This window comes from Spea bombifrons, chromosome 5, assembly GCF_027358695.1.
Source record: "Spea bombifrons isolate aSpeBom1 chromosome 5, aSpeBom1.2.pri, whole genome shotgun sequence".
Lineage (NCBI taxonomy): Eukaryota > Metazoa > Chordata > Amphibia > Anura > Pelobatidae > Spea > Spea bombifrons.
The window spans coordinates 29,023,026-29,095,114 of NC_071091.1; the positions used below are offsets into that span (position 1 = coordinate 29,023,026).

The 72,089-nt window shown below is 40.3% G+C and overlaps 2 protein-coding genes and 1 long non-coding RNA gene across 6 annotated transcripts; all 3 read right to left on the reverse strand.

Annotated features, from left to right (window-relative positions):
* Positions 1-2,495: 2,495 nt before the first annotated feature.
* On the reverse strand, positions 2,496-16,520 carry TCAIM (T cell activation inhibitor, mitochondrial). Of its 4 annotated transcripts, none has more exons than XM_053467662.1 (11): positions 16,418-16,520; positions 14,134-14,196; positions 13,548-13,683; positions 12,702-12,855; positions 9,021-9,273; positions 8,271-8,393; positions 7,376-7,473; positions 6,349-6,440; positions 5,686-5,918; positions 4,290-4,421; positions 2,496-3,408 (listed from the first exon to the last, which is right to left on the reverse strand). In XM_053467662.1, the coding sequence occupies exons 2-11, from the start codon at positions 14,160-14,162 to the stop codon at positions 3,183-3,185; spliced, it is 1,476 nt and encodes a 491-aa protein (XP_053323637.1). In that variant the 5' UTR covers positions 14,163-14,196; positions 16,418-16,520; the 3' UTR covers positions 2,496-3,182. The 4 variants fall into 4 exon arrangements, with proteins under 4 accessions (XP_053323637.1, XP_053323639.1, XP_053323638.1 ...); XM_053467664.1 differs by having other exon boundaries at positions 9,021-9,168; positions 16,418-16,514; XM_053467663.1 differs by lacking the exon at positions 16,418-16,520 and having other exon boundaries at positions 14,134-14,274.
* Positions 16,521-18,995: 2,475 nt separating this feature from the next.
* TOPAZ1 (testis and ovary specific TOPAZ 1) lies at positions 18,996-54,724 on the reverse strand. The gene is made up of 20 exons (XM_053467801.1): positions 53,578-54,724; positions 43,378-45,661; positions 43,142-43,212; positions 42,586-42,713; positions 42,364-42,416; positions 41,765-41,871; positions 40,935-41,023; positions 36,770-36,895; positions 34,782-34,845; positions 34,027-34,178; positions 33,566-33,658; positions 31,606-31,721; positions 30,573-30,639; positions 30,029-30,203; positions 29,322-29,422; positions 25,295-25,460; positions 24,156-24,320; positions 22,665-22,868; positions 20,895-21,078; positions 18,996-19,286 (listed from the first exon to the last, which is right to left on the reverse strand). The coding sequence occupies exons 1-20, from the start codon at positions 54,722-54,724 to the stop codon at positions 19,073-19,075; spliced, it is 5,706 nt and encodes a 1,901-aa protein (XP_053323776.1). The 3' UTR covers positions 18,996-19,072.
* Positions 41,773-42,652, reverse strand: LOC128497232 (uncharacterized). The gene is made up of 3 exons (XR_008354289.1): positions 42,586-42,652; positions 42,364-42,416; positions 41,773-41,871 (listed from the first exon to the last, which is right to left on the reverse strand). It is a non-coding gene; the product is annotated as an uncharacterized LOC128497232 (long non-coding RNA).
* Positions 54,725-72,089: the final 17,365 nt, after the last annotated feature.

Below are 72,089 nucleotides of genomic sequence, written 5' to 3' on the forward strand. Positions count from 1 at the left end.
TAATGTGTTGGCCCTAAGAACTTTCTGTTTGAGACAGGCAACTGACAGAGATAAAAAAACAACAACTTAAAAGAAAAAAAGACGCTGTTACTCTTTCTAATTAATTGTTTACCTGGCCTTTCTGCTGTTCTACTATCATCCTACAATGAGAGCTGGTAATTACTGTCCTTTGACAAAAAAAGGGAGCCAGACTGCTCACAAAGCAGTTACTGATCGTGGTTTGGAGAGTTATAGTATCATCTCATCCTATTTTGTCCTATTTTGTCCTAGTTTGGGATAAGTTGGCCTGTTGGGTCTGAGCTTCCATCTCCTCTGACTTCCAGAAGCTGGCCCTGAAGGTTACATGGCTATTTGTTTTAGGGTTCTAAACCGGGCAGCTGCATTCTATAAATTCTGCATCTCTGCTTACTCTTTACTGTAGAGGCAGACATAATAATACTAAAGTTATCATTCATTATAGATTGTTTTGGTTTTTATCCAGATAAATTAACAGTTTTTAGACTGGTCCATAAGTATATATATATTTTTTTTGCTGACATGGATCAGGAAAATCTATGGCTCCACAGTGCCACAGGTTGGTGATTTTATGTATTGCAGGTATTACATTTTAGAGTTGCAAGATGAAACTGTACAAAAAATTAGACTTTTTAATATTCTACAGAATTTTTTTTTCCCTCTAAATCATCATCCAATCAATGTATATGTTGTAATGGAACTTTGTATAAATGAATCATTTGGCATGTATAGTGCTGTGGAAAAGTATTTACCCCTTCCTGATTTCTTCTATTTTTGCAAATTTTTGTGAAAAGTTACCGATATATTACCGAATATAAGAAAAGTAAAAAACAAGCACTTGAACAAAAAGAATCTGTGTACTGAGCAGCTACCAAACACCAGGATTTAAACAGTAATACAAAGTGGTGGGAGTGCTCCAGAGGGTATTAAGGTAGTTTTACTTTGGGGCTGTGCTTAAGGGTGCAGCTTTTGAGAAAGCACTAGACGTTCAAAAAGCATTTGCCTACAGTCAGTAAGTGATGTGCCTCTGAGACTTTCTGCCAGCTTATGTTATTGATTCTTATTTATTATGACTCCAAGACATTTGGGATAATATTCTGTGGACTGATGAAGATAAAAGTGGACCTTTTGGAATACAGGGTGTAAAGCAATCACAACATTCCATAATAAAAACACAAGAGTCTGCTTTACTGCTTCAGGACCTGGGCGACTTGATGGAACCATGAATTCTTTTCTTTACCAGGAGAATATCCAGCCATCAGTTTGTGACCTTCTGTCAACATTTTTCAACAGCGATGTAAAAGACCAATTGAGTTATCGTAAACATTTGGTTGCAGTTGTAACCGCCAAGGGTGGCACAACCAGTTATTTAGGGGGAAAATGACCTTTCAAGTGGTTTGATGATGGGAAACTTTTAAATGTGGCAAATAATCAAAATAGAAAAAAAATTGGGAAGGGGCAAATACTTTTTCACAGCACTGTATGTAGCGCAATGTAAGCTTTATGCCAGTGGTGGGACATTTGCTCATGAACTGGAAAATATCTGACCTCCTTCTATTCTGTTAATGAAAGGGATATCTTCTTACAAAAAGGTATTAAGAATAAACATAAAGTGATGAAAACCAAAAGTAAGCTAAAGACACCCTCCACAATGAATAGAGAGCAGACAAAGAAAAGTCTTACTAAAGGAGTCAAGACCTCTCAGGATGGTTCAATGTCACAGTTTGCCCTCTCGGTGCATTTGTTCAAACAATGGTTGAAACTTTGATTCCCTGGACAACAGTCGTCTTCATGTTTACTCATCTACTGCATTTGTCAACATATTTAAATGCTGCACATTATGTCAAACTGCCCCTGCTACTTTTCCTTTTAAATGTACCAATATCTATTACCTCACCACATCTGTTTGGGATGTTTCTACACCAGGTGGTGTGATTCCAAAATGTAAACAGATGATCAGTGCTTGGAAGAAGGCAGTGTTTGGTCAGGTAAAAAAATCAACAATGTTCTCAAACTGAGCCAGACTCACACTCGGAATGCACAGGTCCTTACAAGCTTTCTTTGGGACCTGGGCAAGGACTCAATGACAGAAAGAGAAGACATTAGCTGTACCTAACCCTTGCTCACATTATCATTGGTGTCATGTTGGTGTTTGGCATTAGGTTTGTACTGGGCAATCAGTGGTTCCCTTTAAGTTTGAGACCCCAGGGAGGTCTAACCTGGGCATGCTGCTTCATGGTTGAAATCAAACAGAAAATAGTAATATAATTCTTTTTTCATAAAAAGAAAATGCGGTTTCCTAGTAGATACACCTTGTGCTGCAGCTACATTTCAATGCGAATCTTGACTCCTGACCACTGTGCCAACTATAAATCCGCTAGAGATCAATGTCTACAATCCCTTAAAACGCTGCCATTATCTCAGTAGGATTTAACATTAGCACATTAATATCTAAGGTCCATAGAAGAAACAGATGAAAATACAGAAAACATCTTTTATTTATATCACATTTATACACACCAGACATTGCTGTCATGTATGTCTCAGACCAATGCACTAAAACCATAGAGTTTACTCACTGTCACAGTCTGGTTTTTTCAACAATGCTAATGGCCTTGGAGGCTCTTTGGTTTTTGTTTGTTAACATAGGGTTAATGTGATTAGCGAACAAAATGGCAAATGTTAAATATTCAAAAAAACTATTATGTTTTGTATGGTTCTGATTCCAAGAAACTTGAAATTAACTTTTTTTTTAAAGAAAATAAGTTTCAGGGTCCAGAGATAAGAGCAGCTCACGAAAGCGGTCAGCATTGATTTTGGCCGTGGCCCCTATTAAAATGGATTTATGGCAATCCTAAAACCTATGCTATCTTATTACCATTTCCAGGAATAGCAAAACATGAATTGGTTGGTACATTCACTATGTTTCTTGTTTACGGAATTATACACCAGACATTGTAGGATGTCTCAAGCTCTGTGTCCACCAACTGAATTTCAGGGAGCTTGTGTATTCATCTCCCAGCTGCTGTCATCCAACCAAATGCCCGTGTCTTAATATTTTCGGGCTAATTGTAATGCTTTTTTTGTATAAATGGTGCACTTTTATATGGAATCCCACGCTGCATAAAAAGTCAACAGCAGCATACTTTGTAAAGTCCTCCACAAACTCAGCTCTTCCAGTTCCAAGGGATGCACAGGTCTCCGTCCTGCAGCACAGAATAATAGTGAGAGATACACAAGTGCATGGCAGACAAATAGGGCTGAGGTTCTTCAATGAGACGTCTGCAGCAGTCTATCATCTGCACGCACGAAACACTAGGCTCCTTGTAAAGCCTACTCAGGGAGGATCTTGATTTGCAAGCTTTAATTAGTTCCCGTTCCACAACCTTTAACCTGTTTACAACAGAAACAAGAGTTATATTAAGGGTTCTTCGAAAAGCAGTGTTTTGAATAGACTGGGTTATCTTTACTCCTGCAGGAGTTATTAAGTATATTCTTTCCTTTGCCAAGGGGCACACTATGATGGGACACCGGGTATCAAATGAGTTCAATGTGGAATTAATTCACTAGTCACTCACTGCCACTAATACTATTTACGTTTAATCTTAGCTAAGATTGGGGGATAGAGTTTGGAAAAAGAATGTATACAGATAGGGTTCACATTCACACATATGACAATCTTACTGGGCCAATAGCAATACAAACGAGCTGTCTAATGTGCTATTACAAAATAATAAAGCTATATCAAATTTAGGGGGATATACCTAAAATCATACTTGATCATAGACCTAGAGAACAGAGGAATTCTGTAAAAGGCTACAGGGAATTTCTTTTTTATTTCCTCTACTAAAATACTAAGCTTTGGTTGACAAACACAAAAAAATATACAGAAAACAGATCTCTTAATTTGACCCCAAATCCACATGATAACTTGAAACAGATCGAGAAGCATTTTTAATTTCCTTTATAGCTAGCAACTAAAAAAAGGGGGACCAACCACCAATCCGAATTTTCAAATGTGCACTCGTTCACTATTACCCGAAGTAGAACCCTCACATTCTTTGTTACTGTCTTTTGTGGCACAATAATAGGTCATCGTATTACATCACTGTATTTATTTGTCCTGGTGGATCTTTACATGCCAAAACCAGAGGGTCTACTTATACATAGATTATATAGATATATACATACACACATACATAATTTATGGTCTTGCAATGTAACCCAAAGATCATTAGTCGCTATGTATAAACACAATTGTTGAAAGTACTTACTCATCTTTCCTTTTCAAGTTTTCTCTAGCTTTCTGGGCGTGAGTCAAGAGAAACCACTGCAGGGTTGTTGGATCACACGCTGTTGGTATGCTAAAGTGTCCCATTTCATGTAATCGTGGTACAAATCGATCACTACAATGTTAAGTGAACACAAAACACCAGTTTTATCTCAGTCGTGAGTCACACTTCCACAGAGTAATCGTCTTTGTTCCTTAACATGTGGAGCCATAATGTGATCACTGCAGATACAATATGTCATTCCTTATATACACAGCATGATATTCATGTATTGCAATGAACAGTACAATGCACAGAATCTATAGCATCCTGCATTATATCATACATGGGAAAAGTGACTATTTTACACACAGCAGTGAGGTTGTTGAAATTGAAGGAAACATGGGTCAGCACTACCATTAGTGACCACGAACCAAACAAAGAAGGCAATATGATGTAAATCCGAGTCTGCCATGACATAACTTGAAATAAAGTCTAAAATTGATGTTGAAGCATTCAGCAACCCCAAAATTTGCACAGGATCGTCAAAATGCGCCGGCCACCGGCCTCCTAAACTTAAACGGGGTTGCTGAAGTGCCTCGATATCAAGGCATTCCACGACACGGAAAACCCACTCCAGGTTGCTCTGGAAAGCGGTCTCAAGCGCCATAGCAAGAGATTTTGCCTCTTGCAGGATTGTGGCCCCCCTGAGAACTCTAGTACTGCATTCAACCATCCAAGTCAATGGAGGCCAGCCTACTAATGACAATTTGACTAGCAAAAGTAAAGAAGTTAAAAATAAAATAAAATGTGGTAACATGTAAAAATAATTCCCCATTGATGTCACCATCAGGAGAACCATCCAGTTCCAACAAAATGTAAATATATAAGTTTAAGTCCTAAAATTAGCACTTTGCATGGAAAGAGTTAAAATACTGGCAACAGAAATAACCATGGGGTGTTTAGTTTTTAAAAATGTATGATCTGATGGGGTAAATCAAATTGACCAGATTCAAAGATGCCCAAAAATAGGACATGGGCACAGACTGACTAGATGTCAAAATTCCCAACAGATGCACACCTCCCAAATGCGGCCTTTTAGCCCCCAAACCACTCAACAAAACCATGCATCGGTGGCATCGCTGTACACAGGAGATGTTGCTGAACACAAATATGGGTGTTTGACAGTGACATATACTAGGAGCTGTAAATGTATACCTGAAGTACAATGTGTGTGGGAAAACTATACAGCTAAACTTTAAAATGTTTTATCTCATATGGACAAGGCAAGGTCAATACAATTACATCATAATATACCACTATCCACATTAAACAGGAGAAGAAAAACGTTTTTGTGTTGCACATGGAAATGGGACTCTACTAGAAGCTAATCACTTACTTTTCCAGTATCATCTGCAGGCCACGCAGACTGCGGGGGTGGATGGGCACTCTCCTATTAAGAAGCTTGTTGTAGAATGCACTTAAAGTAGCATAGAACTCCTCCGCAGTCAGCATCGGCTCCAGCTCCTCAATGTGTACAATTTCTATCCCCCCTAAGAGGTGACTGACACTTTCCTGCAGAAACTGCAACGTCCTCTGTAACTGGTTATAGCTGGGTAACCTCTCAAACAGCTTACAGAAAGACAGAGGCATTATATAGTCAGTTAGCTGTGGCCATTGCTACTGTACAAAATAAAAAATGGTTGTGGAAAAGATATTAGCAATATAATTGCACGAGTCAGGTGAATGAGTAACCGTAATAAGATTATATGCACATACCTTCCAAGAACCAGAGACTGCAGGACTCATTTAGTTGCTTATTGAATAATATGGTATGGAGAGCAATGTGGTAACCGTTTTGTGTTGAATTTGTGGATGAGCAAACTGTTCACACATTAACCAAATGCAATTTTCTGTGTGTACAACTTACATATAAAAGCAAATTCCTTCACCTGGTACAAATTTGCATTTAAGTTTATTTATGATACTCAGTGGAGCAGCCTACAGCAAAGACAATAGCATATCCCTTATATATATATATAATATTAACAACAGTGATCACCTCAGTCCAGTAGTGATGGACATCCATGGTTCCTAGCATCACATAGCCAGTTGCACTCAAGCCAGTGCGGTCTGTGAAGATCACACTGCGACCTAGAAACAAAGTGAGAATGAACAATAAAAGCTGAGACTTAAGGGGGATTCCTATTGAAACATTTTTTCTACTTGAGCATTTAATACAATGCTGTATAAAGTAATCTACATAACCATTAAAACATAGTAACAATGTAATTTCAGTTGAAAGAGACCTAAGTCCATCAAGTTCAAGCCTTCTGTCCATCCTTTCTGCTTTTGACCCAAGAGAAGGCAAAGAACCCCAATTAAGCCATTTTTCGAATTTTGCCACTTATGGGAAACATTGCTTCTTAACTACAAAAGGCAATCAGATTTCTCATTGAAGCTCTAAAGTATTGTTTGTTATCATTTAAAGCCCTGTATGTTCTGCTTTTCTAAAAAAAAATATCCAGGCCCTTTTTGAAGGCACCCATTGTACTTGAAAGCACCACCTCTGTTATCAGTAAAAATCTATACCTTTATTGTCCTTACTGTAAAGAATCTTTCTTTACCGACTATGAAATCTCCGCTCTGAGGATGACCTCTTGTTCGTTGTAAATTTCTGTTAATGAACAGGTCACTTAAGCGCTCTTTATAGTGGCCCTGAACATATTTATACAATGTTAAAATATCAGTCTAAGGTTTTTTTTTGGCATATATAAATGCAGCATTTTTAATCTCCTTTCATAACCAAGAACCTCCATAATGTCCTTTTTAAGGATGGGTGCCCAGAAATAGACTTATTAAGAGGCAAGATGATATCTTCCTCCTGTGAATTAATACCCCCTTTTATACATGTCAGTGTCATATTGGCCTTTACAGCTGCTGATTGGCATTATGCACTAAGTCTATTGTCTACAATTATCTTCTTTGTAGTTTTTCCAGGGAGATGCCATTTAAAGCATATGTTGCATTGTTCTTATTTTGTTCCATAATGCATAATGATTATTAGAGGTAAGTACTGATATATTTACCTTTAGCTAACCTAAGAGATTCAGGACTGTTCTGAGTTAAACGACTTAAGCTTTGGAGCTGGCTGCATCTGTGAGCAACTCCCCAACTTCTCTGCCACCTGTGTACAAAGACACCACAGAGCATTTCTATTAGGTATGTGGTCAAAGATGGACACTACAGTACAAAAAATCCGCAACCTTGCGTCTTATGAGTTAACGTAGACCTCAAAAGAATGACAACAACTGAGCCAGCAAAGTATCAACCTTTATTATTGAGTCATGTTTCCCAACACTGACTACAGTAATGTTTTGGCTCAGCTAAACCATTCTCTCGCTTTTTTTTTTTTTTTTTTTTACATACAATAATATATTGATGATCAACTAAACTCAACTTTGAACTATTTTAGGCATTTCTTACAATGCTTAAAGGGACATTCCCCGGTGTCCCCCCTTACAAATACATGGAGATTCTGCAGAATGCCTGCAAATGAAACGGCGGCTTCTCCTAGGGGTAAATGCTTGTTTTTTGTTTTATTTTTTACAGCTTGAAAAATGTATATTAATGTTGGTGAAGCTGCATGAGACACCAGAATGTCCCTTTACTAGTTCCAAAGGAACCTCTTAGTTTTACTTGCTCTGATTTATTTTGCAGACAAATCAGCTACCTGCTCTGGAGTGAATCAGAAACCGAACCTCTAAAATATACAAGTCCAGTTTTTATTTGAAAAAATCAATTTAGAAACATCAAAATTACAAAGAGAAATAATCTGTGGCCTAATGTGTTTTACATAAACAAAGACCTCGCTATTTTCATCGGGCTCAGCAGCACATGCGCCATACATTCAATGTTGTAGTACTCAAAGATTACAGAGGATAGACACATTTATCCTCCAGGTCCAAGGATGAGGTGCCTTACCGAACATCAGACAGCTGAAGCTGATGGCAGAGCTCATTCTTTAAACGGTCCAGTTCTTCTCTCAGTGGGAGACTGCTGTTTAGCTTCTTGAGGGCCACTTCCTGATTGTTCTCCAACCAAGAGCTTGAAGAAGAAGAAAAAATACAACTATAATAGCTATGTATGTATTATAATAGGGTTATGAGAAGAATGAACATCTGGTTGGATTTCCTTGACAGAAGATGGCATATTTTCTTGGACCAATACGGCTATATGTAAGCTTCATTTTTCTTAAAGCATAAAACAATGAGTAATACTCACAAGCATATCAGTTATGGCGGCTCAGATATGCCAACTGCTTCACGTGTTTCATGCTGATAGGCGTTTAATCATAGACCTAGATGATGATTTCAATACAGTATAGGTGTGTGTTACACCATTGGGAAGGGCGTTGTTCGTCCTTATTTCCCAATATGGCTGCACTTTTTGGGGGGTTTGTTTACAGAAGCAGGAGTTTTTGTTTCAACTCAACAACTTCAATAAGCACAGTTAAATTGGTAATATTCCCCAAATTGATTTTGGATTAGAGAACCATGCAAGTTGTGGGGGCTGCTCAGACCTTCTTGCAGGAGAAGCTGGTACAGAATCACCCTTCATAGTAGGTTTATTATAGTCAGTGATTCCAAACTCTCCTGCTTTCAGGAACAAATCCCTCATAGTATGTTTCTGGTGAAGAGGATTGAAGATGGTTGTAAATTAGCATCTACTTACGATATACTTGTCTCAACTCTCTGGGCTTGTTCCAGCTCTTCTTCAGGGTCTTTGAAGCCAGTGAATGCATAGTAAGTCTTGTCCCACTTTATGGGCCTGTAGAAGGGGTTCCGGTCATCTTTCTTTGGCTCAGAACCCATGCTTCCCCCTGCGCTTTGCACATGGTCCGTGGATAAGCTGCATGAATTGAGAATATCTAACACAGTGCTTCGCAGGTCTCTTGTAGCCAATGTGAAACTGACTGCACGAAATTCTGCCAGACACAAAAATGCAAGAAGAAAACAACACTTGATTTCACTTCTCCTGCAAGAAGATCGCGGTACTGGCCTCGCACGGACACACCGGGTTCCAGTCACTAAAGGCATTCATCGTCAGGAGAGTTTACAAGAGAGTTGTGGTATCAATTCCTTTGCTTGAGTAAACATTATGAAGGTCCAACCCCAAAAAGCTTCTTCTGCAGGAAGAGTTTTGCAGGCCCTGTATAATGCAGTTAAATCAGTGGGGTTTCTTCAGTCACCTCTCCCATTGAATGATGCATTATACAGGGCCAGCTTAACCCTTCTTAAGTTGTTCCTTCACAATGAACAGTGAAAAGATGAACCCAAACCTCTCTAGCAAATATATTCATTAAACACACGGCTTCCTTACTGTAAATCGGACAAAGCACATAAGCTCACCTGCCGTGCAACATTTAGCCAACATAGGATTACATTAATACTTACCAGACTACTTTAATAGACATCCTACCATAGTGGGGGTGTCAGGGACACTAAACAGTGCCTTTAATATATATATATAATTCATTAACAGCAGATGCCATTAGTGGGAGCAAAGGATCCACTTGTGCACCAAAAGCATTTGGAGCCTCCCTTATACCCCTGATCTTAGTTATTTGGGTTTGGCCTCTAACAGTTTGTTCTTCTTTGCAAAAGTAATTTCACTAACTTTATACTATACAGAGTGTGGGGTATGAAAAGAGAATTTGGCCCCGCAAACTATGGATTTAGTGAAGAATAAAACAGGAAAAGAAAATCTGGATATTATGTCAGTTTCATATTAAATTTTGGCATAAGATGATAAACTCAACGCTGTAATATTACATTCTGCTTCTGAGTGTCATATCTCAATGCAAAGCACTGTATACAGGATATTAAATTAAAGACGGATACAGCCAGCTTAAATCTACTTAAATAAAAACAATATTTTGCACACAATGTTTTAAGTTAAACAAGGCCCTAACAGAAATGGTAAAGGATAGATTATTATTATCTTTTATTTATATAGTGCCAACAATTTACGCAGCGCTTAATATAATACAGATATTCAAGGGGTATGAGAAGACCAGAATTGACAGACTAAGACAAACCGATACATTAGGTGGAGAGAGCCCTGCTCACAAGCTTACAATCTGGAGGGAATGGGGTGACAAACATAAGGCACAGAGAAAGGATGAGAGGTAGTGTGGTGGTTGTATCAGTGACGGGGAAGTTCTAGCAGCTAAGACGGTGCGGCTTCTCTGAAGAAGTGAGTTTTGAGATGTTTCTTGAATGTTGGGAGGGAGGGTGAATGCTGAAGGTTCGGTGGGAGTAGATTCCAGAGATATGGGGCAGCTCGAGTGAAATCTTGTAGATGGGAAAAGGAAGAGGTGATAAGTGAGGAGGAGAGCCTTAGCCCATGGGAAGAACGTAGGGATCGAGTAGGAGAGTATTTGTTTATGAGGGCAGAAATGTATGGAGGGACAGTGTTATGGAGGGCCTTATATGTTAGTACCAGGATTTTAAATTTAATTCTAAAGGTAATTGGGTGCCAGTGGAGGGTTTCACAGAGCCAAGGCCAAGGCCTGGTTAGTAGGAGAGAGAGTCGTGTTGTTAATGTAATGTTGTTTTAGAAAGATTATGTTTCAGGTAGCGTTGTGACATCCATGAAGAAATTGCAGACAAGCAGTTGGTAATACGGGACACGTGAGATGGAGAGCGATCAGGAGAAGACTTGTAAAGGTACACACGTATACGCTAACCCTTACACACACCTGCCTATACAAGCTGTCCAAGAACATGTGCCCTTACACACAAACATCATAGTATACACAACAGTTTTGTTCTTACAGACATGCTTACTCTTACATACACACTTTACTTTGCACAATTTCAAAAGCACACACCCTCTCTCCCCTGTCTTCCCATTCATTCTCATTCGCTTCCTTTTATCACTTTCATTTCCCTTTTTTCTCTCATTCTCTTCCCCTCTTTTTCTCCCTACCATCATTCATCCATGGAGGTCCTGTGGTGGGAGCTAAAGATCTGTTCCTACAGACCTTCATTTCAGTCCTCCCCATGCTGTGCACTGGCTTTTCTCTCATTCTCTTTTCCCTCAATCCCTTCCCCTCTTCTCTCTTAACACCTGATGGCCCATGTCTCATAGGAGAGCAGTGTTTCACACAAGAACGTAGCTTGTTTGCTTACCCAATATCATCAAAGATTCAGGGAATGGACCAGGCTCTGTCAGTGTGCATATACAAACACTGGGAGCATAGATTGGCTCACACAGCATTTCCCCTTTAAAAGGGGAACTCCCACCACCCTTCCCAATATTTTTTTAAAAAGCATTATGTATGTAATACATACATAATGCATTATCTTAAACTTCTTTAAATCTTTAGTTTAACCTTTATGTTTCACACGAGTACTCACCTACTCATAATCCTCTGCCCTTACAACCCGTAACTTTGTAAATAGGGAGGCCAACGCAGCCTTCTTTTCTGCAATAAGCGTCTTCACGCGTGGGAGGTAGTCAGAGGAGAATTCTGCACCATTTTGCATGAAGTCCGTCTGGAAAAGGGACGCTGGAGCGATGTGAAGAAAACAAGGTACAGCAGCGTGTGCACTTGGAGGTAATCAGGAAGGGCACCCATGGAAAACTTTAGTTTTCCAGAACACTGCTTCACCTAACATCCACCTACTAAACACAAACTAGGTACCCACCTGCCTTCACAACTATACCGCCAACCATAAAAAAATAGTAAGCATTTAGTGAGCCCAGTGGGATCCTCTGTGAAGACCTCACAAACACCACCGAAGGTGCTCCAGTTCAGACAAGGGAGAATTATACCTATTTCTCAGTCATCAGCAATAATTTCAGAACTTTTCTTCTTTTTGCACTCCAGATGGTTGCTGTTTTCTGCACTACTAGGATTCTTCAATGTACAGGCTCCTCCACTGGGATTCACCCTTAGGATCAAATCAGAACCCTTCTGTAGTCCACCATCGTCACTGGCACACTATCTTTCTGAACACATTGGACTAGCAGATCATTGGATTGAAGAAGACAGCACGTGGGTACGTCACACATGAGCTGCCCGCAAGGTATTTGAAATGATACATTTATCCAAAAGAAATGAGCAAATAAAAAACTGATGACATCACTGTTCAGGAGGGCTTCTTTTATTTTGTAAATAAAATACTTAAATTATAGTAGTGTTCTTCTAGCAAGATGCTGACAATATCATTGTACTGCCCAGTTGTAGAAACTTTGGATAGCATCATAAATTCCTGTAACAGGCCACTAATCGTTGTCTAGACAAAAGGTTTCTGTTTGAAGCCACCAGTTAATGACAGACACATTGCTAATGTGTTTCGCACATAAACCGATACGCCAATTTTATGTATTAATCCAAAATCTCACCTGATGCTTTGGTGGGATCTTGAGGATTTACACAATTCTGCTCAGTTTCTCGGACATAAAACGTGAGCTGGGCAGGTTTATGATACCTTACCCCAGGTTTCTGTAGACTTTCCAGGTAGCCATTTAGTCTTTTAAGAGAGTTTTCATTAACCTCCTAACAGTAAAGAAATAAAAACAAAAACAATTGCTTTTTTTGGGATGTGGAAATTGCAACCATTTGACATTTATTAAATTATCATAATATATAGTTAAACGTATGGAATTACATGCAAATATTCCTGGATGTAGACCGTCAGAATTGATTCATCATAAGTAAGATACACTAATCTTTATAACTCATTCGTATAACTGATTATATCAAAAGGTGCCCTGGTTCCATTTTTTATTTTAGCATTCTCTGTAATTATTGCCAGGTAGGTGACACCGGCAAGGAATTTCTAGCTGTACGTTTTGATGTTTGCATAGGTAGACCTTTAGAATACTTGTTATTTTACATACTTTCTATACAAGAACATGTGACAATATTGTCAATATGGACATGTCAAATAAGGAATGCATAAAATGAGACAAATGATGTCATTTTTGGTTCCTTACCCATGGCTCCTTTTGTTTGCCTGCTGTTACAGACACAGCTTTGAGCAAAATATACAACTGGATGTACGAGAGTCTGAGCATTCCACCCACGTACAGCAGTTTCGATCGCTTAGATCTCATCAGTGCAGGAGAGAATCAGCTCTAGAGATACAATTTGTATAAATGTACCCTGCACTTTGGTTCTTTTAATACCTAGTCCATTCGAAGTTAAAAGAAACACATGCGACTGTTTATTATGACCAGCATGCTTACCCTTTCCCTCGGATGTTGCCCAAAGAAATCGGGATGCACAGCGAAATAAAAAGGTCTTAATGCATTGACAGCGTCTGCTCCTGACAGGGCCCTTGCATGCAGAAGACTCTTCTGAAACACATCACCCCAACACAGTCTGAAAAGGTAAAATCGGAGGTTTTAAACATTTCTATAGAAAAACTACAATCGGATAATGAAGCAAAACCTCTTAAACGGGTCAAAAAACTTGAACGGTACTGGTCATCAAACTCAGTTTAGCTGAACCCATTTACCAAGTAATCCTGGATGGGTTAATAGTGAATATTAAACTCAGTATATTTCCTCTATAGAGATGCCAACATTTTCAAAACTAGCAAAAGTTATCAACACAGCTCTAACAATTATGGTTTAAGTTATGGTATAGAGTTGACAAACGTGGTCCCATTCTATCAGTATATATAGGTCAAATTAGCAGGACTGAAATATGTGTACCGTAATTAGAACGACACATTATCTGCCTCATGATGTTCACATTTGACACAGAGATTAAAGTAATTTTCCAAAAGCAGTCAGATAAGGATTTTATAGGCTAGCTTTGAATTCATACCTGTGTATGGCTCTGCAGCAGCCAAACATGTCAAATGCAGCATACAGCAATCAAACGAAAACCCTAAAATAACAACAACAAGACAGTGAACACGTACACGGCAGCGTCAAACATCAAAATGACCCAAATTTCAAATAACACCTATACACCAACTACTCATAGCATATACGGTACATTGCCAATTCATTTGATTGTAATTTTGTAAGCAACAATGGGGTAAAAATGCACACATGCATGCATGACTGTCTACGGCATGTTTGATTTAATTTGAGGGAATTAGAGCAAAACGCCTATGTGCTTTATAACAATGCATACATGTAGGCGTTTATTATTTAGTGGCACATCACTGCTGAAATCCCTATACGTGTACAGGCGACTTCATTCAGAATATCATTAGGGAATATTCATGAAAAGGGAGAGTTGGCACGAGACTGTAGGACAGTTGTGATTTCACCATTCCTTATAAAGGGTCAACACCAGCAGACTTCTTCAAATGGGTAGAGACTATAAAAAAATCTCACTAATTTAATTATACATTATAAAGGGGCAGCCAAGCTCTCCCCGCAGCAAAAGCGCACTGGGATGAGCCTGCATAATGGTTAGGCGCTGAAACACAACTATCCTACGCAAGTTCTCCTCTATCCATCATCTCTTGAGTAAGTGTTTTCATACTTATTCTTAGTGACTTTAATAAAATATTAGTGATTTATGGGTTTCACGTTGTAATTGGCTAAGCACTTCAGACCAATATTCATTGACAGAGAATGATAATGTTTAGATATCCCAGTTTAAAGTGTAAAGGGTATTTTTTTTCCTTCCTCTACAATTCTGGTATATGTGATTTTACTTGCCAGTTGGTATGATGAGTTACAAAAGTTACTTAACACCTACAGTTTGTGCATCAATAGGCAATAATGTTAAGGCACACGTTTTAGGCAATACTGGGTAGCAATCGCCATATCGTCAAAAGTATTGGGACACCTGACCATTACACCAACAGGGACTTTTATGACATCATATTCTAAATACATAGACATTAATATGTAGTTGTTCCCAACAGCGTTCTATGGGGTTGAGGTCAGGGCTGTTTGCGGCCAGTCAAGTCTTCTACACCAAACTCATCCAAGCATGTCTTTCTGGTTAGTATAGGTGATATTTTTCATATATAACTGCATTCAAAACCCCTTCACGCATAATAATATTGCCTGAATTCATATTTAATGATAATAAAGCATGTAATTATAGGTAAATACATTTGTTGAAAGCATAATTCAAATAAAATAATCATAAAAACTAAACCTTCTGATTGCATCCACTTATTCTCTATTAATATCTCTATTTTCAACCACCATGCCTGTGGAAATCCATTCATTTGTGGGTTTGTTAATATCACCTATCTTCATATCTAAACCATACAACAGGCAGACAGGTTGCCATAGCAACGCCTACACAAAATGAGATTACTATGGAAGTGATGAATCTGGACATGGCGTCATAATGCAGACTTTCAATATTGCTTGAGACTCCACGGGTCTAATAGTATTAGCCGGTAGTTACTTTCTGGGCCGGAGCTAGCCATTAAGGTTAACTTCCCAGCTGTTGTCATGGTGCAAAAGACAGCTTTGGTTTGAACAAAGGCTGGGTGAGATGTAATTTAACAACAGGTGAAAATCTACAGATTTCCTGCTGATAAGGCTGATGCTCACAGGACCACCAGGTGTTTAGTTTTGAACGGTCTGGTGTTTTATCAATAAACCCAGATCTCTGGCAGCAAACTGGTTTAAATGGGACAGTCCATAAAGAAAAGATGGCAGACACAAGGCTTGTTGTAAACAAGAAGTATGATTGATAGACACCACAATGTGTCAACTCTGTTTCAGCCGTGAACCTAATGTGGGTTATGTGGGGATTGACCTTTTTTCATACAGATACCCCTTAAGGCAGAATCACAACCTACCCGACCCTGGCTTTAAAAAATGGTTTCTAGTAAATAACAAAACGTTCTGAACTATGCACCTCGCATGCATCTCCAGGTGGCCAATCATTTAATGCACCCCGGAGATACAGGCCTCACTGGACTAGAAAGGACCGACGAGTCGATCACTAGAATTCACAGACAACACCAGGGGCAGAACTGGTGGACTGAAGTTCCTACTGTACCACGGCGGCTGCTTGTCTGTTACCATGGTTACGCTATGAATGTGACGTCACCTAAGACTGTGCCTTGTACTGCGAGGACTCACAGAGCAGAGTACCCACCACCTCATTAACTATAACGCCTTACCTTCTTATAATGGTCGCGAATACCGATTCGTCGAGCAGGCAACTAACCAGACTAAAACAATCAAACGGAGAAGGCGACAGCAGAGACAGATTCCCATTGATGTCGTAACAATACCCCGCCTTACAACCCAGCCAATCAACTACGCCAACTAAGAGGGGCGTGAATCGTGGTTTATTTGATCACATTGGAGTCGTGCATGTCCTCTATCCGTAATAAATCAGACCCATTTCATTTATAAACAACCAAGTAGCGTTACTGAGAATCGCATCGATCACAATAATAACACGATTCACAACTCATATTTTTCTCAATTAGCACTAATTTAGTAAATTACTTTTTTCTCAAATGCCAAACGCATTGGTCTAGTTGTTTTATATAGCGCCATCATATACTGCAGCACTGTACAAAATGTCAAGGATATTAGAAGTAACTAGATGTTACTGTCTGTTTTGATATTACTGACTTTTTACCATTTTTGATGGTAAACTTTGCAACAGGATTCAGTGCCAGATCATATATACAGCCCCTTATCCCCAGGCTGATAAGCAGTCTTAGTTACACCGGTGGTATCTAAGATGGTATGTAGTTAATACTACTGTCGTGCAAAATGACTATTGATGGTGAAGAGTGTTAACAACACATCTTGCTTGTATATATATATATATATATATTATATATATATATATATATATATATACCAGAAAAACCTCTTCTTAGGGTAGACTCCATCCAAGCAGGTTATCTTCAAAGAATGGTGACAGTGTGCCCTCCAGAATGATAGCAACATGGCAGCATGTTGTTAAATTGGGCATTAAGAATGGCCCATCTACATACCTGTCAACTCTCTGGGTTTGACCCGGAGAACTCCAGGAGAAGCACCTCTTCTCTGGTTCTCCGGGTCAACACCCTAATCCTCGGGGTCCTGGGAACAGGGTCCTGCCACGCCCCACTCCCCGCCCATTTGCCCTTTAAATGGGGTTTTCCCCTGATGTCAGCAGGAACACCCACCGACATTGGCAGGAGTGCCAAGCAGCGGGCATTCCTGGAAGGGTAGGCTCCGGGTAGCCAGAGGCCACAAGTTCCCAGGTATGGCCATCTAGCTGACAGGCGCTTGGCACCTGTACAGTTGTAATAACATGGAGGGCGCGATCACCCAAGAGTTATTAGTGTACAAGGTGCCATAGCAAAATATGCCCCCAATTTATTAAGAGGATGGTAAAGTGCCTGGGCTACACACTCCCCTCCTGGATGACACCAAACGGGCGGTCTGCTGGAGACAAAGAAAGGCGATTCCTATAAGAAGAGAATTTACCTTTTTAAAAATGTGGGGGTTTATTCCAGTGTAAAAAACTTGTTAAAATATGCTGCACAATCCCTTACATGCGTCCAAGCTGCCATAGACAGCTTCCAGGGCAAAAACCAGGGTACCTTTGCTATCCATGTGGGGACCAGCCCCGATGGGAGCGATTGAGCAGCACTAACCCCTTCAATGCGACCCTGATCTTGATCTACCACTGCCCTGTCGTTACTTTTATTTTGACCGTTTCAAAGGAGTGATGACCGAATGGGGTGCAACTATGTTCATTGTGTCTGTTAACGGAGAGTCTGCGTAGATTCATTGTTAGGTTAAGTTTCTGGCAGGTTTGTCCAATGTTACATCCTGTTTCACATTTACTGCACTGTGTCATACACACGACATTAGCATGTGTATTTGACACATCTTGACAGGCCCCGCTCCCCGCCCATTTCCCCTTTAAATGGGCGGGGAGCTGACCCCTCAGCTATTTTTCATGCAGGAGATGTGTTTAGGAGAACAGCCAGTACCGGTGGACATGCGTGGAAAACGCTCCCTCGGATTTCAATGGAAGCACTTTCCTGCTGCAAGCAATCAATAAGTGAACACAGAGGAGCGGGCAGCCGCAGAGCTTCTACCTAAGGCACGTAAGTGCTTTCATTCGTTTTCTTTTTTTTTTGAAGAATATTAGTTTTTTTAGTACCATACATTTTTTTGCCTTTAACTGTGTGTTGGTCTAATCAGTACTTTTTTCAGAAAAAAATAGGGCTTTCGTTTGAAACCAAAGAAACATGCAAAACATACATGTTATGTGCTAATATGTAAAAATGGGCGCCTTGGCACAATTTATCGGTGCCGTGTTGGACCATGAGGAAAGGGCTCTTCACCTTAAGTGCTCCCCCTTGTTTTTAAAAGCACGCCATTAAAGTACTCACTTCCTACTTAAATGTGCATTCACTCCATGCACCCATCGGGGGACGTTTACTGTTCCTTTAATAACATTTGATGTCGAGAGGTCTCTTCCATAGTAAACAAGACCTTGGGGTTTATTTGCTAAAGGAAGAGTTGTAGATTCAAGTCCCACATTCACTATTCATTATAAAAAGGTCAACACTGGCAAGTTTCTCCAGCAAAAGGATGAGCTGGCCCTGTATAATGCATAAGTCAAATGGTGAAGAAAATGTATTTCCTTATATGCCTAAAAAGGCTTGTACTTTTTTTTTAATCAAATATGTTAATGACAACTCAAAAAAACACAGCAGACGTTTTATGTTTTTTATTATGACTTTTCTCTTTACAATATTTTAACATTGAGTAATTAACAGTTTTGAAAGAAAAAACCCCAAAAACATAACCATGACTTACTGAAAGAGCCAAACTTTTCCTGCCCATTTCAAGTTTTCAGTTAGCCATTTGAGTGAAGACGTGTGGTCCAGGATATACACCTGCTCCTTGGAGTTATTGACAGTCATGTGCCGTATGAAAAGTCTTGGATTTGACAGTCTCGTGGCCTTACTCAGCCTGTCTGCCGCTGCGTGATAACTGTCCGCTCGATGTATTTTATCATCTTCATTCCTGAAGAAAAAAATAAATAAAATCAGAAATACACTGCACATTTATTACTTAAATAGCGCCATCATATCCGGCAGCGCTGTACAATGAATACAAACAGTTGTTTATCTTGCAAGGCCCGACTAAGGCGGTTACGTTAGCACATCTGACCACAAACCATCGCTTCTAAGACTGAAAATGTATGAATCTATGTACTAGAGAATAGACTATTGATCTAGGGTGTATTATAGAATGGGAATTCTGACTTCACAGCAGTGGAAAAACTATATGTCAATGTTGAACCCAGCCCAGTAAAAGTCTTTGCCTGGTGTCTAGTGGGTCCAGATCTAGATTTCCTTGGCCTTTGTACAAACAGCCTCAATGTGTGGGGTTATGAAAACGTATGAAATTAGTCGATCTATACATGGAAACAGTCAGGCAGCAGTAGATCTTCTCATGGATCTAGCAACCTCTCCCAACTAAATCACCTCTGGAAGGCTGCCCACCCCATGCAAGTTAATCACTGAAATTACAGAGGCAAGAACAACTGGAGAAGAGGGAGTCCTCAATTTTTTGGGAAAGGGGCTACACTTATCTCAGTCTCAATATGCATTCATCTGTGGGTATGCAAGCACATGGATGCTATGTAACAGATGCCAAACACCAAGCTGCATTTATTAAGCATGAAGGCCATAGACATCCTGCAGGGCAGGGGCTATATGTATTGTTCTCATACAGTATCTTACAAGAGTACACCCCCCACATTTTTGGAAATATTTTATCTTTTCATGTGACAACACTGAAGAAATGACTCTGCTACAATGTAAAGTAGTGAGTGTACAGCCTGTATAACTTGTAAATTTGCTGTCCCCTCAAAAAAACTCAACACACAGCCATTAATGTCTAAACCTTGGCAACAAAAGTGAGTATACTTTTGTGAGATACTGTACATTACTGAGGAGAGCTTGACGACTCGCTCAAATGACCACAAACGACTAATAGTAATATTGCCCCTTGCAAATTGTAAAATCTCTAATTGTGGCAGCTGGCATTTAACAGGAAAGCAAGATGCATAGGCAGCGCTGTAATTGTCTATTGCTGGACATTTAGATAGGTAGGTCAAGTAGAGGCCAGGCAGGTCAGTGTTAGGGGTCACAACTGCCTTTTTGATGGATCAAGGAGGACAGTAATGGGAAAGGTTTTAGCATTTTGCAGTACTAGGGGTATTACTTCTAAAGCTGCATTTAGTTACAAGTCTAGGATCACATGTGGTGCAAAGTCTTATCACCAGAACAGTAATGTTGAAGCAGACTGAATTACTGCATTGCTATGGCAACAGGGCCACTTTTTAAACTATAGCCATTTTTTTTACATAACTCAGTATTCTGGAATTAAAAACCTTCAGTAAAATTCTGCTCCGGTCATAACTTCAAGCTTGCCACAACCAAACTTATGGCAAATAGTGATGTTGCATTATTGCATTCCACATTGTTACTGGAATGGTCCCAAAATTTACCTCAGGTTGGCTTGAGAGACCCTCTGGGAGGTTTGCATCTCTCAATGAGTTGGACTACGAGGCGGTACGATTTATAAGAGGCCTTTACAGCAGAGAGCAGATGTTCTTTAACCAACCTTTTGAGGAGAATCTGCAGAATCTTGTTGCTGCCTCCTGGCGACTGAATTATACTAGCATTTGATACCATAAACATTTCAATAGCTAAGAGCATCTCTATCTCTGAAAGATAAGCAGGGATGTGAAGCACTTTATGGTAAACATTGCCTTCCATAGGCGGGTAGCAGCCCAACGATAAAGCACCTAAAACACAAAAACAAAAAATCTAGAGACATTTGAAAACTGAAAACATAAATCTGACATTAACGCTCTAAGCCTGATATATCCTGTATATTGTACTGAAGATTTAGCAAATATCAATACACAAAGGTGTATACTGTATATATATTATATAAAGTATGTATGCCTGTATATATTATACAAAATAGAAAAAGGCTCCAGGCACTCATGGGTTCCATCAGGCAGATTTATTGGAAGAGATGAACAACAACGTTTCGACCTCACGATGAGGTCTTTATCAAGTTGACCACACAAGTAAAAAGTAAAAGTTTAAATGGCACATATCAATAAATGGATAGCCAATCAAAAGACCGATCTAATCTAACACCATGTGTAGTATAATTGATAATCATGTATTAACAAGTAAATATTCAAAAGTATACATCGCATAATAAATAAATGATACTTGCAGATGTTAAAAGAAACCAGTGACAAATAAAGAAGTATATTAAGGTCATATATAAGGTTTGAATATTTACTTATGTTAATACATGATTATCAATTATATTACACATGGTGGTCAACTTGATAAAGACCTCATCGTGAGGTCGAAACGTTGTTGTTCATCTCTTCCAATAAATCTGCCTGATGGAACCCATGAGTGCCTGGAGCCTTTTTCTATTTTGATTTACTGGGGAGCTGGCCCTTCCTGGCACAGCTAAGCACCTGAGTTCCTGTGGGGAGTGAGTGCAGATTCCTGATTCTGGTGACTTGTATATATTATACATGCACTTGCAGGAAAAAGCATACTAAACCTTTGAAATTACCTGGATTCCTACACATATAGGTCATTGAATTTGATCTGAAGCCAGTCAACAATAGAAAAACACAATGTGAAAAACTAATAAACCACAATTATACATTTTCACAGTGCATGATGGGAAAAAAAAATAGGTGAACCTCCAGGCTAATGACTTCAGGAGTCAGCAAACCTGGAGTCAAATCAATGAGATGACATTGGAGGTGTTGGTCAGAGCTGCTCAACAAGGTTAAGAAGATATTAACATGAGAAACGTTGCTAATATATTACATGCACATTTTCCAAAATTCCAACAATCTTTGTTAGAATGTGGTCTATTCAATAAAGAGAGAGTTGTAGTTTTAACTTCACCTTTCATTACAGAGGGCAAGTTTCTCCAGCAACAAGGGCTGATTTATTATTATTACTATTATCATCATCTTTTATTTATATAGGGCCAACAATTTACACAGCGCTTCCTACAAGACAGATTCAAAACTAGAATAGGCAAAGACAAATTACATTAGGTGGAGAGAGCCCTGCTTGCAAGCTGACAATGTTGAGAGCTGGTCCTGCATAATTAATTCAAAGCGTGGCAAGACTTTAGGGAGATCTCACTGATTTAACTATGCATTACAGAGACAACCAACCTCTTCCTACAGTAGATGCTTACTGGGGCCCTCATAATGTAATGAAGTCAAGGAGTTGAAACCAGATCTCTCCTGGCAACTCTCCCTTTAGTGAATAGATCCAGATGGACAGAATGAACGCACATTCAGAAAAAGACAGCATAAACCGTAAAAGTGCTCACATTTGTAATGCTCCCTTGCTCTGAGCCACAGACAGCTTTGTCCCAAAGCCGTGATTAATTCTCTGAGAAAGAAGAAGTCGATTGGTATATTCTTGGCTGCCATGAAGTCGGCCACAGCAGAGGACATGCTGAGGCTCTTGTTTTCAACGCATGAACTCAGGAGCTTGTTAAACAGTATACTGTACTGAGATACATCTACATCCGCTGAAACAAAACAGATCACAAAATGAGCTCTAAATAGTGTTAAGCAGCTTGTGGTCACGTGATACCAAATCAAATTATTTTAATACTATTTATCTCATGAGTTCTCAATTTTGATCAGAATCAAATCTAATGCAGTGATGCCCCAGGCCACAAGGTGAATGTTTCTAGAAAATACACTTTGGACAGTATAGTAGTCTTTTTTTGCTATGTGTATTCTATTTATATCGCATACACAATGTTAGAGACTAGATGTTGGATCCACTTTAAATAGAGACATTGTGCCAGTCATTTTTTATGCTATCTATAAGTATGGCATTCATGCACCGTGGAAATCTATTATGGGAATGTGCAAATATTCTACTCACTAACAGCCGTGCAGACATTTTAGCCAAAAGGTGGCTCAAACATTTGGGCACACACAAGCTAACTGAGGATTCTGGAGTTTGACATTCATTAATAATGTTGAAATGCATCGCCAGTATTGGGATTAGCCGTATTTATAATGTAGATCATACTGCCTGCTTCTGAAAGTGAACATCTGTCACCTATGAACAGCAGTTGCACTTCTAAGCAGAAGGCTTAAATGTTAATGTCAAAACATAAGGTTTTGATTATTTTTCCTGTTACAGGTGAAATTACCATATTGCAGCAAATCAGATCATATGACGCTGTATTTATCATGTCTTTTGTAGACTGAGGTATTGGCGAGGATCAATTAGCATCCAGAGGCATACACTAGTGATCTGGACCCTATGTAAATCGAGGATATCCAACACTTTAACAAACTAAAAGGTTTTTTTAAGCAAAACTTCAGAGCCATCTGGCCTAAATGTTCCTGGTTGAGTAACATTGATTGTTTTGTGCAACAAAATATTACCAATAGGACTGCATTCACCAAGCTTGATCAATGAAACACATATGCAAGGACGAGCCTCTAACACCCAGAATAGCCAGTTCCTTGAGAAGTACTAAAAACCCTTTTGTGTCTATTGTTTGAGCACTCTTGTGAGGTTTGCTTTGCATTATGTGAGCATTACTAGAGATGGAAAGAGTACCAGAATATACCCTCAAACACGGAGCTGTCTGTGTCTCCAAGAATTGTACGCAGAAGAGGTATTTCTGCTGGTGAAGGCACAACTCTTCATGGTGCCACAGATCGTAGGAAGCAGAAAAGCAGGTAATGAATTGTGGCGGAGGAGGTTAGGAGCAGTTACAGGCCAAGTTTTATGCAGTAAAAAGGTCAAGAACTTTAATATTTCACCCATGCTGCACTGCTTATATGCTTACTCTGGGAGTCATGGAATCCAGGAAGATGCTGCAGGACCTCAAAGCACACGCTAAACATGCTCTTAGCTAATGTCTCTTGAGCTACTGTGCAGAGAAGGTTATGGCGGGTCAGTACATCCATCCTGTCGCAGGGCCAAACTGAGTTTTGTATTACCCATTCAGACTCTATTGAAACAAAAAAGCATGAAACTGATTTCATACGAAAATAATTACTAAATTCATATGAACAGTGCAACAATTTATAACCCGAAGGACATATAAAACTTGTAATAACTAATAACATTAATTCATGAATTTATTTTTATTGTTGTGTTGCAGTGAATGGGTGTTTGTATGTTTAAATATCTAAAAGCTACATTTACATTTCCAGGGAGGCATTTCCTTTTTAGAACATGGTTTATATAATGTAGTTAAATGATGAAAAGAGGCAAATTCAATAAAGTTAGATGCATCATTGTGAGTAGATCCTAGTGATGGGGAAAACATTTTTTTCCCCAGAAAAGATTGAAATTGAGAAAAATTGAAAAAAATGCAAAGTGGCGTAGTTTTACAAATTTAAAATGGATTTTGTTACACTGGGAACATGAAATGCAGTACATATAAAAGTATCATGCTTGAAATAAAAGCACAGCTTAAGCAGTAAATAAGCTAAATTTGCTTTTTTGTTGTAAATGAAACAATGTGTATATGTTAAGAAGATTTCAACTGTACGTGAGAACAGGTAACCTCCCAAAAGATCTCCAATCCTCCTCCACGGATTGAACTGGGAGAACGATAACAAATCGCCCAGATTTGCACCTTGGCGACAATTGCAAATGAAATAGTAACCGGCATTGCATTATTTGTGCCAGTCGGATGTGGACACATTGCATCTTTCATAAAGGTCTTCGTGTAATAAAGTTTGAATGCCATGTCAAACATTATTTATCATTGTAAAGGAAGATATTCCACACTTTTCCCATTTGCAGCGACCTCAAATGGCTAGTTTGTTAAATCTTGCATGAACAAGTAGGCAACAGGTAATCAAAGAAAACGACAAGAAAAAATAAACTAGACAAAGAAAAATTTCAGGCAAAAAATGTACCTAGTCTTAAGTAGAACCTAGACCTAGCTTATCTTTATATAAAGAGAGGAGTTACCTTTCAGTACCCAAACAGCATCCTTTAGGATTCCACACTTCAAGAAGATCTCTGTAGCTGTGTTAACCACTTGACATCGCGTTGCTGAACTTTCAGGGCCTGATAGACCTTTAAGTACTGTGAAGTTAATGTGCCCTTCTCTAAGTTTGTGAAGTACCTGTTTTCCCTTAAAAGACAGAAATTAAGTTTTTTTACAGCGCTGCGAAGATAGTTGGTCTGTTCACAAATGATCAGTTTTGAAGCCAGGTTAACAGCCCAGAAAGAAAGAAAACATATTGCTTAAGAATTGATAGGGAATACCTAGATGCACTACATGTAAATGCAATTGTGTGAAAACATTTTGTCCAGTCTGCTTTTCTGCCTTGTTACACGTGACTGACACCTATATATTCCAAAACCCTGGGCATGGAATATGGAGTTGCCTCCCCCTTGTGGCTGTAACAGTCCCCACTCTTATGGGAAGCTTTCCATAAGATTTTGAGTTTAGGCACTGATGTTAGGTGAAACGGCCTGGCTAGCTATCAGCGTTCCAATTCATCCAAGAAGGTGTTCAGGTCACTCTGCAGGCCACTCATTCCTCCACACCATGCCTGCCAAATCATGTCTTTACAGATCTTGCTGTGTGAACAGAGGGGTACAATCATGCTGGAACAGGAAAGGGCCACACAGTATACAATTGTCTAAGCTGTAGCAATAACATTATCCTTCGCCGCACAAACCCTGACAAGCAACCCCAGACCATTATCACTCCACCACCAAAGTTTACTGTAGGCACAATACATTCTGGTAGGTAGCATTCTCCTGGCATCTGTTTCATTCACAAGACTTACAGATAGTGAATTGTGATTCATCACTTCAGAAAACGTATTTCCACTGATCCAGAGTCAAGTGGCAGTGTGCTTCACACCACTCCAGCAAATGCTTAGCATTGAGCGGTGGAATTCCGAGTATAATCAGATTGCTTCCTTTATGTTTATTAATGCAATAGTGCATTTATCAACTTTTCTTAACTGCTTAACAACCAATAACGTGCCAGGCACATCAACCAACCCTCACTGAAAACTTCTCCAGGGACATGGGTGATCCCCCCTAAAGCGTCCATGTGTATATACAATATTTCAGCGGACACCTGCTTGTAAAAGAGCTAAGGAGGCAATCAACAACCACCTCCTAAGATCAAACGATGTTGCCTCGACATCAAGGCATTCAGCGACCCCAAAAACCCACCCCACGGTGCAATGTGTATTTGCTCCGGAGAGCGACCACAAGCGTGCAGCACCCAATCACAAATGTGCCTCACATGTGAAAACATACAGAAAAAATATTCTGTGTTCCCGTGAGATGTTTATGTGGAGCCACATGGAAAAGTAATTGGTTATCTTTGAAATCCTCAGGTGAAGTGCATTCAGGGATTTTTGGTGTTTTGGGGTAGTTTTACCACCAAAACCATGAAGTGAACCTTACTTATTAAACTGTAAAAAAGGAAATCTATCCCAATAAGTATTGGGATTATTTTTTTGTGTTTTCTGTCTTGCTCCAGGTGACCCAGTGTGAAGCATACATCCAAAATGCGCCTGGCATGTTAAGATAAAATAAAAATGTTGTGTTCCCATTAGATTTGTGGTTGCAGTGGTCCACCTAGAAAGGTAAGTAGGATGTCTGAAATACTATAGGGGTATGCTCTTAGGGAATATATAGTTTTATGAAGTTAAATTGAAGTACGGACCCAGTAGAGTAATCTGTCAAAATCCCAAATTTGACAACAGAAATACACTCACTGGCCACTTTATTACATACACCTTGCCAGTACAGGGTTGGACCCCCTTTTGCCTTCATTCTCCGTGGCATACTTTCTACAAGGCACTGGAAACATTCCTCAGAGATTTTGGTCCATATGTACATGATGGCATCACGCAGTTGCTGTAGATTTGTCGGATGTACATCTGTGATGCGAATCTCCCGTTCCACCACATCCCAAGAGTGCTCTACTGGATTGAGATCTGGTGAATGCGGAGGCCATTGGAGTACAGTGAACTCATTGTCATGTTCAAAAAACAGTTTGAGATGTGAGCTTTGTGACATGGTGCGATATCCTGCTGGAAGTAGCCATCAGAAGATGGGTACACGGTGATCATAAAGGGATGGACACGGGTTTAAACAACGCTTAACCAGCGGGGTCTTCTGCTGCTTTAGCCCATCTGCTTCAAGGTTCGACGTGTTGTGCGTTCAGAGATGGTATTCTGCATAACTTGGTTGTAACGAGTGGTTATTTGAGTTACTGTTGCCTTTGTCATCTCAAACCAGTCTGCCCATTCTCCTCTGACATCAACAAGGCATTTTCGTCCATACAACTGGATACTTTCTCTTTTTCGGATCGTTCTCTGTAAACCCTAGAGATGGTCGTGCGTGAAAATCCCAGTAGATCAGCAGTTTTCTGAAATACTCAGACCAGCCTGTCTGGCACCAACATGTCACGTTCAAAGTCCCTTAAATCCCTTTTCTTCACAATTCTGATGCTTGGTCTGAACTTCAGCAAGTTGTCTTGATCATGTCTACATGCTTAAATGCATTGAGTTGCTGCCATGTGATTGGCTGATTAGCCATTTGTGTTAACAAGCAAATACCAACATAGATGAAAATACCAGGCACATAAGGGGTTTCCAAAATCAGGACAAATACTTGAATACATTTTGCTTTGGTATTTTTTCCCATTTGCAGTGACTACGCGAACTGTAGTTTTTATAGGTGAAACCGTGACAAAAGTAATTTCATTTTTCCAATTTTTAGATTATTTTATCAGTAAATTATTTATATAAAATTTGAATTTCAAAAGAAAAGTCCTGAAAAAGATATATCATCTTTGGGCGTAAAATAAATGAGTGGGAAATCACAGTTGGACATAGGAAAAACACGAAAATTCCTTAGTGGGTTAATACATTTGCCACATACTTAATGTATTGATCAATACTTTATTAATTACATATTTCGAGAGATCTATTATTTTTATGATGGGACATATTTTGTAATTATACATTGTCTAGTCCCTATAGAAACTGATCACCAGAGTAACAAAATTCCAGCAGACATTGGGCCAGGAGGATGAAAATAACCCTAGATATTAAACTGTAAATCTAAATTATAATCAAGTGTAAGCATCTCTTCTATGTCTCCGTCTCAGACAGTTCTAAATTATTCTCAGAAAGCAGTGGATTGTGGCTTGTCACTCTGAAATGAATGCGTCCTTGTGGTGGTGTCATGTACAATGACCTTAGTCTTGGTGAGAGAATCCCTGGGCCCTTTTTTGGGTTCCTTTTGGAACTCCTGGATGATTCTGTGCGTCTCTGGTAGATATTTTGGTAGGATAAAAAAAACAATTCCCCAAACCTTCATGTGGTTAATATGGTTCTGTGGAACCTCAGAGCCGTAGAAAAGACTGCATTTAAGCCAGATCAACAACATATTTCCAGAAGTGTTCAGGAACGTGGCATGATGTGGCTTTGGAACCCAGTGTGCGGACTTCAACCCGATGGCAAGGGGCAAAATCTATGTATATTATCGTAACCTAATCTGACTAGATTAGTGGGTGAGTGGGTGGGAGGTATACAGGGGGGGGGGGAAGGATAAGTAGGAAAAGGAAACCAGCGAAAGGGTTAATACAAATGTACTAATGTCGAATGTTACACAGCTTTTATGTTTAAAATGATCATGGAAAGGCGTCATCCAAAATTATTCATGGTAGTTCATGTATGGGCAATGTTTAAAGACAAATTAACACAAAAATCCCCCGAGAGCCAATAGTTTTCCATACAGTGTAAACTAGGTTTTGAAATGTTTACTAAAAAAGAAAATATTAATATTGCATTACAAAAGGGACATCTTTTTCGTATGTGGCAATCAGTTTGGGAGTATAAAAAGGTATATACTGAATGAAAAAAATATTTACTGTGTTCAATAAATATTACGTTTTTATTTTTATTATTTTTTTAAATACCGTACACAAGCTGCTATACAACATAATTTCAAATACCTTATGCCATAGCTCGTTCCGATGATAATGATAAACGACTGAGATTCCAATTCTCCCGAGAATATTTTTTATTATCTCGTTTAGCTGAGGCTCCTTGTACACTGCAAACAATGTAATTATCTTATTTAGACAGCTACAGATTTTAAATAAAGTACAATGTCAGAGGCAGGCAACTTGCTGTGGGGTAGGGGTATTAATTTGATGCCAGCAGAAGACAACTTTTGTTTTTATTTTTTACACATATAACCCCCCACAAAGGTCAATGAGTCTTTCATTCTGCCCTTGTAAGTGAAAACAAGACCAAATGGATGCAGTGTGTAAATGGAGGTGATCCAGCAGAAGAGGAACACTTAATAAAGCACCCCAGGAGGTGAAACGCGTTCTGGAGAGGGGACAGTGTACCAAGTAGCGATTTTAGACATTGATTGGTGGTGATTAAGAACTATTTACACTTGCTGCTACTTTCATGTAAGATACTTTTATGTTTTTTATGGTGTAATAAATATACCTTTTACACACTACCCTGTCCTTTCATTCTTCTGCTGGATGGAGAAGCATTGCCTCTGAAATACACAGCTATCATTTGGGCTGAATATACTGAGCACGATACGCGTTAAAGAACATAAAATGTCTGGAGTAAACCTTTAGTGTCTATTTTATCAAAGGGGGGGATTACAAATTAATTTCTTCCTTAGAACGTAAGTTACCTGTATCTGCAAAGACACAGAATGGAATGTCATGTCTATCTTCCTTCAATTCTTTCTTGAGAGCTTCAGCGACACAATTTGAGAACTTCTTAAGGTCAGGAAGGTTCTCGCATCCTTTACAGACATCAAGACATAATGTTCCCAGTTTGATCCAGTCGCTTTTCGCTATACATTGCTGTGAATAGAAGGAAGCAAACATTTAGCAATGCCAATTTCAAGTTGTAAAATATTCTATATTTACTTGCAAATAGCAAGAAAATAGCCAATGACATTTATTATACTCTATATAACATAACAAAACTCTCTACTGTGATTCCAAAGTTGACTTTCTAACTAAAACGGTTGCATCAATATATAATTGAGACATAGCCTCTTCATAGAAATTATAGCTATCCCATGAACCAACTGTACTAATCAAGCACACGTCTCAAATATAAGAACGGAGTTGAAGGGATGTCTAGTTTGAAAAACAGTTATAAAAAACAGCTACTACATTTCATTGAGGAAGAGATTGAATGTCACTATGCAATGTTACAAATCTTACCTCAACTTCAGCTATTGCCAAATCCAAGTCATTTAGGTGGTTGGCTTTGGGAGCCTGGATCTCAAATCTTCACCCAAGAAAATATATAGATAAAAAAAGTTTTGTGAACCAGCTAAATACAATGAATACTTTTTACACTATCAGATACTTCTATAGTTTCTACCAACAACCAACAACTTCCATTTCCAGTCTTTCCACTTTTCATCCCAAAGACACTATATAGTAGGGAGGGACAAGCCTAGTAAGCATCTGTTTAAGGCATATTTAAGTCAGATTTCTTAAAAGGTCACATCACCAATGTAGGGCTGTATTTTTGCAGAGAATTTTGGAAGCAAAGACCCTTTATGATGCACAATGAATACAGAGAACAGAAATCCCAACTCTCATCTTTAGAGAATATACCCTGTGTGTTCTCTTATGGGGTGTCCACGTAAGCCAAGATTGTGTGTGATGGCCCAAGTTGTTTAGAAGAAGGTAAGTGTACAATACCACCATAAAGACAGAAAGGGTTCGGGATAATGCATTTCAGATGAACTATTGTACAAAACCCTGAATTTTAGGTCCACAATCTCTTTCTCTCTGCAACACAATCAATGGGACGCAGGTAGAGGGAAAGAGCTACAGATAAACCCAGTATTTATAAACAGCTTTATGGTCAGCCATTATTGGACTGACCACATGACCGAAGTTCCCCCACCAAACCACGGACAATATTCTATGCATAGTTAAATCAGTTGATGTTATTTTTGATATCGTTAATTTTGCCAGTCTTAGAGATAGTAAGGTATGTTTATAACTTCATATGCTCATAAGTAATTTCTATATATATAAAACAGCCTTGTCACTGTGGGAATTGTTAGAATGCTCGGCACGGCTCAAAGCAAGGTGCACTATTGGACCTTTGAGAAGGAGGAATAAGGGAGAGAAAAGAAAAAAGTGGACGGAGAGGAAAAAAGGAAAAAAAGTGAAGAAGGTCTGAATGAAAGCTCACACATTAGATTAGATATGAAGAAGAACACGGAGTACAACTCACCTTGATTTTGTGGCTAAAATAATGTTGATATCGCCTTTTGATGCCTGAAGCTGACTCATTGCTGATATTATAAGATTGATTTGCCCAGGAGTAAAAATGATCCCAGCTTCTACAAGCTGTTAAAGAAAAAAATGGTACAGGGCAGTATTGCACATTCACTGTATAGACAAAAAGTATTGGGATACAACTCACTTATTGAATTCAGGTGTTTTATTCAGACCCATTGTCATAGGGGTATAAAATAAAGCACCTAGCCATGCAGCCTGCATTTACAAACATTTGTAAAAAAAAATGGGTCGTTCTGAAGAGCTCGGTGAATTCATGTGTGGTACTGTGATAGGATGCCACCTTTTCAATAAGTCAGTTCTTGAAATGTCATCCCTGCTACATATTCCACGATCAACTGTAAGCGGTATTACTGGACAGTGGAAGCATTTAGGAACAGCAGCAACTCAGCTACTAAGCGGAAGACCGCGTAAAATCACAGGAGCGGGTTACCAAGTCCTGAGGCACGTAAGTCGCCAACGCACTGCTGATTCTCTAGCATTAATGTCTCGAGTTTCCACGGCCCAGCAGCCATGTAGAATGCCAGTGGTCAGATTAAGTGGCGTAATGCGCTCTGCTACTGGACTCTGGAGCAGTGGAAACGTGTTCTGTGGAGTGAAGAATCACCCTTCTCTGTTAGACAGTCTGATGGGCGAGTCTGGGTTTGGCAGATGCCAGGAGAACATTACTCGCCTGACAGCACTGTGCCATTTGATGGAGTTGAGGTAATGGCCTGGGCCTCTTATTTCCAGTGAAGGGAAACCTTAATGCTTCAGCAGACCAAGACATTTTAGACAACGCTATGCTTCCTACTTTGTGTGGACAGTTGGGGAAGGTGCTTTACTCTTCCTGAATGACTGTGCCCCAGTGCACAAAGTAAGGTCCAGAAAGACATGGTTGGATGAGGTTGTGTGGAAGAACTTGACTGGCCCTCACAGAGCCCTGACCTCAACCCCATTGAATACCTTTGGGATGAACTGGAACTGAGATTGCGAGCCAGGCCTTATAGTCCAACATCAGTGCCTGACCTCACAAATGCTCTACTGGATGAATGGGCAAAAATTCCCACAGAAACACTCCAAAATCTTACAGAAAGCCTTCCCAGAGGAGTGGAAGCTGTTATAGCTGCAGTGTCAACAGGAAGCTCACACTGTGCTTTCAAACAAGTGCAATCCCACACAATATGGGTGGCACAGTCCATGTTTTCAGATGAAATTATAAATAGGACAAGTCAGCAATGTTACAAATATTCACGTCGTTCTTAAATTACACTGCCATGAAATTCTCAGTTTCAGTGCGGAATAAGTAATAGATGTGCATCTAGAGGTGTCATCAGTTTTGTGAATTATATTGCTCTAGAGATTTTGTGAATTTTAATTTACCTTGTAAGCCTTCACTTACATTCATACTCTGTTTCTCTTCCAGGACTGGATAGGACCCCCACCTTATCCTTTGTTTCTCTCTGCTACCTTCTTTTGTTGAAATGTTATTATGCTTTGTACATTCTGAATAAATCTTTGCATATTTTTTTTTAATTAAAAATCTTCTGCATTGACACCGTTCCTCTTTGCTATCCTTACTGCCCAAATCATCATAGGAGGTAAAAGCTTGTAAGCGTGCGTGGAATATCCAAATAAGTATAAGTTGGAGAATTAAAATAAATAATTCATGGCCCAATGAAAAACCATTAAAAAAAATTCTCCCAAGAATGAATATAGTTTCTTCAATTTGTACTCTAAAAACAACATTAACGGGGATTGACACTCAAAAAAAGGCTTCTCTAATGGCTTGCCAAAGACTAGTGTATAGCATAAATCCAAAAATCCATTAAAATGGTGTTCTGTTTTGTGGGATCGGGCCATGATCCTGGTGTATTATCCTATGAATTAGAATTGGCAAATGTAAACTTCCATACCTTACAGAATGTGTCTCGTAAAACGGGCACAGACACTGATAAGCCTCCTGATGCCATCTGTTCAAACAACCTAACAACCATCTCAGCTGGAGGCTGCAATCAGACAAAAACCTAAATGTTATAATGTTATCAAGGCACGCTGCAGAAGGTTACATTACCTTATGTTTACATGTCTAACTTTACTGCCCTTCCTATAATTAGAGATCACACCATGACTTTTTATCCTGTGCTTGCCATTCCAAATATATTCATACTTGGCTTTTCAATACAGCCATTAAGGCTCCTCTGTAAGCCATGTATGGTAGGGCTGGCCCCCATTCTGGCTACAGAAAAGGTGAATAAGGCAAAAGCTGGTTAAGTATGGTGGGACTTGGGCTTATCCCTACTTAGCATTTGTTCAGTAAAATAATGTAACCTTCAAGTAATCCGCTATATTTGATTTGAGAACCAGTAACACTTACCAATATTTTTGCTATGGCACACGTGTTCAGTAGGTAGAAAACATCCTGCCATAATCTCCAGTTAATTAGCGCGTTGAGGATATTTTTCAGTAATTCCGGATCATAGTGCACATCTACTGTATATATTCTGTAGTATCCAGTAAATACCCAAACTTGAAGAAAAAAAAAATAACAGAAATTAAGAGACAGCTGACTTTTCCCATGAATGTTCTTAATTTGATTTTGGAAATGTTGCAGGTATTGCAGTTTCTGTAAATATTAACGGTGCTGTTCCACTAGGAGGAAATAGTAAAGGGACGCCCCAGCCATCATATGCGCTGTAATGCAGAATCCCCGCTAAGCATTTGCACCATTTCTTCTGTCCTTTTTAGTCCCACAATTATGACACCGACCTGTGCCTGCTTTTTTGTAACACGACAAGTGTCCTTAACAAAAATGACAAACTAAGCAAAATTGTACACCACAGAACTGATCTTTCAACTGTTGTGTTTCTAAAATTCAAGTAGATGGAACAGCACCTTTAAAGTAGCCCTGTCATCCACGGCACAACTAGGCAAGACATATGCTCTATATAAACGGTTCAGACACACGATGGTACACGTACATGGTCAAAGCATTTTGTGACTTTATGGAGAGGACTGTGTGTGTGTGTTTGCGTCTGCCAAGAAGGAAGGTTGCTTAATATTTGAATTTTGTCACTATGTGGCTTAATGCCCCCCTAGCTTATTAACATTTACATAACAAAAAATACATACCAGCCCGTCTTAGGAGAAATATGTTATTTTCATCAACAAATTTGTGCAACAACTCCATGCATAGCTGTAGAAAAATTGTAAAAAACAATTATGTTTTTGGCCGAGTTGGAAACTTAGGTAAAACATGGCAAGGAAATATACCCAATGGGCACAGGTTAACTATATTAACACCAATCCTGTTGTGGCATCTTTTTACTGCCTGCCAAAAATTTACAAAAGCCCACCACATCCCCCCGGTGACCGTAACATTTTTTGGACTTTGCTGCCTTACTAAGAATTGAATCCACCATTTTTGTTAAAATGACACTACATTAAGGTTACTAAATGATGTCCGATGGGATTCTAATTATACTTTGGTAACTACAGATGTCTCATCACTTTATGCATGCAAACATCATTTAGGTCCATTATACTTTAACAGTTAATATCCCCAAGTCTGAAGAGAAAAAAATCCAAAAACGTTTATTTTGGATGGTGTGTAGTTTGTGTTATCTAGAATTTTTTTTACTTTTGGAACATCCATTTGCAAATTCAGGGCACCGCCATGGGGACCAGGTTCGCCCCTAGTTATGCTAATATTTTTATGGGCCATTGGGAATCCTCTGCATTAGGGGGAAAATAACCTATTAGGGGCAAACCTGGTTCTCTGGCGGCGCATTATAGATTCATCTGGAAGGGTGGCCCTGAGGAATTGGAATCCTTACAACTCCATCTTAATATGGTGATACATTTCAGTTTTGAATCTAGTAAAGATACCATAAATTTTGTAGATTTAAAAATTTCAATTGATAAAGGTAAAATAAAAAAAAAGCTTTGTGGACAGTAACCGTTTTATTAGGAGTCCAGCTGCCGCCACAACGATTGAACAACGTACCGCATGGCAAGTACGGGCGAATTAGACAACATTTTAGTGTTTTATTAGATTATGAGGACCAGATGAGGAAGAGGTTTACTGAAAAAGCAGTAAGGTACCAAATTATTTGATAGGGCAGAACAGAGTGAGCTTGAGCATTGGACCATGACTATTAGTGGAGAATATGAATAATAGAGAACCAAAATCCAGATTTTCCAACGCTCCTTTAATTAGATTTCAGTTAATTCAGCAAGAATTATTAAACTTTGCTGCAGCATGACCCTGTTATGGGAAAAGTTATTTTCAAGAAGATCCGTAACATCTGAAGCATGGTAGCACCAGGTATATCGAGGGACTCAACCCCCCATCCCAAAAAAAAAAACCCAAACAGGTATCCTGGTTGAGTGATGAACCAACGGCTTTTTTTTTTTTTTTTTTTAAATGCAGTAGATGTAAGGCCTGTAAAAAATGTGTCCAAATTCACATTGCCTAAGAGGAGTTCAATATTCTCACTTTTAGAGCTCTGTGAGATATTTTTGTATTTTATTATATATAAGTGTTATGCATTTTTATAATATATGTTTGATGATTCCAGCTCTGAAATATTTTATTAATCTCCAATACTATATTATGTTTGTACACTTTTAATCTTGCCGTCTATTCAATTCGTATGATGTTATTGTATTTAGGTATAAACATATCGATGTGTAAACGTTTGCCGCTTTATAGGATTATAAACTGACAGGCACTTTTGCTGATTTTTTATTACTGGTACATTTAAATGGCTGGTATCCATGAATTATATACCAAATGTACTCCCGAGGAAGCTGTCACAGTAAAACGTGTGGTTCCAGATTGTGACATCATACACTGGTGAAGAACTAACAGCCGGGCTGCTGCTAGGACGCCATTCTTAGGTTAGGAAATCCCTACACGTGTATCAGCTGTGGAGAAAGCACTAGTATTTCTGGTATTGTTTTAGTTGTGCAATAACTTGGAAGGTAAATTATTCTATAGCAACAACGGATGAGTGTTTATGTTTGTATCAGATGGCATGTAACTGACCTGATTTAAGAAGTCAGCAAATGACACCATTTACAGTAAACTTTTCTTTATAACATACAGATCAAGTTACCTTCTCATCAGATTGCTTGGGTACATGGTTGAACAAACACTTCATTTTTGCGCAGCCACGCAAAGTATTAAAAAAATATTTGCAGTATCCGAGCGGCAGCCAAGATTGTTTTATGGATTTGGGATGCTGTGGATAAATATTGTAGAAGGACACACATTATATAGTTAATAATAAATCTGGAACACCCTTAAAAATATATATTTTCGCAAAATACATTTTATCTAGGGAATCCCACCTCATCAAAACAAATACCCGGAAAAAACGCAAGAAAAAAAAATATTTTAAGAATGAAAGAAAAACAAATTTTCTTCCACAAAAATAATTTGGACACACAAGTAACGGCAATGCCAGTCACTGAATTCACTAACCTGCAAAGTATTTGCTAACAAATACAAATTAGTAAAAACATACGCAGAATTAAAAACCTGTATAAGGCTAGGTTTCCACTTGGGTTTTTGTCCGGCGTTTTTTTCTTGATGAAAAACGCCAGGAAAACTGCCACTGCATTTACCTGCGTTTTGGCATTTTTTCTGCAGTTTTTTTCTGGCGTTTTAGCCTTTCTGTGGAAATTGCTTTTTTTGACCTTAGGCAGTTTTTCCAGCCTTTACAAGTTAGAAGTTTCACCCAGCTAAAAGGGATTAGGATAAATGGCAAGTATCTGCCCTCTCCTGATGTCATTTACTTGGTAGACCCTTTTGTGTCTTTTCTGTGATTTGTAAGGCATGCTTTATTTCGAATGTCTGCTCCTCTGGGAAGATTGGCCCCAAATGATGGTGCAAATTGTTTGCTGTTGCTTTTGGCACGCAGGATCCAGTCGCGTATGTTTGTTTGTAATGGCATGTTTGTTCCAAATGGTGTAAAATTCAATATGAACCAGTCCAGGACTTTGTTTTGTGTGAAACTGTTTGTTTTCAGCCTATTTCTCGTAGGACACAGAGATACTGGGTCCATCCTCTGCATTGTAACTGTGGAAAAAACGCCAAGACAATAAACCCACATGGCTTTTTCATGGCGTTTTTTCTCTCCCATAGACTTCTATTGGAGAAAAACGCCATGATTTCCTTGCAAAAAACGCCAGAGTGTCAACATGCTGCGATTTTGAAAAACTGCCACAGAGCCCAAAAAAGCAGAAAAACGCCAAAGAGGACTGAAAAAACGCCAGACAGAAAAACACCAAGTGGAAATGGCATTTTGCGATTTCCTATTGAAGAACAGCTAACATCTGGCTGCTGCGTTTTTCCACTAAAAAAACGCCAGGTGGCGCTATTGGCGTTTTTATGGGCGTTTTTAGCAAAAAAAAAAACAAATGGAAACCTAGCCTAACAATGGTTTGTTAAAACGTAGTTAACGTTTGCATGATTTCATGCAGAATTCAGTTATTACATGAGAAACATGAGCATGAGATCTGTATCTGCAGACCCAGAGAGATGAGATTTTGCTTTTTCCATGTATAGTATGCAAACCGGTGAGCCTTAGTGGACCCTCTTGTTATTTAAAGATGCTATTCCACATTCTAGTATGTTCAATATCAGCCGCTCATTTTGAAAATCAGCTATTTTTTCTAAAAGTTTAATTATATAGCAACATATTGTCCATAGTGTTCCTGGCAAAACATCTGAATATGGAAAATATAAAATATGAATGAAGGAAAATTTTACATGACTTAATTGTTTAAGGGAAGATTTTGAAATTCAGTAGTGCTAGGAATTCTTATTCCACTGTTTAATTACAAATATATATATATATATATATATATATATATATATATATATATATATATATATATATATTCAACACATTGGGTGGAACATCACCTTTAACAAGTTAAAACCACAAAAAGTATTTTTATGGTCGAGGATTTGTATCAAGTCAAGACTAGGTGGGCTGAAATATTATCTGTCAAATCTGAATGTTGCCATTTATGTACACCAAAGGCTACAATAATTATCTTATAGTGTTCTACGGTGCTAATTACTTAGACCAGGGGCGTCCAACATGCGGCCCGCGGGCCAAATGCGGCCCGCGAGACCTCGAGGTGCGGCCCGCGTAAGATCGGCAGCCAGGGCAACCGATCTTACGAGAGCCGCACCTCAAGCCCTGCTACTTACTTGTGGGAGGGTCTTCTGGACTGCACACAGAGGAAGCGGAGTTCACGTGACATCCTACTTCCTCTGTGCTTTAGCAGAGAAGGCAGAGGGAGGCCGCGCCCCCTGCTGAAGTCTGTAAGCGGCATCGAGGAGCTGGCTTGCAGGTAAGGAGGTGGGGAGGGTGTTTGAATGTGTGTGTGATTGAGGGAATGAATCTGTGAATGAATGATTATATGAATAAATGAGTGTGTGTGTGTGTGTGTGATAGCATGGATGTGTAAGTGCTGGAACCTAGGCATGATGGGACTGTGATTGCTGTTAGCAATCACACACCTATCATGCCAAGTCAGCCAGTACATGCTGAAACCTGGCCAGCTGCCCCCCTTGTGTGTTGATGCTGCCAGCAGTATGGGGTCTGCACTTACAGCCACCCTGTACCAGCATGTACTGGCTGACTTGGCATGATAGGAGTGTGATTGCTAACAGCAATCACAGTCCCATAATGCCTAGGTTCCAGTATTTACTGGATGGATGTGTAAGTGCTGGAACCTAGGCATGATGGGACTGTGATTACTGTTAGCAATCACACTCCTATCATGCCAAGTCAGCCAGTACATGCTGAAACCTAGCTAGCTGCCCCCCTTGTGTAGTGATGCTGCCAGCAGTATGGGGTCTGCACATCACTTACAGCCACCCTGTACCAGCATGTACTGGCTGACTTGGCATGATAGGAGTGTGATTGCTAACAGCAATCACAGCGAGCACAGTCCCATCATGCCTAGGTACCAGCATTTACTGGTTGCCTGGGTTGCCAGCATTTACTGGTTGCCAAGTCATATTGCTAATTTTGTCCAATTGTGTGTTACCTACTTTTATTAAAAATGTGAGTTTCTATTATTATTTTTAAAGGTGGGGGTCATTTTCGGTTTTGGCTAAGTGAACCCTGAATGTTTTGGTCCAGAATTTTCATTTTAGTTCATCCCTAGAATAAATCTAGGGAATCCTGAATTTGTAGTCGCAAAACTTTCTAGGCCCAGAAATCAGTGAGAGGAAGAGTAAAGGTTTTGTGTTATTTACTTTATTTTAATCTGCATATTTTATTAAAGGCCATATTTTTTGTCACAGTGAAAAATGAGTGCGGCCCGCGCACGTATACAATTCTGATGAAGTGGCCCACTGCAGAAAAAACTTGGACACCCCTGACTTAGACCATCAGTATCAATCGAATATTTGGTAACAGCAGGTATATATGGATTATACTATATACAATCTGGTTAACCACATACTATGTTGTTTCAAACTCACAGTGCTAAACAATATTGTCTGGATTGTTGGAGTTTAGTAAAACAAGTGAAAAGATGCCATTTTCGCAAGAGCAGGGGAGGGCTGGCACCTTGTGGCCTGGGGAGCAGGTAAAGATAAGTGGCCTCATCGGCCCATTGCACCCCCTGGTAATTCACATGAGCACTGGCATACATATTTACACTTACATGCTCATTCTGACACTTACACATACATTCATGCACCTGAGCAGTCTCACTTTTACTGTAACAGCATGTTATGTGACCCTGCTGCATCCCAGCCTCTCCAGGCCAGTCCAAGTATAGTACGGGGGCAATTGCAGTGACAGTGAAAGCAAGCTAGCATTTCTATAAAACTACATGCAATGCAAGTTGAGGGCTATTCACACTGGGGTTAATTCACTAATGGAGTTGTTGTTTCAACTCAATGGACTTCATTTTACATTATGGAGTTTCCAATCTCAGCGAACTTCTGCTCCAAGAATAAATTGTATTTTCCTGTATAATGCATCAGGGAGAAAATCTCCCTACCTACCAAATTATGCCAGGACAGCTTAGACCTTCCTACTGGGGAGACTTGCCAGTGTTGGCCCTTCATAATGAACAGTAAAGAGTTAATTTCACCACTCGCCTGCAAACGCTCCCAACTCACACTCCCTTGGGCGAATAAACCATATGGGGTTGGTAAACTCACTCCAAACCTGTATGGAAGAGTATGGCTTGAAAAAAGAACCACGTGTGACCAGACTACCAAGCCGAGACATGCCACATACTTACAGGAGGAGCGTGATCAAGTTTCCACTTCTCTATGTGATCTGGATGCATCATGTCTGGAGTAGGTATGTTTTTCCCGCTGGGTCTAAAATCTTAAAACAACAACAGTAAACTACTTTAGTAACAGTAGCTATTTAGTAACCATTTACAATGGTTAGAACCGTTTGTGCTTTATGCAGAGGAACATTTAATAACTTGTAATGGTGAGCTCTATCAAACGTTAATACCCCCCCCCAAAGGGTTTCCAACATCTATTGTACTTAGGTAATGAAACATGTACATGCAGTAATAAAGGTATAAAATGTATCTTAAAGCATCAAATGACTGACTTCATGTTTATATACAAAACACTGATAAAGTTTACTAGACTAACACCTTCGTAACCTGTTGTATATTTAGTTTAGATAGAAATCAGTAGATCCATTTTCCAAGGCTGTAACGTCCATGGTGCAAGAGGGGCACCTGACCTAGGAGCAACAAGATGACTGGCATCCTCGTTCCCTTACCTCTGCAAGCGAATGTGCCATCAGCCCAGGGCATGACCTGTAACCTTGCCCTGATGCCAAGGTCACTAGTTAAGGCTCTGTTGGCAAACCCTAACTGTTGCTTTCAAAACAAGATTTGACAGTGTGCACCTAGTATTTTTTCCCCAACGTCTACTGACACTGCCAAAAAGCCACTGACTTTAAATGTGCAGCTTATCTTTAAGCCCAATAAAATCAAAAGATAATACAGTATTAGAAACATTTTTTCTCAAAACCACAATGTTAATTTTTTTTACTAATGTCATGCTACTCATGAAAAAAATGACTGAATTATAGCCATTTAATTACCATTTATCCCAGGATGACAATCATGGTTCACTGGAGAGTCTGATGTTATGGTAAACGGTAACGTTTGAGGCACATCCTGATGTGGCTGGTCACACAAATCTCCAACCCTTCGAGTGAAAAAAAAACCTGGTATTACCATTCTTTAAAACGTATGTTGATGGGATATTTATGCATGTAGGTATTATAATTTATTTGAACCTCCCCCCCCCCCAAAAAAAGTTACTGAACTTTGAAATACTAGAAACCAAAAAACAAATCACAAGGTGCTTTACATTCCCAATCGTACAAAACACCTTGAATTTATTGCCCACAAAGTGGGAGAGACAGTTATTCATTCATTACAACTTTTTAACAAAATTTTTGTAAATGGTTCAAACACCTTTGCAGCGCTATAGTACCCGATATCCACAAAGGTTTCAGACAATTTTTTTTTAAACTAAATTATTTATTGTTTAATATAGCGCCATCAAATTCCGTAGCGCTGTACAATCGGTAGACAGGACATAAGTAGTATGTAATATAACAAATTGACTAACAGACAACAGGTGAGGAGGGTCCTGCTCAAACGAGCGTACAATTGTCTAACATTTTCCACTGACCTGTTCCCCGTGTAAGCTGGACCTTCTTGGTTATATTTTTCCTGAAGTTCGCACTGTTAAAAAAAAAAAAAAAAAAAAAAGACTGACATAAGTTGGATACATGGGAGTTGTGTTTTGATGTCAAAGTTTATCATATAGCAATTATACAGCTACAACAGCAAAGGTTACTGGGCATTATAAATGGTACTTGTCTACAGAAAATGTAGTTTACATGGTCATTACCTTTCCTTCAAGCTCTTGGGGGTACTGGTTCTCTTCAAATTCCAAAAGTGGCTCATAATCACAATTACCCTCAACTCCTTCAGATATAGAGCTGCACCTACTCGCTGAATCATGTTTTATGTTCTTGCCTATAACAGATACATGATGTACAATTCACATAGTAGTACAGATCACTACTTCACAGATACTAAGTATGGAGACCATTACAAGCCTAAACTGTAGGAAAAGTGATTGAAAGTTCTACCGGACTTCAAACCGAGTAACGGTAAGAAATCAAAAACAAAACAAAAACAAAAAAAAAAGAGCCACGGTTACAGGTTAAATTCACGAAAGGCGTTCTTTACAGGAAAGGCAGCAAATCGTTAGAACACAGTGCCTGCAGATGTGGTAACCAGAGAGTAAGCACTTGCTTTTGAGAGTGGCATTCTAGGGTAAGTTTTGAATTTTATGGTGCCTGATCTTATTTCTCTTGAGGTTGTGAGGGAATTGACTTTGGGGGTTTGTTTGCCTTCACCTAAACTATTAACATGGCTCCCAATGTGTTCACATGTTTTACCTGCAAGCAATTCTTTTTTGAAATCTGTGTAGCTTTCTATTGGATCCTTCAGATGTTTGGTAAAGCATTTGCTGTAATATAAGAACACAGATTATCACATGGCTACAGAACCCGTTCACCACACGTACATATTTTAAAATACCCTTTAATTGTTCAACTTTCAAAAATACAAAAAAAAAAAAAAAAGCATTTTTTAAAAAATATAACTTCTAAATGATATTTTAATATAAAAATACCTCTTGGGCGATTTCTCTCTTCTCGGAACATTCCATGGCAGCACCATTGCCTCTCTCTTGGTGTTAGATAAACTTTTAGTCCTGGTGCCAAAGCATACTGGCGAGCTTTGTTCATCTCTGTTACCATCGCCAAAGAGATCAGGGTCATCCTGGATGACATCTAGAACCAGAACGTCATCTTCATACGCTTTTAAAACATCCGGAGTCATTTTATCTCTGCGCCTTTGGTAGTTACCGTTTACATCGGAGAGTTCAGTGTCAGAGTTGTCCGTTTCTGAATTTTCATTATTCATCAACAAAAAAGTTCTCACATTTGACTCTGTAGTTTCGGAATCATTAGGCGCATAACTGCTGCTTGGGTAACAATCACTGCTGCTTGGGTAACAATCAAAGCCTTCGGCATGGTTATCTACAATTTCATCGCTTGAAGAAGGTAGCTGACCTGCTGTATCAGGGACAGGGTTTTCTACCACGAAGACAGAAGCCACAAATGATTCCTCAGGAGCATCTCCTTGCCGACTCATCGATACCGGAACATTCTTCCCAGGCTCGCCCACACACCAATTCTGATGTTCTGGAGGCTGTTCTGTTTTAGGCTTCCGGAGTGGGATTTTGAAATCTGGCAGCGTCTTTGGTTTTATGATGTGGTAGAGTTCAGGAACAGCAATGCTCTCGTCAACTTGTTTGTTAAGATGTTTGTTTTTAGCTTCGTCGCTAAATATTTTCCTTGGGCTTTGAATGGTTGTATCCTGCGGGCGAAGCGCTAACGTCTCAGCGTTGTTTTCTAAAGGTTCCTCGGATTTAACATCACACGTTAAGTTGTTAAAGTGTTTGTTCATTTTTTGCCTAAGAGCCGTTTCTTCGATGCGAGATATGACTTTTTTCATCAGTTCACTCCTTTTAATGGCAGACATTCTGGATACGAAAGAAAGATCTTTGCTGCGAGATATGACTTTGCTAATTAGCTCATGCATTTCGATTTTAGCCGAAGGTGATTGGTCACTTGATACATTTGACATGATCATGGTCTGTTTCTGATCACTGAATGTTATGCTGGCATCATCAGGTGCTTCACTCTTTATCCCTATAGCTTCATGGTCAATGGGTGACCGTTTAAAACAGCTTCTCAAGAGAGACTTCAGAAATGGCATTTTTTTGGCTTTTGGATTTAATTTCATCTTTTTAAATCTAATCTCAGCATCAGTCTCATCTAAATTTCTAGATTTGACCTCCTGCTCTCCAACATCCAGCGAGTGTTCTCTGTCAAGGCCCGGTTCATCTCTACCCTCAACACTAGATGTTCTTTTCTTTGGAAACGTCCACACGCTAGTTCTGGCACAAGAACATTTCCAAATATGTTTACCGGTAAATGGCACGACTCTCTGGCAAGACACGTTTTCACGCTCTTCTACTAAATCCACTAAACACCCATCCGTGGCAAGACTTTCCACATCTTGGTGCTTATCACGTTGCGTTGTAACATGGCTTGAACACGGCATATCTGGAGAGTTGTCACTGTTGATCTCTGCATCAAACAGATGTGGTGATTGTGCGCGACATTGATCCTGTGGAGCGTACGTTTCTGTTTTAACAGGACTTTTATCACACAGTTCGAATAAATCCAACACAGATTCATTTTTATTATTTAAATCGTCTGATGTGTTCTCTGTTGAATAATCAACGTGACTTGCTTGGTCTTGATTCTCAGCAGTAAACTGAAAGGACATTATGTCGGTTGGATCTCCTTCCTCTGAATAGTTGGCTATTTTGTTTGTTTTTTTGCCAATATCACAGTTCACTTTCATTATTCTTTTACTTCCTTTTCTAGCCTTTCCATTTGCAACAGATACCAATTCTTTTGTGTTTTCGTTTTCATTTCCTGCAGGGGAATGAATGATGTTATCGGATTCTACAATGTCACTGTGATGGACCTGATGCTGTACATCTGATTTAATTCCGGGAAACATATCAACTTTGAAGAAGGGCCCCCTGAGCTCCGAGGACTGCAATAACTTCTGCAGTTTGGTGCAGTTATATAACTTGACTACTGGATTTTTGAGGCTGGGAGAGCGACAGTAATAATCCGCAGTCGAACATTTACTGATTCGAATTGTTGCTTCACTAGACAAGGATCCCTCCGCCTGTGGGTTATCTTTCTTCTTGCACTTTGCAAAACAAGTATGCAGCGACATCAGGTTCAAAGAATGCACTGAGCTGCTTAATGCGGTATCTTGGCTTTTCTCATGAGCAACATCGGAATCGGGACTATTGCCTTGTAACTTCCCTTTAAAAAATATATGTATATTAATAAAGTATGAAAAGTAAAAAAAAACTATTGGCTGGTTAATTTAAGTCAACTAAGTCTTAAATGGCATAAATACACATTCATAGCATGGCCAGAAAACGTATATGTGCGAGTTGCAAAGCAGGAAAGCACAATTCTTGACAGCTGTAACAGTTCTAATGAAAACGCCATCACTGAGTATGAATAGGCCGGTGTGACGTTTGGTTTTAAGCCAGTTAACTAAAGACCTGAATCCATAAGCTACGTGTTACAGGGAAGTATATTAAACATAATGGTGATAACAAAAATGCATTAGGAACTTTTGCTCCCAGGACTGGTAAGATTATTCTTCTCTAATAACTTATTGATTTATATTGCGCCATCATATTCTGCCGCACTGTATAATGGGATATGCTGATTCTGTCCTCTTTTAACCAGAGCTTACTATCAATTAAAATTATAGAATAGCCCCCCCAGCACCACCAACAGTGGTATTGTGATGAGACTGCATTGCCTCACTTACAAGTCTTGAAACAATTACTGTAAGCTTTCAGACTACATAAATACCATATATTAAAAAAACACAATTATATATTATATGCATATATACACTATTAATTCAACAGCCAAATTCATTGACTGATGAGCACACAACGTAGATCATTCCAATAGTGCTAACATTTTTTTGTTATTACTAAAGCTATGGTGGCAAAAGCGGCCTGATGTGACACAGAACCTAACAGACGTATAACAGGCATAAATATACAATGAAAGTGCCGTATTACATAGTCCTAACCTCTTAGCATGGTTGTGAGATAATATTTTATATATATATTTATTTGAAATGCTAAGCTAATGATCCTTAGCAGATGTCATTCTGTCCCTTCCTCATGTAAAAAAATGTTTCACATGACAGTTAAGTGATAAAAATATCTATATATTTTATAATTAACCCATTAACACCTTCATGACATCCCATGCTACCATGAAAATGATCAGGACGGTATGGAACGTTATAACTGTAGTGATGTGCGTGTCTCTGCAGACCGTTACTCAATAGCTCCCGACGCGGGGGACCATCACTAACCCAGACTAAACAGAAGTCTTCCATTATCATATCTAAACGCAAGACTTTCTATGTATGTGGAAGCCTCGTGTTTATACCACAAAGCAGGTAAACACCTGTCTGCCTGCTGTCACGCAGGAGATCAGACATTATGCCACAACCAGCCACCCCAACTGGATGCACAATTTCAAAATGGACAGATGACCTTTTCTGGATTACAACTCCCATCACCCTCAGTCATGTATTTTATGTCAACAACAAAAAAGCAAAAGGCTGCCACATAAATGTGTCTAAACTGTTTTAGTATACGATGTCATTTTACTTTATTTTGTGCCCTGCAATATGCTCTGCGCCGTCGTGCAGCGACATGAGCGTGATTTGCAGCACAATCCTGTAGCTTTCAAAAGCTATGCAAAAAACACGAAAACATTTATAATGGCTAACCTTGGCAAAGCAGCTTTCGATTAGTTATTTTAGTATGTTTAGCTCACTCATTTATTCACTTTGGCCCAGTGAAATACCTAATGTGGTCTACTTTCCAGATATATTATACAATGTGTGTGTTTTTTTACGGTTACAAAACCAGTAAATTGTAAAAATAATGAATTTTAAAAAAAGGTATACCTTCTAAGATGTTCATACATGCAAAAAAAAGATACAGGTATTCTATACATATAAACGCAAGACACTTTATTGTATTTTTGATAGCAGATGATGGACTAACCACTCTCAGATGTAATCACGAGACAGCCCTGTATGTCTAAAAGGGCAATAATGGCTGTAAAAACGCAAAAAGAAAACCTCTAGGCAAATTCCCTTAGCAAGAAGGGGTTAATTATTTCCGGTAAGGATTTGAGAACTCAGCAGTACTAAGAATGTTTGTAATGCTGCATTTAGTTAGAGTATGTCCAACAGCACATTTAAAGCAGACCAGGCACACCATGTTACTACAAGTATCAGATTAAAAGTAAATTAAAAAAAAGCGTGTCTAAACCGTTGTAGTTTTTGCATCCTAGCCATTTTTATGTGTTCCAGCTCTGTTATCGCTTTGAATATGATAAACGATTCATTGCTAATCAGCCGAACTGACTAATGTCTATGGAGAAACAGAATTCATTAGTATTGCCATAAAGAATCAGCTCAGTGTGGTGTTTCAGCAAGGAAAGAAAGAATTCTTACCTGGGAATTCCTTTTCCTTGTCCATTTCCAGGTGGCACATGAGAAGAGAAGGCTCCGCCTACCAGGTAGGGCAGGAAATACTATAAAAAAAGGAGACCTCCCCCTTCCTCCCCAGTGTGGTTAAAAAGAAAGACTCAGGCAAATAATAGACAAGCAAAAGTAAATTTAATGGGTGGGAGTAAAAGTGTGCCACCTGGAAATGGACAAGGAAAAGGAATTCCCAGGTAAGAATTCTTTCTTTCCCTTGCCATTCCAGGTGGCACATGAGAAGATTTAGCGAGATAGGGAGGGAAGGATTCCAGTCTGCAGGACACGACGACCAAATTGAGACTCGTCAGAGAGAGGAAGGTTCAGCCTGTAGTGCCTTACGAACGTATGAATCGACCTCCAGGTCGCTGCCTTGCAAATGAGAGACGGATTCACCCCGGAGAGTTCAGCCCAGGATGTCGAGACGGATCTGGTCGAGTGTGCCTTCAGGCCGGAGGGAGGCACTCTTCCCGCGGAGATGTAACATAAGGTGATTGCGTCCTTAAGCCAGCGGCTTATGGAAGCCCTGGACACTGCTCTGCCCCTGCGGGTCCCCGCAAAGGACAGGAAGAGTGCGTTGGATTTATTCCAGTCGGATGTACGCGAGAGATAAGACAGGATACATCTCCGCAGGTCTAGCGAGTGGAGTTCCAACTCCATGGGATTCTTGGGATCTGGACATAACGTAGGTAAGACGATCTCCTGATCCGAAAGGAAAGGTGAGACAACTTTAGGGAGAAAACTCCGGTGGTAAACGGAGGATAACGCAGTCCGGCAGAAACTTGAGAAAAGGTTCCACTCTGGAGAGAGCCTGGAGCTCACTCACCCTCCTAGCAGAAGCGAGTGCTACTAGAAGGACAACCTTGTAGGTGAGCAGCTTTAGAGAGGTATCCTCTAGAGGCTCAAAAGGAGATGTGGTGAGTTGGTGCAACACGAGGTTAAGGTCCCAAGGTGGAAACCGACGGACGGAGCCTAGGGCGAAGTCTGCACATCCTCTTAGAAAAATCTGGAGATCCAGGGATGGGAAGCCAGATTGGAGTCCAAGCAGTTGCTGAGAGCTGAGATCTGGACCTTGATAGTAGCAGGTTGTAACCCGTTATCAAAGCAGTCTTGTAAAAAGCGTAGCACCTCATGGATGGGTGGAGAGGATACTTCGTGCCCATAGCACCAGGTGATGAAACGTTTCCCAAACCTTCTGGTATTTAGCAGCCGTAGTTTTCTTGCAGCTGGAGAGAATCGTTTCCACTACCGATGAAGTTAATCCCCTTGAGGTCAGGATCTCCCTTCAGAAGCCATGCTGAGAGGTTGAGCTGAGAGGTTGAGCCGGGAGGGATCTGGGTGGAGAACAGGGCCTTGAACGAGAATATCCCTCACCTGAGGAAGAAGCATGTGCTCGTCTACGGCCAGGTCGATAAGGTCCGAAACCAGATTCTTCGAGGCCAGAAAGGAACAACCAGGATGACACTGAGGGTTTTCTCGAATCTTCCGGAGCACTCTGGAAATAAGGGGAAGCCGAGGAAAAAAACATCCGCGAGATCGAAATCCCAGGTCTGCGAGAGTGCTACCAGGGCTCGGGGACGGCCGACTGGAGAGAGAGAAAAAAACTCCTGTACCTGTTCGGTTAGGTGCGTGGCCATCAGGTCTATCTGAGGAGTACCCCATTTCTCCGGAAGTACTGAGTTCCTGCTGAGGTAATCCGCCTCCTGATCCAGTGAACCCTTGAGATGAACCGCGGAGAGAATGCAGAGACTGAACTCCGCCCATCGGCAGATCTGAGCGGTCAGGGTCTGCAGGCGCCTGTTTCTGGTGCCATCTTGTTTGGACAGATAGGCTACAACGGTGACGTTGTCTGAAAGGATTCTGATGGACCTGTGTCGCAGGATTGTAGACCAGAACCTTAGAGCCCTTCAGACCGCTAACAGAAATTTGATGTGTAGGTCTGATTCCCGAGGAGACCAAGTTCCCTGGGTAATATTGCTTCCCATAACAGCACCCCAGCCTCTCAAACTGGCGTCGGTGGAAATTACCACCCAGACTCTCGTCTGCCAAGAAAGCCCCTGTGAGAGATTCTGGCTGTCAGCCACCATCGGAGCGACTCCCGAACGAAGGGGGAAAGTTGGACATTCTTGCGAAAGGACATCCTGGAGCGATCCCAGTGATCCAGCAGGAACTGTTGAGGAGGTCTTGCATGAGCAAGTGCCCAGGGAACCGCTGAGATGGAGGAGGTCATTAGGCCGAGCCAAGACATGATGGCTCTAATGGACACTGACTTGTTCGTTAGAACCGCTTGTGTGAATTCCCTCAATCTTGGGATCTTGTCCCGAGGGAGAAACGTCCTCTGTACGTGTGAATCGAGGATAATTCCCAGAAAGGTACGACGTCTGTTTGGAAGTAACTGTGACTTGAGTCTGTGTACTAGCCATCCTAGGTCGTGGAGGGTCCTGGGAAAAAACTCCAGATGGGACTGGAGCAAAGTTGCTGAGACCGCTACGAGGAGCCAATCGTCCAGATATGGGACCACCTTATGCCTTTTTGCCTCAGGAAGGCCACGACCACCGACATGAGCTTCGTGAAGATCCGAGGTGCTGAAGCAATTCCAAACGGAAGAGCCCGAAACTGAAAATGTCGAATCGCTTGAGGTAATGGAACCGCCAGACGGAGGAATCTTGGTGGTCTCTTCTGATGGGAACATGTAAATAGGCATCCCGCAGATCTATGGTGACCATGAAGTCCCCTGAAGAAATGATCTCTGTGGCGGACTTCAGGGATTCCATCCGGAACCTGTTGTATCTGATACAGGTGTTCACCACCTGTAGGTTGATTATTAGCCTGAATTTCCCGGATGGCTTTGGACAAAGACTTTGGAGTAGGTTCCCTCTCCTATCTCTTGATGAGGAACCGGGACCAGAGCTCTTTCGAGAATTAAGTTGTTGAGCGTGGAGAAGAAACCCGATCTTTTCCAAGGATCTGCAGGGGGCATGGACAGCAGGAATTTCCGGGCAGGTAGGTGAGTAAGCTCCAGAGCATAGCCTTGTTCTATGATGCGAAGGACCCAGGGGTCTGAGGTGATCTCTTCCCAGGCATGAATGAAACCGGTCAACCTGCCCTCTACCTGAAGCCTGCTGGCGTCAGAACCTTCCTGCTTTACTGTCCCTGCCTCTTCCTCTTCCTCTCTAGAATCTCCCTCTTGCGTAGGGTTTACCCCGAAAGGACTGGTAGTCCTGATTGGAGGTTCAGGGCCTGTAGGACTCTCTCTCTCTCTCTTGGAGCTCTGTAATAACTCGATCTGAAACGAGGAGGTCCTTTCATCTGAGGTAACCAGTGCTTGTCCCCTGTGGTGGATTCTAGGATCGTGTCGAGATCGCTGCCGAAGAGGCTCCCCTGGGACGGAATGCTGCACAGCTTGTGTTTAGAGGCATTATCAGCAGACCATGACTTAAGCCAGAGTGCTCGCCTAGAAACCGCTGAAAGCGCAGTGGCTTTAGCAGACGTACGGACTGATTCAATGGAGGCATCGGAGATGAAATCAACTGCTAAGCAGGTGTCGGACAGGTTGCTAGCGACCTGCTCAGTCTCTCGAATAGCTGCAAAGTCTTCCACCGCCTGTTGGAGCCAGATTTTAATGGCTCTAGAAGTTGACGCCATAGCAATCGCTGGACGAAATTCGCCGCTGCTGCTTCAGAAGACCTTTTGGCAGACCTCGGCCCTCTGGTCCATGGGGCCTTGGTTACTGCGGTGTCGACTTTCGGGACTTCCCAGGCCTCAGAATTCTAATTATCGAAAGGAAAAAGCTTCTTGGTTCTCAAGGATGTGAAGAATCTCCTGTCAGGAAATTTCCACTGCTCTGTGATAATGGCAGAAAGAGAATCGTGGACTGGAAAGGTCTGCGGTTCCTAGAGTGACCCTGAAAAGGATCTGGTTTTGCAACTGGTATGTCCTCCTGTAGATTCAGATTAGAGTTTCCCTGTTTCTGTAGTCATATTCAAAAGGGAGCCGAATAATCTTCCGGGTTAACCGGGAGGGAATTTGGAGGACCCTGCTGGTAAGGTTGTTGCAGGGGTGCCTGAGAGGGGCTTGCCATGGCTCGAAAACAGTCAAAGGTAGACTGAAGTTCCCCCTTCAACCAGGAGGTAAATTCCGTTGTGGAAACTTCTTTAGGCCGAGAGCAGGGGTTGCACGTTTTGACCGAAAGGTCATGCAGGGTCTTTTTGCAGGATGAACAGGCTTGTGTTTTGACTTTCCCACAGATTTCCTATGTGGGGAGGCTTCAGGTGGGATATCCTGATTTTTATCTGACATGACTGAGGAGAAGAAACACAAGCTGTAACTGTAGAAAACAATGGCATAGGCAACGTAAAACTTCTTCCAAGCAAAGAGGGCAACACCTACTTGAAATGGCAGTAGACAATCCTCAGGCACGGGCAGGCACAATAGCAGAGAGGTATATGCAAAACTACAGCACAGAAACCAACAGCAAGGAAAGATCTTACCCATTCTGGCGTTGTATACAGAGGCATTTAGGTGCCCAGGGCCGGAAACCTCACATCCGGAAATTCCCAGCCAATTGACCTCTCGTGACCCCGGGTCGCTGCACCGGAAGTGAGGCCGATTGGAGATCTGAACGTGTGCCGAGAAAACCGGCACAGCCGGTTAGAGATCTCCTCCTGCCGTGCCACACTCTGAGGATTCCCCGGGACGGAGTGAACCGGAGCCCGGGGATACACATCCCAGTGAGCCCCCTGGGCTGTGGGCAGAGCCGAACGAGGACTGAGCCTCGTGTGCGTTGCCGCGATACACGCGGAGTTGCAGCCTCCGAGGCTGCCGCACGAACCCTGGATCCACACGGGACCGCTGCCGGGTATCAGAAAAGGACGCCCCCCCGGGGCTCCGAGAAAACAAAAAAAAAGGAAGGAAAGGTAAGCTTCAGCCTAACCGCTACCTGAGTAGGGCAGGAAACAACACTGGGGAGGAAGGGGGAGGTCTCCTTTTTTTATAGTATTTCCTGCCCTACCTGGTAGGCGGAGCCTTCTCTTCTCATGTGCCACCTGGAATGGCAAGGGAAAGTCACATGACTGACAGTAATGGCCGCCTCCAGGTCTGCAGGTAAAGGAAATCTAAACAAAGTTAGATACAGGTTTTTGTCAATACTGACATACACTACAACACTGAATTTTACACGTAAGTTGAGTTTTTCTTCTTCTATGGGATCTCCATAGATTCCTACACAATATTCTTGCCTTATCAAGCTGCCTGGATGCAGTGATTATTGAATGCCATAGCCACACTACCAAGACCCATTTGTCACAATTCCTTATTCATTCTCTGCTGCTCTAGAAATTAATTCTTTGTTTACAAAACTAAATAAGGAAAAAACAAGCTAGTTATTCTGTTTTGTTACCCAAGACTTCCGATTTAGTCGCACCAGAACACCACATTAAATTCATATTCTCTTGACTATTAAGTGTGTGATGTATTCAGTACAGATAGATTTTTCTAAAGTATATATTTTGTACAATGAACAATGACCGCAGAGTTCTCAAATTTGTCACTATGGGGGGAAAAAAAAATTACCTGGTAATATTTAATGGAAAAAATTAAATTACAATGGCAAATGATAGCTGGCTTAGGAATTAAAATATCTTACTAGAACTTCTGAGCTCCATTTTTGAGCAGTTCAGGTTTGCTGCATCATTCCTTTCTTCTGTCTTTGTTTCACCATCACTACAGTTAGGTTCTTGTAGCGTCATGACATCACGTTCCACATGTGCGGAGGTGATCCCTGTCTTTTTTGGAATATTGTCAATTTCTAGGCGCCGCACCCGGACATGAACAGTACGGACTTTGCTTAGCTGGACATGATCCAAACTACCTACTTTCTGTCTTTTGACATGCGCATCTTTAGACTCAACCACTTCATTTCTATTCACAAGCCCTGATTTCTGGTCTCTCTTCTTCATCTCAGGTTTCTCTCTTTCTTTATCACAATTACTAAGCATCACCTCCCATGGACCACTAGTACAAGTCTCCGTCTCTCTATACGACACACTGTCTACAGGATAGCCTAGAGGAAGAACCTGCTCGGTATCACGTCCAACGTTCCCCCTAGCGGTATGTTCTTCACGGGCTACCAACACCTGCATGCTCTCTAGATTGCCACAAACCTCATCACATTTATCAATCAGCTTAGCCTTTGGTTTTCTCCCTCGTTTCTTCATCTGCTTTTGCCCGCTGCCACAACCACCACCACTTTTTTCTGCATCACTCACATCAGTCACCAACCTCTTCTTTCCTACAACGTCAGTTTTGGAGCAATCTGTCTGGTTGTCCCCCACAACACACACACACTTCGATTTCTCACACATGCCACAATTAACACATAGCCTAGCCTTTGGCTTTCGTCCTCTTTTCTTGGGCTGGCTACCCTTTTCTGGATCGTTTGTGAAAGAGGTCGGCACTTGATGCCTTACGACACTTGTTTTGGAGCGCTTTGCTGGGCTGGCCGCCACTTGACACTCATGTCTACCTTTTGTGACATCGCATATGTCCCTATTAACACAACAACCACATTTAGCCTTTGGCTTTCTTCCCCTCTTTCGTCTTCCCGTACTTCCATTCTCCTCATTCACTTTCTTAACACTTAGCTCTGCCGAGCATTTGGATTCTCTGGCGTGGCACTCATCTGCATGAACGTTAAGGCCACTGTGGATGGTCCTAGTCTCCTGATCTACATCAGATTCACCAGCAGCCGCGGCAGGGTCTTTCACCAACTGTCTAGATTGAAACTGAATCATTTTACAATCTGTATCTAAACGATGAATAAAAATAAAACAAATGCTCAATACGAATTCAAAAATATTTACAAGACCCCTTTCCGTCAACCTTGTCTCGGGGGGCCGACAGCCATCTGCTAAAACAAAGGTAAAAAGATTTTTTACTTAAAGCCTCAATGCCTTTGCAGTTTCCAGAATTACGCCTTAAAGCGATATCCAACAAAAAACCAAAACCCCAGAATATGAACTGCAAAGTACTGTTATAAAATATACAATTTTTTCTTCAGAAAAAAAACCTCCTATGTGCAGATAAGTTAATATCACTCTGCAAACAGAGCAGGTTGTGGGGAGGAAAAAGTAAAATTAAAGCTGTTTTTTTTTTTGTTATTTCCGAGTAACTGATGTAATCCTCAGCACTCTATGCGAATAAAAATACTAAACAAATTACTAGCAACTCAAAAAGACACTCAAAAAGGTCTAAAGAAGTTAAAGAGTACGTCGGATCTATCGATATTCGCCTATTCACAAACTTAAACCCACATGTCCCTGTGTAACAGCCTCTAACAACCGATCCTATCAGGGGTAACGCCGGGTCACTGCTATCCTAGATCAGATCCCTCAATCTGACGGGTAACACCCGGCCACTAATCCCCAATTCCCTCCGGTATCTCCGAGACGTTGCCTGACTACAGCCCCAGGCCCGCATCCATCAAAAACACCCACATGCGCGTCGCTTCCGGAAATCACGTGATCCGTCCTGGCCGGGCCGGGGACTGCTTACGCGGGGCGATGATGTCACGGAGCCGAGTACGTCTCCCCGGTCTCTTGGTGCGGTGTGGGTTTATACATCGTTGGGATGATGTGAATGCGATCAAAAATATCGCAATGCCTTAAAATTCTCATGGTGTGCTAAACACGATAATTCTTATGTTTGATTAAAATAGTTTATTTAGATCATGAATCATGTCCTGTTATTCTTTTAAATCGGTAGTGGTGTCGAAATATAAACTGGGTTTATTATTTAAATGGGGGGGTAGATGCCACTTAGAGTAGGTTTGCCATATTGCTTTGACTCAAGTTAGGCAGGCCAGTAGTTAAGATGGCAATTCTACTCTAGAACAGGGTGTCAGTGTCCATTGTTTAACCATAGATGGTGAGAAGGAGGAGAACACTGGGCAAGTGGGCATTTCCAGGTGCCATCAGAACACCAGGGGCTACTCCTGGCTCTAACATTGAGTCGCCACTCTCCAGTGACTAAGGAAAAAAGTTATAGTATATAACGCCCTGAATGCTTTGCCATTGTCTTATGAGTGGAGTTTTTAAAATGTGTATATATAAATTTAATGTAAATTTAATTTACCCCAAGCCTCAAGTATTAAGCCAGTACTGTAAGTTTAAGATCGAGTGAGACATGTTTTATGAATTGCCAAGAATGGGAAGGATTCTAGGATTGAATGGTTGGGCAGATCCCCCATTAATCCAAATATGTTAGATCCGGTGTGTCGATTGATAGCAGAAAAAACCTTTAACAATACTTGAGAGATGTCTGTCTCTTCCCTCTTGTCGAAATACACCCCTGACCACTTTTTGTTCCTCTCATGACTTGCATCTTTCTGCTGTCATTGCCTCTTCTCACTCCCGTTTTCAGGATTAGACCCGTGCTGTACCCCTTCTGTGGAATTCCCTTGCCCATCCCTTCAGACTCTCCCTCGTACACAACTTTCAAAAGCTCTTTGAAAACCAAATTTTTTGGAGAAACTTACAACCTCAGCCATCGGAATGATTAACAACTTTAACGAATCATCCGGACCCTATCAGCTCATCCCCATCGAAGCAGTCCTCTCCTGTTTCACTTCCCCCTCTACCACCGTCTAGATTGTAAGCTCACAAGAGCAGGGCCCACTTCTCCCTTTGTACCAGTATGTTACTGTGTGTGACTTTAACTTATCCTACTGATTGTAACAGCCCTGATCATAATGTAATGTGCCTAACAGTGAGAGTATATCTTGGAAGACATATCCTTGGTAAATTTTCATGGTGACCTTGGGGTTAGGGATAAGACAACTACCTCTGTTGGTTAGAATCTGTACTAGAAGGGTCTCAGTAAATCTTGACTATTTTGATTCAAAAGTGTTCCGTCGTACACGTAGATTGCCTTCAGGTTAAAGAGGTGCCCCTAGTCCCTGTTTTGGATTAAGACTAGCTTGCCTAAGGCTAGCTTTCTTTCCTCTCCAGATAAAGATCTTGTCCTAGAGACTAAAATTTGGTAGATTGTGAGTGCAAAATATTTCTTTAGAAGACGTTTCTAAAGTTTATTTCTTTAGAATAAGGTTATTCACCTTAACAGAGAACACAATGCTTATCCGCATTAGGAGTGTGAAATGTGACCCCCTGTTCATGTCAGAGATTCTAGGTTTAACCCCTTCCTCACCCTATGGATGTACCTGTACGTCCACAAAAGATTGTGGTAGGACTACCTGTTGGATATACCAGCATGTCCTGTAGAAAGTTCACACTCTGTAGCCGTCTCGTGCCAGCCGAGTCAGTCCTGTGAGAACCAAGAAGTTCATATAACAGTTATGTGATCGATGACCAACCACAGCGATCACTGTTTCATCAGTTCTACCTGACTGCCATCTTTATGATCTGGGGTGAGAGAACATCCTGTTAAAACCACAATTACTGAAATCAGACCCCTAACCTCAACCCCATCGTACACCTTTGGGATGAACTGGAACAGAGATTGAGAGTCAGGCCTTCTCGTCCAACATCAGTGCCTGACCTCACAAATGCTCTACTGGATGAATGGACAATAATTCCCACAGAAGCACTACAAAATCTTGCAGAAAGCCTTCCCAGAAGAGTGGAAGCTGCACTGTCAACTGGAAGCCTCCCCCCAACAGACCTTATAACTCGCTCACACTGTGCTTTTAAACAAGTGCAATCCCACACAATATGGTGGCACAGTCCAAGCCTTCCCAGGAGAGTGGAAGCTGTTATAGCTGCAGATTAGTGCTGTAACTACATTAATGTCTATTTATTTAGAATGCAATGTCAAAAGTTGCGGTTGGTATAATGGTCAGGCATCCATATAGTGTGTATCTATATATGCACACAGATCAGCCATAACATTCTGGCCACCTGCCTAATATTTTGTAGGTCCCCCTTTTTCAGTCTAAAGAGCCCTGGCCTGTCAAGTCATGGACTCCACTAGATCTCTGAAAGTGTGCTGTGGTATCTGACACCAAGACTTTATTAGCAGCAGATCCTTTAAGTCCTGCAGGTTGTGAGGTGTGGCCTCCATGGATGCATCCTGGTGCCATTTGTTCTCCAGGTAAGAGACGTACACGCACCTGGCCATCCGTGTGATGTAAAAAAGTGTGATTCATCAGATAAGCCTTGGCCGCCCATGACCTTGCTGCTAGTTCACCACTTTTCCTTCCTTGAACTACTTTTGAAAAGTAGTTACCACTACAGATGGGAACCCCCCACAAGAGCTGAAGTTTTGGAGAAAATATGGTCCTTGTCAAAGTCACACTTTGCAGATGTAATATTGTAAAATGGTTGTCACTTCAGATTTTGGTAGTTGTGTAAACGTATATAATGGTGTGTATGAATTAAGGAAACACTGTTTCTACCAGTAGCCCTCTAATTCTGGATACATTAGGTTATCTTTCCCTTTTTGAAAAGTTACCTCCCCCTTTAATGAAGGTTATTTGTTTTAACAGCCTTTAACATCTCGACAAACGTTTGGCAGATCTTCCTTGAGGAAAACCAAAACAATTACATTGATCAGCAAAAAACAAAAAACTCAGGCCATATTTACATTTTATGTATGAATTTAGGTATCCTAGAAGCTATGATGGTTTGTTTATGCAGTCGCCCATGACTATTTTTGGGAAGTCACTCATGACGATTTTTGGGAAGTTACTGGGTGTTACTAAAATGCAAGAAGCGAGGAAGTTTTTTGCATTTTTATCACCCATCAGAAAATATACCCGCTGAGATGGCAACGATAAATGTTGATAGTCCTGTATGATTTTGCCCCGATAAAAGAAAAAGGCCAAATAGACGGTTACTAGTTACATCCACTCAAATGGGATCCAAATTCCATTCTTCATCAGCCAGCCCATAGTTTCCAGGCTATTCTGTAATTACCTTTGGTACCTGGAGCTTGGATATTAGAGATAGATGATTCCAAAAGTATTCAAAAAAAGGTATAACAAAGAAACCATATGAGCAAGATAGTCAAGCACAATCAGAGCAGCTTTCGTATTTATCTAGATCTGGGACTGCTCCGAAAATCTCTTCCATTCCAAGCCTGAACTTGTTTCAGCCACCAAATTCTTCCCTGAAGTCATTGTATAGGAGGTATACATTTATATACTTCAGACTTTCCAAAGACGCAGAGCCTTCAATCTTTGCAGGGACCTTTATTGAATTGGGTCTGGAAATGTTGCCTGAATTGAAGCCGATAATATTCCAATAATTCTTGCCAGATATCTTATAAAATTTGGTTCTTCATTAAAATAGACACTTTTCTTATATTTTGTTTAATTAGACTAAAAGGGCATCCAATAATTGTACTGTCCAAATATACCATATTTGCTTGATTATAAGACAAGGTTTTTTCCAGAGCAAATGCTCTGAGAAATACCCCTTGTCTTATAATTCGAGGTTGTCTTCAAATGAGGTCTGACTATAAGACTTAGATCCATATCCCCCGCAACACTGCAGGGGACCTGGATCCTTCTGTCTGATAACCTCAGCTGCTGCTGGCACTTACACCGGGCACCGGCGAAAGTGCCGGCAGCAGCGGGGGTTGTCTACGTGCATCGCGCATATCTTCGCTGGCGCTGCGGGGAATTCTCTACTCTGCCAGCTGGCGAATATCCGCTCGATGAATGCAGACAACCCCTGCTTGTACTTCCGCCATAGCTTCTATGACGCAGCACCGGCGTCACATGAACTTCCGGTGCTCATAGAAGTTCTGGCGGAACACCCGCTGCCCCCACCAGGGAGTCAGAAGCACTGGTATGTCAGGGGGGAGTGTTACATGGGTGGCATAAGGCTTTTCTGGAGGCAGAGTTTTATTTTATAAATAAGTCTAGAGCTTGTGTGCTTACTGTCAGGCCCAGTAGACTTGGTTTATTGTAAATATGTATGTAGATACATGGACTGGTTACCCATTCAGGCCAGTCAATTAGCATCTTTGTTGTCCTTTTACCTGAACCATTCCCAGGTGGCGCTTCCCCTAGCCAAAAAGTTTTGACCCTGTGAAGAACCCTCGAACAAAGGAGTTACAAACTCGGCCCCTTTTCTATTAAAGGGTATATTTAAAAGATTAAATATAGATCCAGGGATTAACATATGTGGGTCCTCGTATGTATATTTGAGGTGCCCCCATTTTTCCTAGCAGAATGACACTAAACAAGAGAAACAAAAGACTGCAGTGTTCACAGATCACAAACTGACCATGTAAGGTCTTCATGGAAAGAGAAAATTCTGACAAGTCTGATTTTGAAAAATATAACCTTTATAGAAAATCCATACTCCAAGATATCAAGCTTTTCTTGATGTAGGGAGCTGTAACTGGAAAAACGCTTCGCTAGGCGTCAAAAAAGGTGGTCCTATCTCGTAGACGCCCTATTCTTCTGCCCCATTCATCCCAGAGGCCGTCCTGACCTGCAGTCAACAGGTATAAGTTATCCGGTACTTGGAAATGAAGGTGTGCTTATTTTGGTGGCCAAGATCTAATTTTGCAATAAGTCGCCATTTTTCTTACCGGAAGCTCCCCTGGGAATAAAAACAAGTACCTCTGTAAGTAGGATTTCTATTAATTGTTCTCCCTTTTATCTGTTTGGTGTGATTAAATTGTTCTGTTTTTATATGTACTGTGAATATTTTTTTCATTCATAATAAATCACTCATTTATTAAGTTCCTGCCTTTGTCTGATATAAGGACCACATTTTCCTTGGAGACCTATTTAATAGTCCGTAGTTTGCACGGCTAATCTGCATGTTCGGGTATCTTTTATAAGATATTTGGGAACAGTAGATTAAAGGTAAATTGAGCGTTTTAACCAGGTTTGGTGGCAGCATTATCTTTATATTAGAGTGGGAGGTGTGTAAGCGGGGCATTTAATCATTTTTCAGTCTAGTTAAGACCTCTAAATCTCTACAGCTAAAATAGTAGTAGTGCGCATTTGTGACAAACTGGTGGCAGCGGTGGGATATTTTTATCAGATTTTAGTGTTGCTAGATTTGCTAGTCGGTAAATCCAGGCACTAAAAGAAAGTGTCAATTTCCAAAGGTGGAACGCAGTACATATAATATAGTTACACCTCAAACAGACCCCCCCCCCTTCGTTTTTCTTTTCTATCTTTCTTTTGACTGGTTTACAAAATGGCATACCAAACAGTCCAAGAGTGCTCTGGAGCAACTTTGACGTGAACAATGCATTCCCAATCGAGGAAAATCAAAAGATTAACTATGGATTATGCAACAAACAGCGCAAAGTGATGCCGCAAACACTTCTAAGGGAGGCATGGTCACAGGGAATACTCCTGCAGCTGATGTCGGTGACGTACCAAGATCTGGAGATCCCTTGGACTCTTACCTACAAACGGTTTTCAAAATGTGGACTCAGCAGACGCAAACCTAAAACTTCAGTTTATCCTTAAATATCAGGAGATTACAGAGCGCCAGGCGACAAGACAGAATGAACTAAAACTGGCAGAGTTGGAAAGGTTAAGTGCGTCACCTATCAGTATAGGTTCGAGAGACTCTTCTGCACCCAAACCACGTGCAGAGAATTTTCCCACTTTGGACAAGGATGGGGATCTGGATGTTTTCCTGCGCAGTTTTGAAAAGGTTTGCAGGCAGTACCAATTACCAAAGGACCAGTGGGCAACGTACCTCTCCCTTGGTCTCAGAGGTCCTGTGCTGGAAGCATTTGCAGGGCTACCAGCAGAATCTGACCAGGACTATGAGGCAATTAAGGCTGCGCTGCAGAAACAGTACAACCTTACTCCTGAGGTGTACCAAAATAAATTCTGGACTTTGCAGAAGCATTCAACTGAGAGCTACACTGCAGTTGTGGGACACCTGATGACGGCATTCCGACAGTGGACCAGAGGGCTGGAGACACAAAAACAGCACTGCTAACCGAGCAACATTGGACAGGAGCAGAGTTTTTGCTAAGGGAGCATCCAGCTGGAAGACCACTGCACCACAGCTCCCCATCACCCAGCCTACTGTACCCTCTTTTGCGTCTGTTTCTACCTCAGGGAGAGGGGGAGCTAGTGTCACTTCTACGCGTGGGGATATCTGCAGATGTTTTATTTGTAATAAAGTGGGGCACCTTAGTACTACATGCCTAAATAAGAGGAAGCGTGCACCCTCATCTGGAGGGGGTCACCCCTCAGGATCACCATCTTCAGTGTGCGTCTCCAGTGCTGAGAACACCCCCAATGTGAATATGCAGCCTGTCACTGTGGAATACAAGGTAACCGTGGGGCCCAGGGACACAGGGACAGAAGTGACAGAGCTAGTGAGTCCAGAGGACTTTTTCTGACAAGATCTTAGCAGTGAGAGACATTTGGGGGGGGGAGGGGTGTATGTCCTGTGGTGCCAATGGCATGAGTATTTTGGATTGGGGAGCAGGGAAGGCTGTGAGAGATGTGGAGGTATCAGATAACATTCCTACTATCGTGATCTGTCCAAGTCTTCTAAGGGCCCTATTATAGAAAGGGCAGTGTGAAAAAAAGGTACCAGGGCATCCTGTACCAGGACATCTGTTGTAGACTATAATGTGGTTTAGGGATAAAATGCAGGCTTTAATGGGGGAGGTGTGTGAGAATCTGAGGGTTGCCCAATCCAAGCAGAAGCACTGGTATGATACTAATGCCAGAGAAAGTGTATGAAGTGGGGCAAAAGGTGCTTGTGTTGATATCCACGAGGAAAACAAGTTGCAGGCGGCATGGGAGGGTCCATTTACTGTGCTACAGCGGGTCAATGATGTAAACTATATGGTATCTTTGGATGGGGGGGGCAGGAAAAAGGTATACCACGTAAACATGATCAAAGCATATTATGACCGAGAGCCTACTGTGTCAACTGTATGTAGTTTGCCTGTGGACGAGCAAGGACCTGACCCCCTTGTGGATTTGGCAGGACACACCTAGTAACACGTCATGTTGATACCGGGATCATCATCCCCTCAGACAGACTGTCTACAGAGTATCCCTGAAGAGGAAGACTTGGCCTGATACGCAAGGGAGTAACTTACCATATGCCTGTCTGGGAAAAAATCAGTTGAGGAAGACTGTTATTAACAGAAGAGGCATAAACATCAAATCTTGAATTGTATGAGGAACCCATGGATTTCCTGTCACCTGAGATGGAAAAAATGAATACCCACTTTTCATGAGAAATGGCAGCAGAGTAACTGAGAAGGGTCTGAATCTGCTCTGTCCGCTAAGGCCTTGAAGTGATTATGGACAAAAATTTTTAAACAAGCATTTCCATGCATATGCAATAACATACGACACATAGGGGACCTATAGAGCACTTTGACATTGAGTGAATAAAGATGTTTGCCGCATCTTCAATGAGACATGTGCTTTAGGAAGGAAGCGAGTATCTGAGTCACTTAGTTTCAAAAATAACCACATGTAGTGACCATCTCCTAGATATGACCATCAGGTATCTGTTATGTTATCTCTGTGTGTAGATACTAGATTGAAGGTTATACCAGTAGTTTAGAGGGGACTTTTCATGACTGGAAAAAGCCAGGTGTCTCTTGAGAAGCCCATGTACATTCATTGGATGTGGCAAGGAACTCTCCTCATTGTTTTGTGTTTTACGCTAATCTAATTATCCTATGCAAGATGCTGAGTCTCCACTAATATAGCTAAGTATATCTTTTTTTACCTGATAAATTATTTTGTGTTTGGCCTTGTATTTTCCAGTAAACTGTTTTTGGGGTCTTTGGGATGGGCAGTGTCTATACAACACCTTCAGACAAAGGGAATGATAGCAGGGCAGGTTTATGCCTATGGTCGACAAGGTCTGGGAGATTTCAGGTGGTCATATCAGGGCAACCATCTTTAGCAGTATCCTCTTGACAATTTACACAAATATACTCAAATCAGTCAGCCATCTGATTTCATCTGTTTCCCAACCCTGTTTTTAAGTTATACCTCCAGAGTTATACCGTCTGTAGAGGGTCTTGAGTGACCATTGAGCACACCTGTCATTACTGAGCACACTCTGCAGTTGAAACTTGTCATGAGACAAAGAAAAAACTACTATTTCAGGGCCATCTATATGCTTACATTTTTGAGTGGCCTGGAACTCTTCACACCATCTTTTACAATATCCCAACACTATGGGTATTTTAGAATAAGATGGGTCAAAAAGGGAGAGAAGCTAAAATCTTAATTTGATGGTCTAGAAAGGGCCACAGATACAGATTTATCCATAACAGACATAGCTGGCCAAATGGCCCTGGAAATTGTTTAATTACAGTACACTTCCGTTAGGGCTTGTATCGATGAATCTGAAAACTACCTCCCTAACAGCAACTGGGGAGGCTGTTTTGCATACCTGAAAACAAAATTAGATTTAAGGGATACCTCCATTCTTTTAATGGGTTAAAGAAAAAATGCAAACAATTTAGAAGTAAAATATGCCTGTTCAGTTGCTTAACACAAATAGCTAATCTGCCAATTACATGGCAGCAACTCAATGCACCATGTCAAAGCTCACATCATCTCAAACTGGTTTCATGAAAATGACAATTAGTTCACTGTACTCCAATGGTCACCACAGTCACCAGATCCCAATCCAGTAGAACACCTTTGGATGTGGTGGAACGGGAGATATGCATCATGGATGTGAAGCTGACAAATCTGCATCTACTGAATGATGCCATTGTGTCCATATGGACCAAAATCTGAGGAAGGTTTACAGCACCTTGTAGAAAGCATTCATAAAGAATGAAGGCAGTTCTGAAGGCAAAAGGGGGTCTAACCCAGTACTAGCAAGGTGTACCTAAAAGTGGCCAGTTGAGGTGTGACTTGTGTCCTCATATGATAGCCGTTGCTCTATTATGACAGTGGTCCTTATTTACATATACATATTCCTTATTTGTATACTTGAAAACACTTTAATCTATAGTACATCTGAAAATATATTTTTACTTACCTTAGGCACTTATGTTTTTGTTTTTTTGTAGAGGATTACAATTTGTTCCACATCCTTTATATTGTCTGCATACACTTATGGCATATTTGGGATAATATATAAATATATGGGTTATAGGTTTACTACAGGATGGATATATTTCTTAATAAGGATTTGCATTATATATTATATACAGTATCTCACAAAAGTGAGTACACCCCTCACATTTTTGTAAATATTTTATATCTTTTCACTGAAGAAATGACTCTGATACAATGTAAAGTAGCGAGTATATAGCCTGTATAACAGTGTAAATTAGCTGTCCCCTCAAATATAAACGCAACACACAGCCATTAATGTCTAAACCTTGGCAACAAAAGTGAGTACACCCCTAAGTGAAAATGTCCAGATTGGCCCCAAAGTGTCTATTTTGTGTGGCTACTTATTTTCCAGCACTGCCTTAACCCTCTTGGGCATGGAGTTCACCAGAGCTTCACAGGTTGCCAGTGGAGTTCTCTTCCACTCCTCCATGATGATGCTATATATATTGTTTGATGTGGCATTCACTTTAAGATGGTGGCACTTGTTTGTACAGTTCAGTGTTCCTCTTGAGACTCATCTATACCTTGCTCAGTTGTACATCAAAATGAAGCCTTCAGCCCCAGAGTTGGTCATCGGATTTGGACTGGATTTATGTTCTGCAGAATGTATTCGTGGGCATAGGATTTATTTAGTATTAAGTACATGAAGTAGTATTAAGGATAAGATTGAAGACCTGGTTAAACTGGGAAAGTTTACATATCTAAAGTCTGCAGTTTCTCATAGCCAGTTCTTTCCTGCAGGGAAATCTCATTGTTGAGCAGCAATCTAGCCCAAGCAGATGGCAGGTAATATGACAGCTTGGTTCTCAAGCTGTTCATGGCTACCCTGCAAACATCTTTTCTGGAGAATGTAAGTAAAGAATTCTGTGTAAACAGTATTACCATCAGTAGGAAGGGTTATTAGCTCCTTTTTATATTGTGGTGAGCACTTAACTTTAGATGTGTCTCTCTGGCTTTTTGTTTATTTTTGTAGCTTTCTTTACCGTGCCATGTGACGAACATTACAAATGCATTCCCCCCACACACACTTTACTTACCATTTGGTGAAACCGAAAGGACTTGCAACACCACCAAGTGTCATGATTTTTAGAGGGGGGACAGGAAAAAAGTATACCACGTAAACATGATCAAAGCATATTATGACCGAGAGCCTACTGTGTCAACTGTATGTAGTTTGCCTGTGGACAAGCAAGGACCTGGCCCCCTTGTGGATTTGTTGGCTTCAACAAGGGATTCAGAGGGTATTGAGGTAGCCCAGGTTAATACCCACTTAACAGAGGGGTCAGCTATTTGAGGCATTTAGACGTTACCGGAAGCTTGGCAGGACACACCTAGTAACATGTCATGTTGACACCGGGGATCATCATCCCCTCAGACAGGCTGTCTACAGAGTATCCCTGAAGAGGAAGACTTGGCCTGATACGCAAGGGAGTAACTTACCATATGCCTGTCTGGGAAAAAATCAGTTGAGGAAGACTATCATTAACAGAAGAGGCATAAACATCAAATCTTGAATTGTCATGATTTTTAAGATGTTTAGACACAGAACAGATATGTAGCATAGGTCAATTTATCCACTTAAAGGTTGTGCTGATTTGTGTGATACTACAGCAGATCGTGAGCAAGAATAGCCCTTTGCTTGTATCATTATTTCAACTGATCAAGTGGACACTAATGTCACTTTTTTGTCTTAAGGCCTTAGGGCATTGAGTTTCAGAAACAATATTTGTGGCAATATCTCACAGCCTTTAGACTAACGCAGTGTTCCAGTATCAGAGGCCTCCTCCTTGTACTGCTATGGACTCCATTTCTATTTCAACTGGTGGTAGCTGGGAAACATGCAATGCAGGAAATACATAATTATTCCCTCTGGATTTCTCCATCAAATCCTGGGGCCACATCAGCATTGTGGTGCAATGCAATCTCAACATCTTAGATGATCTTACAATTTATCACTCCTACATTATTTATGACGCCCGATTTAAATGCCATTTTATATTGGGATGCCTGAATCTTAGACTATTAGCACCTTGTCTTTTTGTAAAGTCACAAAAACACATTCTGTTGCTGGTGCTCCAAACGTCACATTTTAAACAAAGTACAGTCTTCAACTTTCCGTTTTTATGTTTCCTATTATTGTGGCAATGGGAAATTGTCTGAATCTTTTATGCAGACCAATTAAGGCAATTTTCCTTACACATTTCCCTTTTCTGTAGAAAAAAAAATGGCTAGAGAAATAAGAAATAATTTAACATGCTCTGTTAAATTAAAAAAATGTAAGCACCTTTACAATTGTTTCTGGGATTGTAAGAAGTTAGTTACAGTGTGTAATTTTAATGAAACCTTAAGACGGCAATTCTGTAACAACCTGTTCTATGTGACAATACATAGAATGTATCACAATTGCATTATTTCTGTACAAGTTTATTTGCAATTATTTTTAAGAATACGGTGTACTACTGAACAATTCAAAATGCCAATTTCCTGTTTAGTGGCATTATGTATCGGGCCTGTCGGTGTCCATGGTAACGCAGATGAAGCATGCAGCTGGATCTTGCAATCTTGGCTTTTCTCATTAAGAACTGACATGGCAAAGCAAATGGGAAAAATCCGAAAGAGAAAAACGCTCTGGATGCAATAATGAAAAATACTGTGTGCATTAAATGTCAGCAAGATTAACATTCACTCTTAACAATACATTTTATAAACTTAATTGAATTACTGGATAGCCATTTGTATCCTCGATATATAGAATGTGAGTTTTTTTCAATAGCAATAATTGATTGAGTGTATAATCTCCAAATTCGTGTTTGTAAATCTGAACCAGCAATAAATGTCATTGAGCAGTCAGTTTTTAGACAGTATAAGTTATTGCTCAAGAAATTGTCATTAAGTAAAAAGTTTGTACAAACCAGTTGTAAGTAGCACCATTGCTTTGTCATGTCACTAAATTCCCCCATGTCAACCAACGACTTTCTCAAGACTCATCACAGATGTGTGTCCTTGTACAAACAAACACTTTGCCAACTTTAATAGTCTGGCTTTTGCATACCTTTATTTCCAACCTTAATAAAAAGAGTTCTTTATATGAATTCAGTAATGTACTAGTTAAGTATGGAAGTTTTTTATATGTATATAGATGGTTTTAGTTTTGCATGTTTATATTTCTTTTCATTTATGTTTAGCATTGTTAAGATGTCATCGCATTCACACCAATTAACAGGAGAGAATATTGTAAAATCAACATGTATTGCATACAGATGTACAACCTTGTCCTTCAAAAGAGATGTATTCTTCCCTACTATTCATTGTTTTTGTCATTTAATGTCAAACTGTATAAAATTTGATGTTATCACCATAGCAAAAACTGCAAAATGTGAAAACAAATGTTTGCTTCTTCATGAAATATACATTTTTGTATTATATACAAGTCTTGAATCCATGAAATGAGTCTATTAATATATTGTGGTGTCAGCTTTCTAAAAGACGTAGAGGAAAACTAGCTGAGACGGAGATGGATATTTTGTGGATCCAATCAACTCTCAATTTACACATTTCTCTAAAATCTAAAAGGATGTGGTAAACGCAAATTAAACAAGTTTACACGTTAAAAATACCGGTATATGGCCACATGTATGTAATTTTTATCGGCTGTATGTGCCAGGGCTGATTTTTATCAGTTTATATCCTATGTGACATTCTATAAATATGATGGGTTGTAAATAAATCCTATGAAATATGTTAGGAGCATCATCTGAACGCATCATCACGTTATATGAATCTGAGTTTAGGTTTTAATTTATCCTCCCTTTAAAGACTCTAACAGATAACCTTGTATTTGCCATTAATCTAGCATCGGCTGCTAGGGTTCTAGTATCTTGTCTTATCGGATCACCTTACCAATTATCAAGTTCTTTTTTTGCTTCTATTATTCATTATTATGATCCTGTGTTCAGTTTTTTCATTTGTGAACAGCAATTTAAGAATGTTCTTTAGGAAACCTACTATGCTTTGATAAACCTGAACCCAAAACAAGATTTGCTGTCAAACTGTTAGCCACACATTTCAAAATTACCTATAAACCACCAAAAGTTCTCACATAATGAATTCCTTAATATAAACAAATTATACCTCTTGAATAGCAAGAAATTGGAAAATTGGTAAGCTATAATTTTCTTTAACAGGATACAATTTGGTTCAATAATGAAATTAGCTACCAGAGGAAGTACTGGGCATGAGCAAGCATGTTCTTTAGAACTTACAGTGCACTCCACTAATATTGGCACCCTAGGCTGAGAAAAATCATCTTAATTGTTTAAACCTTTGATCTTGCTCTCATGGTTATAAAATTGAAAATACAAGTTTAATGTATGCGTGGCAATTATTCGCCCTTCTATGAATTCATATGAGAAAAAAATACATTCCCATTGATTTTACATTTTTGGTACACCTGGGTAACTAGGAACAGGAAATTGTTCAACCATGACTTCCGGTTTCACAGGGGTATATATTAGGCTAAAATTCCCTAGTCATTCATCACAATGAGTAAGACCAAGGAACATAGCTGTGATGTGCAGTCAAAGGTTGTTGAGACTACTCACCAAAACTCATCCAAAAGCAACCATCTTCACTTTGCCAGACACTACTGGAAATTCAAATGGGATTGCGTTCTATGGTCGGATGAAACCAGAATACAGCTTTTTGGCAATAAAACACCAGAGAGGTAGCCATATGGAAAAGTACCTCATGCCCACAGTTAAATATGGTGGTGGCCCTTTTATGTTTGGGGGCTGTTTTTCTGCCAGAGGTCCTGGACATTTTGTTAGAGGCCACAATGTCATGTAGCCTATCAAATATCAACAGATATTAAATGAACACCTGACTACCTCTGCCATAAATCTTAATTAGGGGACTGGGATGGCCATGGTAGGACTTTGATTTTATGGTTAGTAAACTATTTATTTTTGTGTTTATTTTAATGTATGTTTTGGATCATTGTCCTGCTGGAAGATCCACCCATGGCCATCCCAGTCCCCTGACTTGAACCCCATAGAAAACCCTGTGGCGTGAACTGAAGAGGAGAGCCCACTAGTGTTGACCTCAAAATTTGAAGGATCTGGAGAGATCCTGTATGGAGGAATGGTCTCAGATCACTTGTATTCTCCAACCTCATCAGGCATTATAGGATAAGACTCAGGGCGGTTACCTTGGCAAAGTGGCAAAGGGAGGTAGCACAAATGATTGAATAAAAGGGTATGTATAATTGTGCCACACTTAAAAACCTTTTATTTTTTTTTATAAACTTGTTTTAGAATTGCTATTCATGAGAGAGTAGGTGTATTTTTTGAAGAAAAGAACTAAGGGTTAAACAAGAAAGAATTTTTCACAGCCTTCTTTGCTCATATTTAGCCAAAAAGTGGAGGGCTCTCTATGTACTGATTTATACACCGATTTGTTGCAATTATACTTCCCAAACCTATGACAACAGGAGCCTGTGTTGAGGAAAATAAAGGAGCAGGAAAAGCTTGGTTCTCGCACAGAAAGTATAAAAATAATTGGGGTTTGCTTCACTGACCAGTCTTTAAATTCATTGAAACACTGATCTGCATGCAGTACCTGAAATGTTTCACTAGATGGAGCCAAACAGACAATAACATTTTGGTCTGAAAAGAATGACATTTGGTTTAACAGGGATAAGCATTCACAATTTTTCGAGTGATGAGACATTCCATAAAGTTGAAATTTCTCAGCCAGAAAAGGTTTCTCACTATTCAAGGTTTTCATGGTTTATATTGATATGAATTACTACACTTACTAGATATGAGCACCATGGGATGCGCTGTTGCACAATGATGGATCTGGAAACCATGGACTCTGCAATGCTGTTTTGTAAGCAATACTTTACTCAAACTGTTCTGGAAAATAGTTGATTTTTGTAGAATGGAATTCCACACTATTTGTAAGTAATCAGTATTTTTTTCTAGTAAATCACAAATAAAATACTGGCAACTGACAACAAACTGTCTAGTACCTAAGGAGACAACTCGAGGTGGCATATGTATGGTATAGAGATAAACATATATACAGTATACATCCATACATCATGTGTACATTGTACACAGGCATACAAAATTGTAATAATGTAGTGTCTTTGAATGATTCATTTATTTAGCCTTAAATGACTTTGATAAGTTTGAGTTATGATACCTCTAAGTTACACTTGTTTTTAAAGCAAAAACGTTGCAAAGTCTAAATTTTCCCAACAGTGTCATTTTTTATCTTTGTATCTAAACTGTGTCATGAAAATGGTGCAAATCTGGCTCAGTAGATTGAGCAAATCATTGTCAAATATGGGCTTGCAACTCATAAAACCCAATGCTTCTGGTGCTCACCTCAAAGGAAATAACCTCACTGTGGCACCCTATACCAGCTCACATCCATCGCCAGCTGAGTAGTTTGCCATATATGTGTTGTATATCATATTCTGCCAATGCATGTTTAAATTCCCTCACTGGATTAGTGAGGCTCTCCTTTATCCACCACTTTCTGGAAATTCCCTTTGGTATTAGACCCTCCATATGGATTGCATGACAATACCCTTGCAGTCATACCTGCTTTTCTCCAATTAGGTCCACAAATGTGTGCATCTACCATGCACCTTGTACCAAAAACAACATCTAATATGGGTAGTCCCATACTCTAAATATCTTTGCCCCATTTGCCTTTTGTACCCTTGTCTTCCTCCATTAGATTACTACTCTAATCAGCTGGTTTTCAAGATCTGAAGCCACAGGAGACAGAACCAGCATATGCAATTCCTATCCTGATGATCTCCCCTCTCGCTCTTTCCCACCCTGACAACTGCCAGTGCAAGTAAGCTTCTGCCAAAGGTGCACTGAATGTTAAAAAGGAGGAATAACTAGATGAGGAGGAATAATCCAGAAATTGAGAACAGGATGATGTATGTGACGTCCACATAAAGTGGGTTTCCAACACATATACAGCATGTATGTTGCTAATTATAATATATAAATATAAATATTAAATATATATATTTGTAAAGACAGATGCACAAATTTTGTTTAATGCTTTATTGT

Excerpts from the sequence above, each read along its gene's own strand:
- TCAIM (XM_053467662.1), bottom strand. The coding sequence starts at position 14,162 with ATGTTTGGCTGCTGCAGAGCCATACACAG. Across the intron at positions 13,684-14,133 it reads TGCTGCAGAGCCATACACAG|ACTGTGTTGGGGTGATGTGT; the intron begins GTATGAATTCAA and ends TTACCTTTTCAG. Across the intron at positions 7,474-8,270 it reads CTTCAGCTGTCTGATGTTCG|GTGGCAGAGAAGTTGGGGAG; the intron begins GTAAGGCACCTC and ends CTTTGTACACAG.
- TOPAZ1 (XM_053467801.1), bottom strand. The coding sequence starts at position 54,724 with ATGATTCAGTTTCAATCTAGACAGTTGGTGAAAGACCCTGCCGCGGCT. Across the intron at positions 34,846-36,769 it reads CCAAGCAATCTGATGAGAAG|CTATGCATGGAGTTGTTGCA; the intron begins GTAACTTGATCT and ends ATTTTTCTACAG. Across the intron at positions 30,640-31,605 it reads ATTTTAGCCACAAAATCAAG|ATTTGAGATCCAGGCTCCCA; the intron begins GTGAGTTGTACT and ends TCTTGGGTGAAG.